The sequence below is a fragment of the Gavia stellata genome, unplaced genomic scaffold (assembly GCF_030936135.1).
Source record: "Gavia stellata isolate bGavSte3 unplaced genomic scaffold, bGavSte3.hap2 HAP2_SCAFFOLD_42, whole genome shotgun sequence".
Lineage (NCBI taxonomy): Eukaryota > Metazoa > Chordata > Aves > Gaviiformes > Gaviidae > Gavia > Gavia stellata.
The window spans coordinates 845,270-911,753 of NW_026776913.1; the positions used below are offsets into that span (position 1 = coordinate 845,270).

General features: G+C 51.3%; 4 protein-coding genes and 1 pseudogene across 4 annotated transcripts in view; 2 read left to right on the forward strand and 3 right to left on the reverse strand.

Annotated features, from left to right (window-relative positions):
• LOC132321428 (olfactory receptor 1361-like) overlaps positions 1-2,240 on the forward strand; it is a gene marked incomplete at its 5' end in the record, with an annotated part of 7,762 nt that extends 5,522 nt beyond the window's left edge. Inside the window, one exon of the mRNA XM_059834925.1 lies at positions 2,204-2,240. Coding sequence (XP_059690908.1) covers positions 2,204-2,240 — 37 coding nt within the window. The remainder of the gene's footprint in view (positions 1-2,203) is intronic.
• A 773-nt stretch (positions 2,241-3,013) lies between these two features.
• Positions 3,014-5,756, forward strand: LOC132321429 (olfactory receptor 14A16-like). The gene is made up of 2 exons (XM_059834926.1): positions 3,014-4,013; positions 5,605-5,756. Exons 1-2 carry the CDS (start codon positions 3,014-3,016, stop codon positions 5,754-5,756), a joined length of 1,152 nt encoding a protein of 383 aa, XP_059690909.1.
• Positions 5,757-21,441: 15,685 nt separating this feature from the next.
• LOC132321430 (olfactory receptor 14I1-like) lies at positions 21,442-21,819 on the reverse strand (the record flags this gene model as incomplete). The annotated part of the gene is made up of 1 exon (XM_059834927.1): positions 21,442-21,819. A coding segment is annotated over exon 1 (378 nt), but the record flags the coding sequence as incomplete, so codon positions are not given.
• Positions 21,820-32,732: 10,913 nt separating this feature from the next.
• Positions 32,733-48,332, reverse strand: LOC132321431 (olfactory receptor 14C36-like; the record flags this gene model as incomplete). The annotated part of the gene is made up of 2 exons (XM_059834928.1): positions 32,733-33,113; positions 47,871-48,332. Coding segments are annotated over 2 exons (843 nt in total), but the record flags the coding sequence as incomplete, so codon positions are not given.
• A 9,104-nt stretch (positions 48,333-57,436) lies between these two features.
• On the reverse strand, positions 57,437-58,287 carry LOC132321432 (olfactory receptor 5G29-like; annotated as a pseudogene).
• Between the last annotated feature and the right edge of the window lie 8,197 nt (positions 58,288-66,484).

Below are 66,484 nucleotides of genomic sequence, written 5' to 3' on the forward strand. Positions count from 1 at the left end.
ACCCTCTAAAGATGAGGGAGAGTGTCATCACTGTGAGATTGGCTTGCCCTCTCAGCTCCCTGGGATGCCGCCCCGCTTGTCCCATAGACTGGTAAGGGTTGCGTTTGCTCAGGTGACCCCTGACTTGATCCCCATCCACCACTGGCTGATCTCCTTCAGGGTCCTGCCCTGAGTCACAGAGGCCTGCGAGACCTTGCTGGGGAAGACTGAGGCAAAGAGGATAAGAGAGAATCTCAGCTCTGTCTACACCTGCTCTTATGAAACTCAGCAGTGGCCACAGAGTACCTTGGTTTTCTTCTTCAACTGTTCCTGAAGTAGTAAACACTCATTATGGTGCCCTTTCTAGCTTCATTTGAGTTGCGGTCTGGGTTATTGCAGAGCTTGGAGGATGCTGTCCTTGAAGACCAGCTGGACTGAGCTCTGCCATCAGGTCACAGCTCTGTCTCCCACAGTAACGGCTCCAGTTTGTCCTGTCCGTGGCCCTGGCTGAGGGCATTGCTGCACATCTGGGCTGAAGCACCACAGCTGTGGCATCAGGCAGGGTCATACTTGCCATAGGGGAACCTGTTATCAAGTGTCCAAGAGCCTGGGTGAGCAAAGGCTTTGCTTCAGAGGAGAGAGATGGCTTGGACAAAAGTATTCTGGATGTCTTTTTATCCCGAGGACTACAAACCCAGAATGAAATGTCTGAATTCAGTCAACTGAAGACATGCCCCTAGCTTGCAGAAATTAGATCCCTGCCTGTCACCTTCCTGGTGTCCTGTCTAATGATGAAACAAACAAAACGTGATTCTCATGCCTGACTCTTTTCCTGATAGGAGAAATGTCAGTGCTGGAAAGAAGTGTCTCTCCCCAGTTGCGGGAGGGAACCTCAGTGATTGCTCCAGCCTGTTTCACAGCAGGTTCCCCTGGAGCCCCAGGGACCCCTGGGGGGAGCCCCGAGGGGCAGAGAAAGTGCCGCCTTGGGCTGCTCCTCTGCTGCTGAGCTGGGCCGGGCTCCTGGGATGGAGGGAGCTCATGGCAAGCGGGCATCACTGCGGAGAGACAGCTCTGCCCAGGAGCAGCTCCTCTGCAGAGCGCAGCAGGGCTGAGGGCACTGCCTGCAGGCACCGAGGGGAGAGGATCAAGGCAGAGAGAGGTTAAAGGCAGTCTGGGGTGGGAGGACAGAGGTGAGATCACTGGAGGAGAAATCGTCACAGCCCTTGACACGGTAAGTCTCTGGGTGTGGGGCAATTTAGGTACAGTTCACGGACAGATCTCCTAATGATGGCACATCCCACAAACTCTGAGAGCTTTCAGGAAGAAGTGCCACAGGTGCTCCAGTGTAGAGGAGAAGGAGGTGCCCCAGAGCAGGGCTTCCCTGCTGCACCATCAGAGGGACAGGGCATGAGGGCTGCCTTCTGCCAGGGACGGCTGCAGGGTGTGAAGGTGGGTGTGCAGCCAGGGGTGCCCAGGGCTGTCCTTCCGAGCAGGGTCCCTGCACCCCCGGGGCTGGGTGCTGGGGCAGGGACTCTGCCGCCTGCCAGGGTCAGCACTCAGCCTGCCCGGGGAGCTCCCCACGGCGCTGTGGGGAGAAGCTGGGGGTGGAAGGAGAGACCAGTGCAATGGCAGGGTGCTTCTGCTGTTGAGAGGGTGCTGTGTGGGTCAGGGCTGCCCTCAGCTCCAGATCACTGCAGGATCTTCCCAGGAGACTTTTCAGGAAGCACAGCAAGGCAGGGGCTGCCTGAAAGGGAAGGATCCTGGTCTTTCACTCTTCTCCTCTGGGTTTCCTGGGTGGGCGATGGCACATAGAAATTAATCTCTCATTTCCAGAGGAGGCACTGAAATTCCAAGTCTGTTCCTCTTAGAGGTGAATAAAGCGGGGAGTATTGGAAATCACCATGCCGTGGTCACAGACAGCATCAGTGTCACTTTTCCAGCCTCGCCAGGGCTGGTCTGATGTTCCCCTCAGAGCCTGCACACCCAGAGATGCCCCTGGGCAGTGTCCTGCTGCAGGGAGGGCTCTGCAGGGCAGAGCTGAGCAGGCAGCGGGTGGGATGGGCTCTGTGAGCACTGCCAGGGAGGAGACACAGGGGACAGAGAACCAGCTCCTGGCAGGGACAGCTGCAGGCAGCAGAGACAGGGACGGGGAGTGGGAGGACACTGCAAACGAGCACAGGGGGAGGGTGCGCTCAGGCAGCTCTCTTTCTGTGTTTCCCTGCAGATGTCTGCTGGGCACTGTCTGCGGGGCAATGAGCTGACTCTCTCTGTAGAACCTCCCATCGGAGGGACCCCCGAGTCTCTGCTTTGCCTGTCCTGCAGGGCTTGCAAGCTGCCCCCCAGAAAGGCGCAGCTCTGCTGTGGGATCCTCGGGAGTGCGGAGCCTTTCCTTGGGGGTCGGCACTCTCCTCGCAGAGTCACTTGCTTCTCTCTGGGAGGGGTCGTGTCCTGCCCTCTCCATCACACCTCCACCTCTGGGCTGGGCTGGAGAAGAGTTTGCAGAGCTGTCCTTTGAAACAGGACTCCTCTGGTCTCATCAGAGTCCAGGTTTGGGGTTTTTTTAAAAGAGTAATTTGTGTGTGAAGTCGTCTTCAAGGCGGCAAAATGAAAACACAGGGCAGATGGGAAAAGGACTGATGTACACTGCAGCCCTGTCAAAAAACACAGAGAAAGTTATAAGAAAGTCATGCTGAGCCTCTCTTTCACAGCCCACGTCCTTCCCAGTCATGAGTGCAGATATTGAACTTTTCCATGAAAGATGGATTACATCTGACATGCCCTGTGAACATCAGAGATGTCACAAGTCAGCTCCCATGTACCCACTGCAGCAGAGCAAAGCTGACTCCTCAGCAGCAGAAGGGCAGAGCTCCTGCTCCTCACAGCACACTCAGCCAGCACAGACTAGAGAAAGGAAATGCATTCCAACTGCGGGGGGTTGCGATGAAAAATGGAGTGGGTTTTCTCAGAGAAATCTGTCCTAATTTTTCCTGTTTTTTCCTTTTTTGGACATAGCCCCCAGAACAAGAGACAGAAAATGTCCAACAGCAGCTCCATCACCCAGTTCCTCCTCCTGGCATTCGCAGACACGCGGGAGCTGCAGCTCTTGCACTTCTGCCTCTTCCTGGGCATCTACCTGGCTGCCCTCCTGGGCAATGGCCTCATCATCACCGCCATAGTCTGCGACCACCACCTCCACACCCCCATGTACTTCTTCCTTCTCAACCTTTCTCTCATCGACCTGGGCTCCATCTCCACCACTGTCCCCAAAGCCATGGCCAATTCCCTCTGGGACACCAGGGCCATCTCCTTTGCAGGATGTGCTGCCCAAGTCTTTCTGTTTGTCCTTTTCATGTCAGCACAGTTTTATCTTCTCACCATCATGGCCTACGACCGCTACATTGCCATCTGCAAACCCCTGCACTACGGGTCCCTCCTGGGCAGCACAGCTTGTGTCCACATGGCAGCAGCTGCCTGGGGCAGTGGGTTGCTCAATGTTGTGCTGCACACAGCTAATACATTTTCACTACCACTCTGCCAAGGCAATGCTGTGGACCAGTTCTTCTGTGAAATTCCACAGATCCTCAAGCTCTCCTGCTCAGACTTGTACCTCAGGGAGGTTGGGTTTATTGTGGTTAGTGTTTCTTTTGCTTTTGGGTGTTTTGTTTTCATCGTGCTGTCCTATGTGCAGATCTTGAGGACCGTGCTGAGGATCCCCTCTGAGCAGGGACGGCACAAAGCCTTTTCCACATGCCTCCCTCACCTAGCTGTGGTCTCCCTGTTCATCAGCACTATCATGTTTGCCCACCTGAAGCCCCCCTCCATCTCCTCCCCATCCCTGGACCTGGTGGTGGCAGTTCTGTACTCGGTGGTGCCTCCAGCAGTGAACCCCCTCATCTACAGCATGAGGAACCAGGAGCTCAAGGATGCCCTAAGGAAACTGATGACTGGTTGCTTTTCAGAAGCAGCAATGAACTGCCCATCTTCTTCTGCATATCACTTGTCACATAACTCATTACATGCCCAGACTCTCTTTGGTAGGTTGTTAGGTTTGGTTTCTTTGGTTTTTAGCTTTTCTTGGTTGTATTAATGCTGTCCACAAAAAGGAAGTCATTCTTCATCCTATTTCTATTTCAGTATCTGCCTGTCCTGTGTGACCCAGAGACTTTGTGTAAATTGGGAGCTGTGTGTTTAAACAAAATAAAGGACCCTGCTCAGGGTGGTTTGCCTGAGATCCTTTCTCTGAGATCTTCTCTGGAGCCGTGGGGCAGCGTCTGTGTGCTGAGGTGAAGGGGGCAGTAGTCACCGGGAGCTGGGTCTGCCTCCCAGCATGACCAGCATGACCCTGTGGACTCACCCCATGGCCCTGGGAACCACAGCCTGCTTGATCTTCAGAGCAACGCCGCCAGCTTCGAGGATGTGGGGAGCCTGGGGAGGGGGTGCAGGGGTGGCTGGCCAGTGCGAGGAGAAGAGCAGGGCACTGTGTGTGTGCAGGGGTGACATGGAAAGAGAAACCCTTTGCTGAGGGTGGCAGCTGGGGGCAGGCTGCCCTGTCCCTGGGGCAAAAGGCCCTTCCTGAGCATCCCCTGGGCCAATTCTCTCATGCCGTCCTGGGGAGCAAGTTTGGCACCTGGGGCTGCAAGCTGCCTGCAGCGGAGATCTCCTCAGCGTGCCGGCTGGATGGACATTCTCACTGGCCTCCATTTCCTGCTGTGGGACCAGTCCCACCAGGGCTGCTCTGCTGGGCTTGGCTGGGGAGAGGGCAGGGAGGTGGCAAGATTCAGAGAGGGGCTGGGATGGCTGGGATGGCAAGTGCCCCGGAGAGGAGAACTCCAATGAGCAGCTCAAGTGTGGGAGTGGGCAGGGTGGGGGCACACAGCAGCGTCCTCGCACAGCCGGGCTCCTGCGAGAGACATGGAGGACCAGCAGAGCAGGGTCTGACCTGTGCCCGTGTTCGCTGGACACCCCGGGCAGCTGCCCCAGGGCAGTCGTCACACACCAGCCAATAACCACCACCATGTCCAGCACTGGCCTCTCAGCCCAGCTCGGAGAGGTTGCTTGTCCCTCCACAGAGGGACACCGAATGACCAGGTGAGAAGTCCAGGTTTGCATTGTACAGACGAGACGTAAGCATGCACATGGTGTGCGTGTGGGGAGATGAACCCGAGTGAGCACAAATGCCATCAGCTCTTCCTGGGGGTGCCATGAAGGCCTGTGGGACAGACAGTCTCTCGAGGTCACTTCTCACTTTGAGAGTAACATCCCCTGGGAAAGCACCTGGATGCAGCACTGGGATGTGCTTCATTGAACGGACGTCCCCGTGTCCATTCCTCATGCCGTGGAGCATCTCAGACGAGTGCAGAGCAGGGCGATACACCGCAGGGCTGAGGTGCCTCCCAGCCTCTGGGAGCAGCAGCAGGAGGTCAGAGAGACACTGTGACTGCTGCAGTGCACTGCCTCTGCACGTGCAAGGCAAGGACTCCACTCTCTAATCACCCGTGTGTGTACGAGCAGTGCAAGAGACCAGCTGAGACATGGGCACCTGGCAGAGCTCCGACATTTCTCTGTGTGACTCCAAGAACAAATTTCCATTTTCCCAGCTACATTCATCTCAGCTGCCTTGGACAGGCTCATTGCAAGTGCTCCTGACTGCTACGTCACCCTTGCCTGTGATTCCGGATTGTGACCTCAAAAGTGCCGGAGCAATCATGGAGGTTCTGTGGTCCTTGGAAAAAGCAGACATCAAACCCCTCTTCAAGAAGGGCAGGGATGCGGATTGACAGAATTGCAAGTGGCCTGCCTACCTCAGACTCTAGGAGGACATGGGAAAAGTTGTCCTGCTGCCATCTCAAGGCCCTTGAAGGACAAGAAAGGCATTGCTGAACCAGAATGGTTAGGGGAAACGAGGGCACGTTGTGTACCTGGCCTTTTGCAAGGCCTTTGACATCATCTCCCAGAGTCTCCTTAGAGCCGGATTGATGCTCTCCAGGATGAAGAAGTGGATGGTAGGGTGGGTGGGAAGTTGGCTGGATGGTGAGGCCCAAATGTCATCAGCAGTACAAAGTCTTTTTAGAAGGCAGTCATACCCAGAATCCCTCAGTGATTAGCATTTGGGCCAAGACTCTTGAATGTCCTTATTATCCCCCCACATGGTGGAGCCCCATCCAGGAAGAGGGCATGGATATGGGTTGGCATGTGCCTTCTGCCTGAGTACCTGATGGGACAGCAGCAGGCATAGGGCTTGTTTGTGCCTATCCAAGAAGCTGAAAGGCCAGGGAAAAGGCACGTGGTTTAGAAGATCACGGTAAGGTTACTTTTGTCAGCTCAGGTGAAAGGCCACAAGAAGGCTGATGAGTTAGGTTGCCTGCTTGGAGGGTGCTTTCTGAGAATTTTGAGCTTTCCTTGGAGGTGGGAAAAAGCAGGAGAGAGAAAAGCTGCTACAAAGTGCAGCTTGGAAAGTGGAGCCTGGACATGAGGAAGAAGAAATGTCACTCGAAGGGTAGGGCTGTGGTGCAAGAGGTCACCCAGTGAGAGTTGGTGATCAGACCGTGGCTTTGTGTTCCAACGAACGGCCAGTGAGGGTGGGGAGACGTCAGTGAAGGCAGAGAAATGTCCAGGGGAGAGCAAGGTGGAGAAGCAAGATGGATGTCTACAGCCTGCAGGAAAACAGGGGCAGGTGTGGGACAGCCTGTGATGGAAACTGCCAAGGGCGCTGGCCACACTGGAAGACACGAACAGAACCCAGGTCTTTGTCCTCTGGGCTATGGCAGTTGTCTGTGCCACCAAGGGCTGTGAGAAGACATGTTGTCCTCATGGCACTGGAGCCTCATTTCCTCCTTGCAACCCCATGGGGAAGCTGGGAGTGTTGTTCCATTGTCCTGCACTGGGCATTGCAGACCCCACATCCACTGCCCCAGGAAGGGCCCTGACCCACGTGTGAGGGACAGGATCCCCCTTCCCATGGGCCGGGGGTCAGGGCTTGGCCTTTGTGCTCCATGTAACAATCCAAGGGCTTTGTCAGCGTCAGAGCCACCTGCACAGTGCCTTTGCCTACCTGCAATCACAGCCTCCAATTATCGGCTCTAACGAGTCCCTGGGGAGGCTTTGTCAGTAATGGCCCTCAGTGGGGCCCAGTAATGCTTCAGAGTATTTTAGGTTTGTCTTCTGCCTTTGCCTCCTTGAGGGGATTGTTTAGTCTCTTCTCAGTACCTGAGGCTCCTGGACTCAGCACTACGTACACCATGGGGCTCAGTAGAATGCAGAAAGCGCTAACGACCTATGCCTCTTCTATAGTTCTCTTCAGGTCTTCAAGATTTCTATAGCTAATTAGAGAGGTAGGCACCTACCCTGAAGTAGCATAGGTAAAGAGGACATTTCCAATGAGCACTTTGAAGAGGTGATAGGAGAATTCTCCAGTTGATATGGATGCAGAATGTATCCTAAAGAGGTGTGCACAGGTAGGAAAAGCAGTCCCTTGAGGCCAGACACGGTATGGACAACCTTGCTCCTCACCTCTCCAACCCTGCCATTGCTCTCGTTGGCCACCGGGGACTTGCATCACTTTTCTTTACATCAGACTTCTCCACCAAAGTCTGCACCTGAATATTACAGCTGCTTTGCAGCAATTCCTACCTGCTCTCCGTGGAGAACTGCCATGGAAACAGGGTTTTTTAATTGGGGGAAAGAAAAAAAAAGAAATAGTAAAACACAAGAGAACTTAATTCACAATAAACACACACTTCTCAGCTGTATGGTTACTCTTAGCAGCTTCCAACGAGGTTCGCCACCCCAGCTGAAGAGTTGCCCTTGGGGAGTATGAGGGAAAGGACTGAAAGACAATGACGTATGACCTCTTTGTAGCTCAAAGCAGGGTGATAGGTGAGAGGGATCTGAATAATCAAAAAATAAGAGGAGGAAAACCTCTGGATCACAATGGAAAGTGCGTATGTCCGGATCAGCTTCTGAAGAGATGACTTCTGACGTGGGGAGTTTGATCAGGACAGGTAGAAACACCTGGAAGGTTAGGGAGATTAAATACACAGCATGATAGACAGAGTACTGGCAATGCAAGCACAGGGCAAGATCAGGATTTCTTCTCCCGCAATTAATACACAGTCTCAAAAGTCCCATTTTGGCAGGATAGAAAATACAGTGACGTTTTGCTGAAAGTACGGATACATTGCAGCTGGTAAAAAGGTGCTGCTTTTTCTTTATCTTTCTTTTTATAAAGTATTGAGAGCAGTTCCCAGGTTTTCAGGCAGAGCTCCGGGGTCTGACCATAAGCAGCCAGTGCCACCTCGAGAGCTGTATCTGAGGTACTTGCCGGGGCATGTAAAGGACGACTTCCCCTCCTGGTCCAGACCTATGGCCTTACCAGCACCGGAGCCCCAAGACCCCACAGTTCCTCCAGGTGATGCTTTGGACCTCCTGCTCCCTCCAGGAGTCAACTCCCAGAGCCCTGGCTCTCTCTGGCATGCAGTCCAGACTTAAGGTCTCTCTGGTACCTGACTCCCAGGCCCCTTATCCTACTCACTGGCTACTCCAGCCTGATGTTGGCTAGCAGTTACACACACTGACACGCACATCCACATGATATGCAGGCACACGGGTCTCTCCAGTTGATGCCCCCCAGGCACGTGAGCCCCTATGACTTGTGGTCCCCCCTCCAGGGGCTGGCACTCACACCTCCACACGCACAAAGGGCACAGATCCCCCTCACCCCAGGAAGCAGTGAAATGGAGTTTAACAAGTAGGCAGGACAGGCTGGGGCCGTCAGTTGCAGGGCATGGCCAGACAAGTGTACTTACCAGCAACCTCCTTCATCATGACTGGTTATTTTTAGCCCTACTTCATCCCCAAACAACCTCGAGTCCTCCCTTTCCCTGCCTTTGGTCCTTTCCTCAAAATCCCATCGGAAATCTTCATTACGTGAAATAGGAACCGGGTTTGCAGATCCACTTTCAAGAAGACAAAGACAAAAAGTATGAGTAAAAGCATGAGCATTCAATTGCAGTAGCTGAATCTACTCACGACCCCTCCAGTAAGGGGAAGCCCCGGGACCTTGCAGGGGAGCAGCAGGGGATTACCAGGCACAGCTGAGTGTCTGTCCATGGTCAAGGCTTCAGCAAGGGGTCAGTCACAAAGGGTTTTTTCCTAGGAAGCAGGGAGGGTAGGCTGTCCGTGCACACCATGAACTGTGATATGTTCCATAGCTGTGTGGAGTCAACAAGATGTGTGTCCACTTTAGCAAGTGTCTTTGCCTCATAAGCACAAGCTCGCTAAATTTCTGGTCAGGTAGTATCTGCAATGGCATCAGCATCTTCAAGGGCGTCTCCATCGGTAGTTGCATCGGAAACTGGACTTGCATCTTCAATGCCATCTGCTGTGGTATCTGCAGCTGCAATGCTGTCTGACACAGCACTTGCATCTCGGGTGGTGTCTGTAATGGTATCTGCATCTGCCATGGCATCTCCAGTGGCATCGACACCGGTACCTTCAAAGAATCTTCAAAGGCACCTGCATCTGCAATGGTGTCTGCATCTGCCATGGTATCTGCAATGGCACCTGCATCCTCAATAGCATCTCCATCAGCAATTGCATCTGAAATTGTACCTGCATCTGCACCAGCATTGGCAATGTTATCCACAATGGTATCTGCATCCGCAATGATGGCTGCATTGGAGAGCTGTAGCTGACAGGACAGTTGCACACCCAGCATTCCGGATGCAGATACCTTTGCAGATGCCGTGGCAGATTCTTTCCCACTGCAGATGGAGCAGCCATTGCAGATACTGATCCCGTTGCAGATATCCATAGCATCACACACCCCCATGCAGATACCAACACCATTACAGATGCACACACAGCACAGCGGGCATTATCCCCCCTCCTCAGCACTGCTCAGAACACATATACACAACACCGCGCTGCGTACGGGGTCTCAGGAAAAGTGACCTCTCGCTTGCCTCTGTCCTCTACTGGCCTCTGACTCCGGTTCCCACAGGCCCTGCCCTCCTCCTGCCTCCCCAAGGGGCCAAGGAGCTCAGAGCTGGGAGAAAGCGGGCACAACGCTGCTAAAGAAACCTTCTGCTGGGGATTCGCAAGTTGAGTCCTGCATGGACAGGAGGGACTGTCATCTCTGTGAGGGCAAAAATACCCTCCTGACCACTGCAACAGCCTCACTCACAGCCAACACTGCATTTGGTGGACGGGGACAAAAGAAATCCATTCACTGCCTCCAACACAGAAACAGCTTCAACATGGACCTGACTAGAGTTTTCCCCACCCTCTTGCAGAAGGGGATAAGGAGCCACCAAGAAAATCACAGAATCACGGAATGAGAGGGGTTGCAAGGGACCTCTGGAGATCATCTAGTCCAACCCCACCACCAGAGGAGGTTCACCTACAGCAGGTTGCACAGGAATGCTTCCATGTGAGTTTTGAATATCTCCAGAGAAGAAGACTCCAAAACCTCTCTGGGCAGATTGTTCCAGGGCTCTGACACCCTCAAAGGAAAGAAATTCCTCCTCATGTGTAGACGGAACTTCCTATGACCATGTTTGTGCCCCTTGTCCTGTCAGTGGGCACCACTGAAAAAAGACTGTTCCCATCCTCCTGGCACCCACCCCTTAACTATTTCTAAGCATTGATAAGATCCACCTCAGTCTTCTCTTCTCTTCTCCAAACTATAATAACCCAAGTCCCTCAGCCTTTCCTCATAAGAAAGATGTTCCACTCCCCTAATCATCTTCGTAGCCCTTTGCTGGACCCTCTCCAGCAGCTCCCTGTCCTTCTTGAACTGGGGAGCCCAGAACAGGACACAGCACTCCAGATGCGGCCTCACCAGGGCAGAGTAGAGGGGGAGGATAACCTCCCTCGCCCTCCTAGCCACACTCTTCTGGATGCAGCCCAGGATGCCATTGGCCTCCTTGGCCCCAAGGGCACATTGGTGGCTCATGGTCATCCTGTTGTCCCCCAGGACTCCCAGGTCCCTTTCCACAGAGCTGCTCTCCAGCAGCTCAGCCCCCAACCTGTGCTGATGCAGGGGGTTATTCCGCCCCCGGTGCAGTGCCCTACACTTGCCTTTGCTGAATTTCATCAGGTTCCTCTCTGCCCAACTCTCCAGCCTGTCCAGGTCATGCTGAATGGCAGCGCAGCCTTCCACTGTGTCCGCCACTCCTCCCAGTTTTGTGTCATCAGCAAACTTGCTGAGGGCACACTCTATCCCTTCATCCAGGTCATTGATGAATATATTGAACAGGACTGGACCCAGTCCTGACCCCTGGGGAACACCACTTGTGACAGACCTCCAACTAGACTCTGGGCCACTAATCACAACCCTCAGAGCTCTGTCTATCAGCCAGTTTCCAATCCATCCCACTGTCCATTCATCTAACCCACACTTCCTACGCTTGCCTCTGAGGATGATGTGGGAGACGGTGTCGAAAGCCTTGCTGAAGCCAAGGCAGACAACAACCACTGCCCTCCCCGCATCTATCCATGCAGTCATGCCATCGTAGAAGGCTATCAGATTGGTCAGACATGACTTTGCTTGGTGAATCCATGTTGACTACTTCTGATAACCTTCTTCTCCTGCTGGTGCTTTGAGATGACGCCCAGAACGAGCAGCACAGGGAATAAACAGGAAGAATTAGAGACCTGTGTGTGGTCGCAGGGCCAAAAGGGGACTGGTGAGGGACATGAAGGTTGGAGGCTGCCTTGGCTGTACTGGGCCACAGCTTCTAGTTCCTCTTGTTTATTTTGCATGCTGCATGCATTAGTATAAACACATTTCAAATGTGCTCCATTGTACTCAGCACATCGTGGAGCAGACTGAAGGACCTCGCTAGAACACCGTCCCTCAAGCATTGGTGTGCCACCCCCAGATTTATCTCTAGCGAGCCCGGTTTGATCCCTTTCTGTAGGAGATCAGTACGCCAGTGACCTTGAGCTGATAAACTCATCTATAAACTAAGGTCATTGGAAGAAAGCCAGGAGGTAAAAAGGGAACTTAACATGGTAGAGAATAAACAAAGGAGTAAATAGCCTGTGTAGCCACAGCCAATGAAATATTGCGTGATAACAGGTATAAGCCAATCAAAGAAGCATAAGAGGCGCATGCATCGCGCGTGCATCACGTATGATCAGTTGAGAAGGTATAAAAGGAAATGTTGCAAAACAATAAACATCTCCTTTTACCATCGTCTATGGAGTCCGTTTTTCATTCCCTCAAATGGTGACCCCGATATGGAGGTGGAAACGCGGAAGGAAGAGTCCGGAGGGAACCCCAGCTGAACGAATCAAGCTGGCAGCTGGACTGCGGCTTTAATCCTGGGACATCACCTCAAATGACAGGTGAGCAGCTGGGCAGAAATCATGGAAGCTAACATATCAGCCGAGGAAGAGGCTATAGTGAAGTTGTTAATGAGTGAAGTTGTTAATGCAGCTCCTAGCGAAAAGAAGAATGAAGTATGATGCATTTTGTGGAGGAATGGCTTAGTAACAAGGGACACGATCTGATTCCCGTGAGCAACCCAGTCTCTGATGAGGGGGAAGGCTCAGAGGAAACAGTTAACTGTCCTTGAAAGCCTGTTGTGATAAGAGACAGTGGAATGGTAAACAAGAAGAAGGAGCTACATCCGCGAAGAGACGCCCTGGCGCGTGAACAGAGGCTGTAAGCCAATCATACAACTGTTGCGGACGCGTGTTCTTGGCATCTGTCTATATATACTCTGTAAGCTTGAATAAAGGGGAGAACGACTATATTCATATTGAGATTTCATCGTTACTCCGGGTGGTTCTCCCTCTCCAACATCTGGTAGCAGAGGATGGTTCAGTTCGACTGAGGTCTCCGAGACTGCGGTAAGCAGCTAGAGGAGGGGAGTGGGAAACCACGGCTGAGGGAGGTGCTGCTCGGGCGCAAGAAGTGGGGCAGACACCACTGTGTGAGGTCGCTCCTCACCCCTCAGGCGCAGCAATGGAAATAGAAGCTGCGGCCACCTTGCTTGCTGGAATCCTCTCCAAGAGAGGGATTGAAGCACCTGTAAAGCGGCTGGTTAAGTTAATTAGGTTGGAACAGCGATGGGGTCATTTTTCTGACACGCACATGCTGTTTTCTGTCTCGGAATGGCGGGACTTTGGAGGGACAATGTGGCAAAAAACGATGGAGGGGAACGAAAAAGATGAGAAAGAAATAAGGACGGTCCGATGAGCAGTCGGCGAAAAGAGGCGGCAGTGCTCAAGTTTCTCTGCCATATACTCTCTACGAGAGGACTGAGTTATGACCTGTCTACCTCCAAGGCGCTGGAAGGGATCCAGGAGGCGGTCAAATTCTCCACTCCGTGGAGGTTCATCTCAGAGACTTTGACGGAAATGCAGCAGAGCGACGTGCTGCTGCTGCGGCGTTCATGACTACCAACCCTACAGGACTGTCTTTTGGTGCGCCACCCACGGAACCCGCCAGCCAAACCCAGCTGGACAGACGTGGCCTCCGGCAGCGCGGCGGTGCCGGTGCGGGTGCGGGGCCGCCGTACTGGGCGTGCAGCGCGGCGGAGGCGGGAGGCCGCCATGGGCCCGGCCCTCCCCGCTGGTGCGCGGCCCCGCTGCCCAGGGATGCACAATCAAACCGCAGCACATCGATCCGCCGGCGCTCGCTGAACGGAGCGCGGCGGCTCGCCGGTGAAATTGGACTAAAAAAAAAAAGAAAAAAGAGAGAGAGAAAAAAAAAGAAAAGAAAAAGAGAGAAAAAAAGAGAGAGAGAAAAAAAAAGAGAGAGGAAAAAAAAAAGAGAGAAAAAAAAAAAGTCTGCCGCGGAACCCCTTGCAGGACGTGGAAAAAGTGGAAGTGAGCAGTTCTAAGCCAAAACGGAGAAATAATACGCATGCGGAAGTGCCTCCTCAGAAAACTCTAACGGAGGAGGGACCCGAGCCACCTACTGAGCTCATCGATTTGGGACAAGCAAATGTTGCTCGGTCCCTCACAAAGACTTCGCAAATGTTGATGGGCTCTGGTCCTTTTGTGCGTCCAACAGCTAGCGCAAAAGGCTTTATTAGGCATTCGGGAAGAAAAAATCCGCGCCAGCACGTGGCGCGAATTAGGGAGCAGGGAGGGGGTAAACATCTGTCTGCCGCAGCCCGGGCCCGGCTGTGCCGCCGCCGCCGCGCGTGCGCCCGTGCTGCGTGCGCCCGGCGCCCCTGCCCCCCCCGCCCTCCCTCCCTCCCTCCCTCCCTCCCCCCGGCCCCCCGCCCTCCCTCCCCCGAAAAAAAACCCTCAATTCAGAAGTTGCAGCATTCTCAACCCCCCCCAGTTTCTTCAGCACTCGAGAGAAGCATCACCTTAGTGCTTCTGAACACAAACAGGCAGAAGTAATAGATAAAGTTAGTTATAAAGGGTTTACCGCTCAAAATTTTAGTTGACAAAATAGACTTATAGAAAGCAATTTGTATTAAGAGGTTTGAAAAGTAACTGAAGTGTTTTCTCCAGGAGAAATTAAGAACAAATCTATCAGGAGCTTATGTGAAACAAAGAATGAACCAGTTTGTCAAGTATTTATCCCAAACTTCAAGTTTTCCTACATATTTCAGACATCACAAATCTTGGTTTCTTCCAGCAACAGGTACGAAGGACAGGCTTGGCCTGTTTCAAGGATCCACACATCCTCTAAGCTTAAGTTTAGACAGTTCCTGCTCGTGTATCATTACATGGATGATGTTTTAGTTGCTGGGAAAGATTTAGATGTTGAAAAAACATTGCAAGATTTGACAGTTACGGTAGAAAGAAAAGGTTTAGAAATTGCACCTGAAAAGGTTCAAAAGGGTCCTCCATGGCATTATTTGGGTTGGATCATCACACAAAGTACTGTGAGGCCACAGAAAATACAGCTGACCACGCAGATAACAACATTAACAGATGTGCAGAAATTATTGGGGGACATTCGGAGTAATGGCATTTGTCTTCCCAAGTAACCGTTATGCGTGATGGAGCCCTGCTTTCCTGGAGATGGCTGAACACCTGCCTGCCGACGGGAAGTGGTGAATGAATTCCTTGTTTTGCTTTGCTTGCCTGCATGGCTTTTGCTTTACCTATTAAACTGTCTTTATCTCAGCCCACAAGTTTTCTCACTTTTACCCTTCCGATTCTCTCCCCCATCCCACTGGAGGGGGAGTGAACGAGCGGCTGTGTGGTGCTTAGTTGCCAGCTGGGCTTAAACCACAACAGTCCATCCAATGGGTACCTTCCATTGTTGGCATTACCAATGATGACCTGGAACCTTTAATGCCTCTGTTAGGGACTTCTGCATCTGCTGATGCATTGAGAACTTTATCGATGCAGCAACAGCAAGCTTTGCAAAAGATAACCGAGAAATTAGTCAGCGGGGTGTCGCAACGATTTATTACATAACTACCTATACACTTACTTATTGTTAATTCCAGTAAACGTAGGAAGCATGTTTTAGGTCTCTTAATCCAGCAATCACCAAAAAGTGTTGTAATATTAGAATGGCTTTTCTTGTCGTATCAGCCTAAGACAACAGTGTGTACTAGAATAGAACTGCTTCCAAATATCATCATAAAGGGAAGGCGTCGCAGTATTGATTTAAGAGGGCAGGATCCAGAACGAATTTATATTCCTGTTAAGCAATCCTCTTCAGATTGGCTTTTGTCCTCTTCTGATATTTTACAACACGCTTTTGCAGAATATACTGGTCAGATTACTAATGCTTACCCAACCACAAGACTTTTACCGTTGTTACAGGACCAAGCGTTTGAAGAATCTCCGCAATTATCAGAAACGCCTGTCCCAGGGCTTACTGTTTTTACCGATGCAGGAAAAAAGTCAAAACGAGCCGCTATTCCTTGGTGTGTTCAGGGACAATGGCATTCCCAATTGCTTACAGGTTATCCGCAAGATTCGTTGCAAACGTTGGAGCTGAAGGACGAGGTTTGGGCTTTTCAGAATTGGGCAACTCAACCTCTTAACATTGTTTCTGATTCTTTGTATGTAGTGGGTACTGTTAAACGGATTGAGCGATCTATGTTACGTGAGGTGAAAAACCCAATATTATACCAGTTGTTGTTACAGATGTTGCATTTGCTAAATCAGCGAACCAATCCTTATTTTATTATGCATATTCGCAGCCATCAGTTTGACTCTGGTCTGGCCATTGGCAATAACAGAGCAGATGACTTAAATGCCGCCGCTTGGGAAAATCGCCAAACTCACCTGTTTGAGCAAGCCCGGAGTTCCCATGAATTTTTTCACCAATCGGCTAAAGTTTTAGCAAGACAATTTAATCTTTCTATTTCTGATGCCCGTGGCATTGTGCAATCATGTCCGGACTGCCAAATTACAGGTCTGGGATTGGGTTTAGGAGTCAATCCTCGTGGATTGCATGCTTTACAATTGTGGCAGATGGACGTCACTCATATTTTCTGGTAAGAAATGGACATCCTGTGAACACTCCAAGCACTGAAAATCTGTACTTAACTTGTATGTAGGCCTCTGGACCCAGAGGTTATGAGCGGACAATGATATGGGCTGAAAGGTTACTTTCGGGCAACATGAATTCTCTGTGAGAAAAGGGAGGAAATCATGATAAAGACAGAGCTTCAGCCAGGATTTAGGCGGGAGCCACGTTCCCATGGACAGCTAGCTTTAACCAATGATAGAATGCTTAGAGTCGCGTGCTTGCTTGCTGAAAACCAATCATAATGCCGACGGCGCATGTAATGCGATAACAGAATGTATATTAACTGCGCTATCCGCGCAATAAAGTTGGCATCAACCTGATCATATAGGTCGTCATGTTGTTGTCCGTGACTTCTGTGTCAACACCAATGCACGCAGCATGGGCAGCAAACAGGAGGAGCTGGAAGCCATTGTGCAGCTGGACAGCTATGACGTAGTCGCCATCACAGAAACATGGTGGAACGACTCACATGACTGGAGTGCTGCGATGGAGGGCTATAAACTCTTCAGGAGGGATAGGCAAGGAAGGAGAGGCGGTGGGGTGGCTCTGTACGTCAAGGAGTGCTTTGATTGTATAGAGCTCGATGATTGTGATGACAGGGTTGAATGCTTCTGGGTAAGGATGAGGGCGAAGGCAGATATCCTGCTGGGGTCTGTTATAGACCACCCAACCAGGGCGAAGAAGCCGATGAAACGTTCTACAAGCGACTGGAGAAGTCTCACAGTCACAAGCCCTTGTTCTTGTGGGGGACTTCAACTTACCAGATGTCTGCTGGAAATACAACACAGCAGAGAGGAAACAGTCCTGGAGGTTTCTGGAGTGTGTGGAAGATAACTTCCTGATACAGCTGGTAAGGGAGCCTACCAGGGGAAGTGCCCTGCTTGACCTGCTGTTACAAACAGAGAGGGTCTGGTGGGAGAAGTGAAGGTCGGAGGCCGTCTTGGGCTTAGCGACCATGAAATGATAGAATTCTCAATTCTTGGCCAAGTGAGGACGGGGTTCAGCAATACCACTACGATGGACTTGCGGAGGGCAGACTTTGGCCTGTTCAGGACACTGGTTGAGAGGGTCCCTTGGGAGACGGTCCTGAAGGGCAAAGGGGCCCAGGAAGGCTGGACATTCTTCAAGAAGGAAATCTTGAAGGCGCAGGAGCAGGCAGTCCCCATGTGCCATAAGAAGAGCCAGAAGGGAAGACGACCGGCCTGGCTGAACAAGGAGCTTTCTGGAAAAAGTTCTTTACTGAGAAAGTGGTGAAGCGTTGGAACAGGCTGCCTAGGGAAATGGTGGAGTCACCATCACTGGAGGTGTTCAAAAAACAAGTAGACGTGGCACTGCGGGACATGGTTTACTGGGTGTGGTGGTTTTGGGTTCATGGTTGGACTTGATGATCTTACAGGTCTTTTCCAACCTTAATGATTCTGTGATTCTTCAAGAAGGACAAGCTGCTGCTGAGAATGTCCCTGGGGGAGGAAAGCCTGTGATCCAGCCACACTGTGGACATCATGCTGGGGGCTGACCAGCTAGATAGCGTCCACGCCAAGAAGGACTGGGGGTCCCGAGGACAAGCTGCTGAGCATGAGCCAGCAATGCACCCCTGCAGCAAAGGCCAACAGCCTCCTGGGCTGCATTAGGGAGAACATTGCTGGCAGATGGAGGGAGGTGGTCTTTCCCCTCTCCTCTGCACTGGTGAAACCACAAATGGTTTAAGGGACTACAGCATCTTCCACAGGAGGAAAGGCTGAGAGATCTAGGACTGTTCAGTCTGGAGAAGAACAGGCTCAGAGGGGCCTTATTGGAGCACATAAATTCCTGATGGGAGGGAATGAAGACAAGGGAGCCAAACTGCCTTATTGAGAGCAGCCCTGCGAGAAGGACTTGGGGCTACTGGGGGATGAAAAGCCGGACATGAGCCGGCAATGTGCGCTCACAGCCCAGAAGGCCAACCATATCCTGGGCTGCATCAAAAGAAGTGAGGCCAGCAGGTCGAGGGAGGTGATTCTGCCCCTCTACTCTGCGCTGGTGAGACCCCACCTGGAGTCCTGCATCCAGCTCTGGAGCCCTCAGCACAGGAAAGACACAGACCTGTTGGAGCGGTTCTAGAGGAGGCCACAAAAATGATCAGAGGGATAGAACACCTCTCCTATGGAGGAAGGCTGTTTAGCCTGGAGAAGAGAAGGCTCCGGCGAGACCTTATCGCAGCCTTTCAACGCTTAAAGAGGACTTATAAGAAAGATGGGGACAAAGCTTTTAGCAGGGCCTGTTGCGATAGGACAAGGGCTAATGGTTTTAAACTAAGAGAGGATAGAATTAGACCAGCTATAAGGAAGAAATCTTTTATGACGAGGATGGTGAAACAGGTTGCTCAGAGAGGTGGTAGATGCCCCATCCCTGGAAACATTCCAGGTCAGGTTGGATGGGGCTCTGAGCAACCTGATCTAGTGGAAGACGTCCCTGCTCATTGCAGGGGGGTTGGACTAGATGACCTCTAAAGGTCCCTCCAACCCAAACTATTCTATGATTCTGGGATTCTATGAAACTCTCCTCGGTATTTCCCAATGAACAAGACAAGGGGTGGTGGACACAGATTAAAACCACATAAAATTCCATCTGAATGCAAGAAAACACATTTTGATTGGGAGGGTGGTCAAACACTGGAACAGGTTGCCCAGAGAGATGGTGCAATCTCCATCCTTGGAGACTTTCCAAACCCACCTAGACAAGGTCCTGAGCAACCTGCTCCAGCTGACCCTGCCTCAACTGGGGGTTGAACTAGATGATCTCCAGAGGCCCCTCCCAACCTCAACTATGCCGTGAGGATGAAGGAAAAAAGTAAGACAGAAAGAATTGAACAGCACATAGCCTTGACCAGAACTACAGTGGGATCCTGTGGAGAGGATGCATGCTGGAGCAGAGGAGAAGTGTGAGGAAGAAGGAGTGGCCGAGATGAACTGTTATGTACGGATTGACCCTTCCCATTTCCCACCCGCCCTGCGCCTCTCAGGGTTGGGGTGGGTAGAAGAATTGGGAATGAAGGAGTAATGTGAACCTGGGAAAAAGGAGCGGGGTGGGGAAATGTTCTTTAATATTTCTGTTAGATCTTCTCACTATCCAAATCTCTTTTAATTGACAATAAATTAAATTTCTCTTCCCCAAGCCAGCTCTTCTTTGCCAGTGACAGGAATTAGTAAGCGATCTCCCTGTCTTCACTTTGACCCTTGAGCTAGTCCATCTTATTTTCTCCCTTGGCCCTATTGAGTAGGGGGAGGGACTGAGCAGCTGGGTTGGTGTCTGGCTGCTGGTCAAAGTCAACCCACCACAGGACCGCGTCTGCACTACTGTGTTTAGTATGGGGCTCCCCAGCACAAGAAGGACCCTGACAGGCTGGAGCGAGTCCTGCAGAGGCCAGAAGGATGGTTGAGGCCTGGAGCACGCGATGGAGAAGGAGAGGCTGAGAGAGAGGTTTTTGAGAAATCCCTCAGAGCCAAACAGGGGAGCAAGGACACAGGCCAGTTGGTGGGTGATCAGTCGATGGAGATTTTCAATATTTGTCGAGACAAGGCCATGAGCACCTGATGTAGCTGGAGCTGTCTGAGAATGGGCTGGGCTGAGAGTCCAGCTGTGGCAAGAGCTGTGGGACTCAGTGTGTAGTAAATGTCAGTGGGAACCTGGTTTCCTTTCTGTTAATAATGGCAGTGGAGTTGGGTATCACCGAGCCTCGGAGGAGGACAGAGGTGACCACACAGCAAAGGTTCCTCCTCAGGGCTCTGCTGTATGGGCAGAGACGGAAATGGTGGGAGTGTGGGACTGGTTTGGGACAATTTTCCAGTGGAACTGCAGAGTCCTTGTTTGTGGGTAGCTCGACCTAGTGCTTTGCTTTTGGGGCACGTTCCCTTTGAGGGAGTTACACCTTCTGAGTCTCCAGTCATTCCAACCCCAGGGCACAGTGTGAGTCCCCATGTTCTCCTGACACCTCTGATATATGCCAGGAGTACTGTCATATATGTAGCAAGCTGAGGAGATAATGGGGAGCTCATGGACCATCTGCACCACCACTGGCCATCAAGAAGAGAGCTTTTAAAACCAGAACTTTTTTTTTTTTTCCAATGGAACCCAACCTTACCATGAGCTTAACCCCAAAAACACTGAGAACAAAAGGAGAACAGAAACTTTTAAAGAGAAACTCTATGGATATTCTCTTGGAAGCAACTCCACCAGCCTTCAGGCACTGCACCTGGGAGATCCCCTTTTACCGAAAAGCTGCCATTGGACAGGCCACCGCTGATACAGTGTTGTGCAAGGGTGACCCATGACACCACCAACACTCAACACAAGGAGTATAAACCAAGAAAATTTTTCATGAGTAGAATTATCACAAGAGGAAAAAGCCGACTTGTGGCCTAAGAAAATCTCTGGGAAATGTGGAGAGGAGGGGAGGCAGGTTATTTTCTGTGAAACAGCATCCATGGGGTCAGGTTCCATAAGGCATTCTTGAGCTCCTGGTTCCTCATGCTGTAGATGAGGGGGTTCACTGCTGGAGGCACCACCGAGTACAGAACTGCCACCACCGGGTCCAGGGATGGGGAGGAGATGGAGGGGGGCTTCAGGTAGGAAAACACTGCAGTGATGAGAAATAGGGAAACCACAGCCAGGTGAGGGAGGCACGTGGAAAAGGCTTTGTGCCGTCCCTGCTCAGAGGGGATCCTCAGAACGGCCCTCAAGATCTGCACATAGGACAGCACAATGAAAACAAAAACCCCAAGGACTAAACAGGCAGTAACCACAAGAAGCCCAATTTCCGTGAGGTAGGCTTCTGAGCAGGAGAGCTTGATGATCTGTGGAATTTCACAGAAGAACTGGTCCACGGCATTGCCTTTGCAGAGAGGTAGTGAAAATGTATTGGCTGTGTGAAGAAGGGAATTGAGAAACCCACTGCCCCAGGCAGCTGCTGCCATGTGGACACAAGCTCTGCTGCCCAGGAGGGTCCCGTAGTGCAGGGGTTTGCAGATGGCAATGTAGCGGTCATAGGACATGACAGTGAGAAGATACAGTTCTGCTGACATGAAAAAGACAAACAGAAAGACTTGGGCAGCACATCCTGCAAAGGAGATGACCCTGGTGTCCCAGAGGGAATTGGCCATGGCTTTGGGGACAGTGGTGGAGAGGGAGCCCAGGTCAAGGAGGGAGAGGTTGAGGAGGAAGAAGTACATGGGGGTGTGGAGGTGGTGGTCGCAGACTATGGCGGTGATGATGAGGCCATTGCCCAGGAGTGCAGCCAGGTAGATGCCCAGGAAGAGGAAGAAGTGCAAGAGCTGCAGCTCCCTTGTATCTGCGAATGCCAGGAGGATGAACTCAGTGATGGAGCTTCTGTTGGACATTTACTGTTTCTTGGTCTGGGGTTCTGTCCAAAGAAGGAAAAGACAGGAAAAAAGTTAGGACAGATTTCTCTGAGAAAAGCTTCTCCATTTTTCACAGAAATCCCCCCGCAGTTGGAATGCATTTCCTTTCTCTAGTTTGTGCTGGCTGAGCGTGCTGTGAGGAGCAGGAGCTCTGCCCTTCTGCTGCTGAGGAGTCAGCTTTGCTCTGCTGCAGTGGGTACATGGGAGCTGGTTTGTGACAGCTCCGATGATCACAGTGGATGTCAGATATAATCCACCTTTCATGGAAAAGTGGAATATCTGCACTCATGACTGAGAGGAACGTGCCCTGAGGAAGAGGGGCTTAGCATGTCTTTTTGACAATATTGTCTGTGGTTTTTTTTTTACACCATCACATCTGGCGGGTGTTTTTTTTAGGGGTAGAAATCCTCTTTTTTATGACTGAAAATGTGAAGAGTCTTGAGATGGGACAGGCAAAAGGTCTCAGCTCTTTGTAACTTAATGCAGAGTCAGGAGAGCTGCAGTGTCTATCAGTTCTTTTCCCATCCACCCTGTCCTTTCGCTTGTGCTGCCTTGAAGATGACTTCACACACAAATTACTCTTTTAAAAAAACCCTAAAACATGGACTCTGATGAGACCAGAGGAGCTCTGTTTCAAAGGACAGCTCTGAAAACGCTTCTCTAGCCCAGCCCAGAGGTGGAGGTGTGATGGAGAGGGCAGGATACAACCCCTCACAGAGAGGGGCAACTGACTCTGTGTGTGCAGTGAGCAAAAGAACTGCTCAGAGAAGTGCTAACAAGAACTGGGCTGTTTGTGCCTTCTCCAGAAGAGAGAAATAAATTGCCATCACCCACTGCCCACCCAAGAACCACTCGGAGAAATGTCAAAGCACAGACTCCTGCCCTTGCAGGTAAACGCTGCCTTTACGTCCCTCTTCAGAACAACCCTCTGCAAATATCCTGAGAGTGATCTGGAGCTGTGAGCAGCCCTGACCCACACAGCACCCTCTCAACAGCAGAAGGACCCTGCCCTTGCACTGGTCTCTCCTTCCACCCCCAGCTTCTCCCCACAGCGCCGTGGGGAGCTCTCTGGGCAGGCTGAGTGCTGACCCTGGCAGGCGGCAGAGTCCCTGCCCCAGCACCCAGCCCCGGGGGTGCAGGGACCCTGCTCGGAAGGACAGCCCTGGGCACCCCTGGCTGCACACCCACCTTCACACCCTGCAGCCGTCCCTGGCAGAAGGCAGCCCTCATGCCCTGTCCCTCTGATGGTGCAGCAGGGAAGCCCTGCTCTGGGGCACCTCCTCCTCCTCTATACAGGAGTGACATTCCTGGTTACCATGCCAGCTTTACGAGAGCCCTCCATGAACTGTAGCTGCATTGATCTCCTTCTATGACCAGGTGACCCGCCTAGTGGATGAGGGAAAGGCTGTTGATGTTGTCTACCTGGACTTCAGCAAAGCCTTTGACACTGTTCCCCACAGTATTCTCCTAGAGAAGCTGGCGGCCCGTGGTTTAGACAGGTACACTCTTCGCTGGGTAAAAAACTGGCTGGATGGCCGAGCCCAGAGGGTTGTGGTGAATGGGGTGAAATCCAGCTGGCGGCCGGTCACAAGCGGAGTCCCCCAGGGCTCGGTTTTGGGACCGGTCTTGTTTAATGTCTTCATTGATGATCTGGATGAGGGGATAGAGTGCTCCCTCAGCAAGTTTGCAGACGACACCAAGTTGGGAGGGAGTGTTGATCTGCTTGAGGGTAGGAAGGCTCTGCAGAGGGATCTGGACAGGCTGGATCGATGGGCTGAGGCCAACCGGATGAAGTTCAATAAGGCCAAGTGCCGGGTTCTACACTTCGGCCACAACAACCCCAGGCAACGCTACAGGCTTGGGGATGAGTGGCTGGAAAGTTCCCCCGCAGAAAAGGACCTGGGGGTGTTGATCGACAGCCGGCTGAATATGAGCCAGCAGTGTGCCCAGGTGGCCAAGAAGGCCAACGGCATCCTGGCTTGTATCAGAAATGGTGTGGCCAGCAGGAGCAGGGAGGTGATCATGCCTCTGTACTCGGCTCTGGTGAGGCCGCACCTCGAATACTGTGTTCAGTTTTGGGCCCCTCACTACAAGAAGGACATTGAGGTGCTGGAGCGTGTCCAGAGAAGGGCGACGAAGCTGGTGAGGGGTCTGGAACACAAGTCTTATGAGGAGCGGCTGAGGGAGCTGGGTTGTTTAGCCTGGAGAAGAGGAGGCTGAGGGGAGACCTTATCGCTCTCTACAACTACCTGAAAGGGGGTTGCAGAGAGGTGGGTGTTGGTCTCTTCTCCCAAGTGACTAGTGACAGGACTAGAGGAAATGGCCTCAAGTTGCGACAGGGGAGGTGCAGGCTAGACATTAGGAAAAAGTTCTTCACTGAGAGAGTGGTGAAACACTGGAATAGGCTGCCCAGGGAGGTGGTAGAGTCACCCTCCCTGGAGGTATTCAAGGAGCGTGTGGAAGTGGCATTGTGGGATGTAGCTTGATGGACATGGTGCTGTGTGGTGTTGGGTGGGTTGTGGCTTGTTATTGTTGTTGTGTGGCGTGGGGTTTGTGGTGGTTTTTTTTTGTTTTTTTTTTTTTTGTTTGTTTGTTTTTTTGTTTTGGTTTTTTTTTTTTGTTTTTTTCCCCCAGGTTGGACTCGATGATCTTACAGGTCTTTTCCAACCGTACTGATTCTGTGATTCTGTGATTCTGTGATTGCCCTGCACCCAGAGACTTACCGTGTCAAGGGCTGTGAAGATTTCTCCTCCAGTGAGCTCGCCTCTGTCCTCCCACCCCAGACTGCCTTTAGCCTCTCTCTGCCTTGATCCTCTCCCCTCGGTGCCTGCAGGCAGTGCCCTCAGCCCTGCTGCGCTCTGCAGAGGAGCTGCTCCTGGGCAGAGCTGTCTCTCCTCAGCGCTGCCCGCTTGCCATGAGCTCCCTCTGTCCCAGGAGCCCGGCACAGCCTAGCAGGAGAGGACCAGGTCAAGGTGTTTTAATTACCCCTCGGGTGGGTTTGGTGCCCAGTCCATGAACCTCAGACAGTGAGAGGGAGTTGAAGAAACCTCTCAAGAAGTCAGTGTCTGATGCAATCTCCACTGTTTCTTGCAGTGTTAATGGGTCCCACGGAGGGACATTGCTGACAAAGCCTCCCCAGGGGCTGCTTAGAGCAGAAAACTCCAGGCAGTGATGACAGGTAGGCAAAGGCAATGTGAAGGAAGAGATTCTCAGTAACCCTGGATGTGTTACCTAAAGGCAAAGGGCCAAGCTCTGACCCCCAGCCCCTGGGAAGGGAGATCCGGTCCCTCACACATTGCTCAGGGCTCTTCCTGGGGCGGTGTGATGTGGGGATGGGCAATGCCCAGGGCAGGACTACGGTACGATACCTCCCAGGCTCCCAGGTGGGGAAGGGGAGGCAATGAGCCCCGAGTGCTGTAAGGACAAGGTGCTTCCTCATGGGTGTCAGTGGCAGAGACAACAGCCACAGCCGAGGAGGGAAAGAGCTGATCTCTGTTGGGGGCTTTTCTGACTTTCTCCATCCCTCTCTCATCTCCACCGTTGGCTGTCCTACGGTCTCCCACACCTGCACCTCTTCTCTGCAGGCTGTAGACATCCACCCTGCTACCCCACCTGGCTCTCACCTGAGCATCTTCCTTTACTGATATCTCTCCATCCTTCCTCGTTGTCCCTTGCAACACAAAGCCTTGGGTTGATCCAGTCTCCCTCTGGGTGACTTCTTACACCACAGCACTGCCCTTCGAGTGACATTTCTCTTTCCTTGTGTCCAGTCTGGACCTCTCCAGCTGCACTTTGTGCTATAAGTTCTTTCTCATGCCGCTTCCCCCTACGAAAAAAAGATTCCATCATCCCTGAAACCATCTTTCCAGCAGTCTCAGGCTAATCCTATACTGCTCTGAGTCTCTCTGTCACTGGGTCAATGCTGCCCAGGTCCCTCAGCCGCCCCAAACAGATCATGTGCACCCGGTCCTGAACCCCATCTTGGCAGACCTGCACTCGACAGTCTCTAGTTCCTCCTGACTTCTCCAAATTGGGGAGCCACCCTCTGGGACACACCCATGCGTGTGGAGCCACACCAGTGCTGAGTCAAGGGGGATGATCACTCAAGTTGTCTGGGTGGCCCACACTCCTCCTAACACAGCCCCACGTGCAGCTGCCCTTGTTCATAGGGACCGTACGTAGGGACGTTGTAGGGCGTCCCTCGTAGTGCCCAGGCCCTCCTCCTCAGCTGCTCACGTCCAGCCTGTCCTGATGTATGGGGTTATTCTCCCCACGCCCCCCACCACTGCAGCTCGGATGCAGAAATGTTGAACCATACGACTGTCACAGAGTTCCTTCTCTTGGGCTTCCCCTCCCTCCACCATCAGGAGCGCCTCATGGCAATCGCTCTCCTGGCTTCGTACCTGGTGATCTTAGGGACAAACCTGCCGATCATTCCCTCGTTCTTGCTGAAAGAGACCTCCACAGTCCCACATAACTTTTCCCTCTGTAACCTCTCCTGTTTGGAGGTTTTCATCACCATATCCATCATACCCAAAGCCGTAGAAAACTTGTGCATGGCCAGCAAAGCCATGTCCTGCCCAGGCTGCTTAACTCAGTGCGACTTCTACTCCCTTCTGGGCTGCGTCTTCATTTATGTCCAGCCTTCAAGTCACCACATTTCCTGAAACAAGGCAGTGGCCCTTCTCAACACAGTGCCAACTCCTTTGCTGAGTCCCTTTATTTTCACCCTCAGGAACCAGCTGATGGAAGATGCTCTCAAGGCAGGTTTCAAGAGAAGTGGGATAATCTTCAGAAACCTCTTTTCACCTCAGAAGAGGTGTCGTAAGTGGATTTTGAAAGGGGAGAGGGGTGGGGAGGGCAAACACATGGTTATGATGCATCTGCAGAAATGAGACCTCTCTTTCTTAGCAGTGTAAGATCTCCTTAATCGAATATCACACCAGACTCTCTTCTGCAACACGTCATCATAAGACGATCCGACATAGCAATGCCTTTGAAATGACCTACAAGCACTTTACAAACCCTGGTGAATACCACAGTGGCATTTTCTAAGCGTGCAAACCAAGACAGAAAGCAACAAGCAGAGGACTTCATCCCTCCATGGCACACCCAATTCTCAACAAGCTTCACCCTCCTCCAGTTCTCATGCAACTGCACCTTGCTCCTAAATCTGGTTTCCTGATTATTTTGGTGGCAGATCTTTGCTGAACCTCTTAGTCTTTAGGAAATGACAGAAAATAGGTGGAACACAATGAAGAGAACAATAACAGCTTGCTTTCTCGACCAAGTGGCAATACATCTCTGATAACCTGCTGGTCAGAACAAAAACATGCCTGAAATTCAGTCCAGTTGAACTGTTGAGAATGACCTCTCTTCTAATTTGGTCCAGAATCTAGAATATTGGTCAGGAATGTAGTTTGGAGTAACAGTGCACCTGTCTCCACAACACGTTTGGTGAAATAAATGTCCAGTCCTTGACACAATGCTCCCAGAGCCAATACTTCAGCTAATCCAGCACATTCAGTGGAATTAGCTTGTTCAGACATAGACTTTTATAACTTTAATGTCTAAAAAGATGAGTTCATTCTCTGGCCTCCTTTGATAGCGGGGAAGGATCAGCACTCTAGAGGGTGATATCATCTCCTCCTACAGTGGTCTTCAGGAGAACTGTACTGAGCATCGACTTGGCAGCTTAGTTTTCCCATAGGTAATGCCAAGTGCCCTGAGCCACATACCGGGCAACGTGTGGTCATTTGCAGAAGAGATGGACTCTTGCTCAGCGGGGCCATCCTTTGAAGACATGAGGGTTACAACTGTACCGTAAAGTCTCTCCAAAATTAAAAGGAAACCTCTCCTCTTCTCTAATCCCTGCCACAGAGTTGCCATTTTGTGCCAGTGGCTCTTGGCACAGTGGCAGCTATGAAGTGAGACCATGTGTCTTGGTACAGCCCTAAGGAAACTGATGACTGGTTGCTTTTCAGAAGCAGCAATGAACTGCCCATCTTCTTCTGCATATCACTTGTCACATAACTCATTACATGCCCAGACTCTCTTTGGTAGGTTGTTAGGTTTGGTTTCTTTGGTTTTTAGCTTTTCTTGGTTGTATTAATGCTGTCCACAAAAAGGAAGTCATTCTTCATCCTATTTCTATTTCAGTATCTGCCTGTCCTGTGTGACCCAGAGACTTTGTGTAAATTGGGAGCTGTGTGTTTAAACAAAATAAAGGACCCTGCTCAGGGTGGTTTGCCTGAGATCCTTTCTCTGAGATCTTCTCTGGAGCCATGGGGCAGCGTCTGTGTGCTGAGGTGAAGGGGGCAGTAGTCACCGGGAGCTGGGTCTGCCTCCCAGCATGACCAGCATGACCCTGTGGACTCACCCCATGGCCCTGGGAACCACAGCCTGCTTGCTCTTCAGAGCAACACCGCCAGCTCAGAGGCTGTGGGGAGCCTGGGGAGGGGGTGCAGGGGTGGCTGGCCAGTGCAAGGAGAAGAGCAGGGCACTGTGTGTGTGCAGGGGTGACATGGAAAGAGAAACCCTTTGCTGAGGGTGGCAGCTGGGGGCAGGCTGCCCTGTCCCTGGGGCAAAAGGCCCTTCCTGAGCATCCCCTGGGCCAATTCTCTCATGCCGTCCTGGGGAGCAAGTTTGGCACCTGGGGCTGCAAGCTGCCTGCAGCGGAGATCTCCTCAGCGTGCCGGCTGGATGGACATTCTCACTGGCCTCCATTTCCTGCTGTGGGACCAGTCCCACCAGGGCTGCTCTGCTGGGCTTGGCTGGGGAGAGGGCAGGGAGGTGGCAAGATTCAGAGAGGGGCTGGGATGGCTGGGATGGCAAGTGCCCCGGAGAGGAGAACTCCAGTGAACAGCTCAAGTGTGGGAGTGGGCAGGGTGGGGGCACACAGCAGCGTCCTCGCACAGCCGGGCTCCTGCGAGAGACATGGAGGACCAGCAGAGCAGGGTCTGACCTGTGCCCGTGTTCACTGGACACCCCGGGCAGCTGCCCCAGGGCAGTCGTCACACACCAGCCAATAACCACCACCATGTCCAGCACTGGCCGCTCAGCCCAGCTCGGAGAGGTTGCTTGTCCCTCCACAGAGGGACACCGAATGACCAGGTCAGAAGTCCAGGTTTGCATTGTACAGACGAGACGTAAGCATGCACACCGTGTGCGTGTGGGGAGATGAACCCGAGTGAGCACAAATGCCATCAGCTCTTCCTGGGGGTACCATGAAGGCCTGTGGGACAGACAGTGTCTCGAGGTCACTTCTCACTTCGAGAGTAACGTCCCCTGGGAAAGCACCTGGATGCAGCACTGGGATGTGCTTCATGAAACCCACGTCCCCGTGTCCATTCCTCATGCCGTGGAGCATCTCAGACGAGTGCAGAGCAGGGCGATACACCGCAGGGCTGAGGTGCCTCCCAGCCTCTGGGAGCAGCAGCAGGAGGTCAGAGAGACACTGTGACTGCTGCAGTGCACTGCCTCTGCACGTGCAAGGCAAGGACTCCTCTCTCTGATCACCCGTGTGTGTACGAGGAGTGCACGAGCCCAGCTGAGACATGGGCACCTGGCAGAGCTCCGACATTTCTGTGTGTGACTCCAAGAAGAAATTTCCATTTTCCCAGCTACATTCATCTCAGCTGCCTTGGACAGGCTCATTGCAAGTGCTCCTGATTGCTACGTCACCCTTGCCTGTGATTCCGGATTGTGACCTCAAAAGTGCCGGAGCAATCATGGAGGTTCTGTGGTCCTTGGAAAAAGCAGACATCAAACCCCTCTTCAAGAAGGGCAGGGATGAGGATTGACAGAATTGCAAGTGGCCTGCCTACCTCAGACTCTAGGAGGACATGGGGCAAGTTGTCCTGCAGCCATCTCCAGGCCCTTGAAGGACAAGAAAGGCATAGCTGAACCAGAATGGTTAGGGGAAACGAGGGCACGTTGCGTACCTGGACTTTTGCAAGGCCTTTGACATCATCTCCCAGAGTCTCCTTAGAGCCTGATTGATGCTCTCCAGGATGAAGAAATGGATGGTAGGGTGGGTGGGAAGTTGGCTGGATGGTGAGGCCCAAATGTCATCAGCAGTACAAAGTCTTTTTAGAAGCCAGTCATACCCAGAATCCCTCAGTGATTAGCATTTGGGCCAACACTCTTGAATGTCCTTATTATCCCTCCACAAGGTGGAGCCCCATCCAGGAAGAGGGCATGGATATGGGTTGGCATGTGCCTTCTGCCTGAGTACCTGATGGGACAGCAGCAGGCATAGGGCTCGTTTGAGTCTATCCAAGAAGCTGAAAGAAGGCCAGGAAAAGTCACATGGTTTAGAAGATCACGGTGAGTTTACACACTCAGCTCAGGTGAAAGGCCACAAGAAGGCTGATGAGTTAGCTCGCCTGATGAAGGGTGCTTTCTGAGAATTTTGAGCTTTCCTTGGAGGTGGGAAAAAGCAGGAGAGAGAAAAAGTGCTACAAAGTGCAGCTTGGAAAGTGGAGCCTGGACATGAGGAAGAAGAAATGTCACTCGAAGGGTAGAGCTGTAGTGCAAGATGTCACCCAGTGAGAGTTGGTGATTAGACTCAGGGCCAGTGAGGGTGGGGAGACGTCAGTGAAGGCAGAGAAATGCCCAGGGGAGAGCAAGGTGGAGAAGCAAGATGGACGTCTACAGCCTGCAGGAAAACAGGGGCAGGTGTGGGACAGCCTGCGATGGAAACTGCCAAGGGCGCTGGCAAGGCTGGAAGACATGAACAGAACCCAGGTCTTTGTCCTCTGGGCTATGGCAGTTGTCTGTGCCACCAAGGGCTGTGAGAAGACATGTTGTCCTCATGGCACTGGAGCCTCATTTCCTCCTTGCAACCCCATGGGGAAGCTGGGAGTGTTGTTCCATTGTCCTGCACTGGGCATTGCAGACCCCACATCCACTGCCCCAGGAAGGGCCCTGACCCACGTGTGAGGGACAGGATCCCCCTTCCATGGGCCGGGGGTCAGGGCTTGGCCTTTGTGCTCCATGTAACAATCCAAGGGCTTTGTCAGCGTCAGAGCCACCTGCACAGTGCCTTTGCCTACCTGCAATCACAGCCTCCAGTTATCGGCTCTAACGAGTCCCTGGGGAGGCTTTGTCAGTAATGGCCCTCAGTGGGGCCCAGTAATGCTTCAGAGTATTTTAGGTTTGTCTTCTGCCTTTGTCTCCTTGAGGGGATTGTTCAGTCTCTTCTCAGTACCTGAGGCTCCTGGACTCAGCACTACATACACCATGGGGCTCATTAAAATGCAGAAAGCGCTAACGAGCTATGCCTCTTCTATAGTTTTCTTCAGGTCTTCAACATTTGTATAGCCAGTTAGAGAGGTAGTCACCTACCCTGAAGTAGCATAGCTAGCTCATCCTTTTCAATGAGCAATCTGAAGATGTGATAGGAGAATTCTCCAGTTGATATGGATGCAGAATGTATCCTAAAGAGGTGTGGACAGGTAGGAAAAGCAGTCCCTTGAGGCCAGACACGGTATGGACAGCCTTGTTCCTCACCTCTCCAACCCTGCCATTGCTCTCGTTGGCCACCGGGGACTTGCATCACTTTTCTTTACATCAGACTTCTCCACCAAAGTCTGCACCTGAATATTACAGCTGCTTTGCAGCAATTCCTACCTGCTCTCCGTGGAGAACTGCCATGGAAACAGGGTTTTTTAATTGGGGGAAAGAAACAAGAAGAAAAAGTAAAACACAAGAGAGCTTAATCCACAATAAACACACTTCTCAGCTGTATGGTTATTTTTGGCAGCTTCCAATGAGGTTCGCCACCCCAGTTGAAGAGTTGCCTATAGGGACTATGAGGGAGAGTACTGAAAGACAAGAGAGGACTGAAAGACAATGATGCTTTACCTCCCTGGAGCTCAAAGCAGGGTGATAGGTGAGAGGGATCTGAATGATCAAAGAGTAAGAGGCGGAAAACCCTGGAGAACAGTGGAAAGTGCGTATGTCCAGATCGTTTTCTGAAGAGATGACTTCCGACGTGGGGAGTTTGATCAGGACAGGCAGAAACACCTGGAAGGTTAGGGAGATTAAATACGCAGCATGACAGACAGAGTACTGGCAATGCAAGCACAGGGCAAGATCAGGATTTCTTCTCCTGCAATAAATACACAGTCTCAAAAGTCCCATTTTGGCAGGATAGAAAATACAGTGACATTTTATTGAAAGTACTGAAACATTGCAGCTGGTAAAAAGGTGCTGGGTTTTTTTTCTTTCTTTTTATAAAGTATTGAGAGCAGTTCCCAGGTTTTCAGGCAGAGCTTAAGGGTCTGACCATAAGCAGCCAGTGCCACCTCGAGAGCTGTATCTGAGGTACTTGCCGGGGCATGTAAAGGACCACTTCCCCTCCTGGTCCAGACCTATGGCCTTACCAGTACCAGAGCCCCAAGACCCCACAGTTTCTCCAGGCGATGCTTTGGACCACCTGCTCCCTCCAGGAGTCAACTCCCCCCTCCCAGTCTCTCCGGTTGCTTCCCCCCGGGCACGTGAGCCCCTATGACTTGTGGTCCCCCCTCCAGGGGCTGGCACTCACACCTCCACACGTACAAAGAACAGAGATCCCCCTCACCCCAGGAAGTAGTGAAATGGAGTTTAACAAGAAGGCAGTACAGGCTGGGGCCATCATTTGCAGGGTGCGGCTGGACAAGTGTACTTACCAGCAACCTCCTTCATCGTGACTAGCTGTTTTTAGCCCAATTTCATCCCCCAACATCCTCGAGTCCTCCCTTTCCCTGCCATCGGTCCTTTCCTAGAAATCCCATCGGAAGTCTTCATTACATGAAATAGGAACCGGGTTTGCAGATCCACTTTCAAGAAGACAAAGACAAAAAGTATGAGTAAAAGCATGAGTATTTAATTGCAGTAGCTGCTTCTACTCAGCATAATTTAGATGCAGTTGCATTGGAAATCATACTAGCACCTTCAATGCCATCTGCTGTGGTATCTGCAGCTGCAATGCTGTTTGACACAGCACCTGCGTCTCCGGTGGTGTCTGTAATGGTATCTGCATCTGCCATGGCATCTCCAGTGGCATCGATGCCAGTACCTTCAAAAGAATCTTCAAAGGCACCTGCATCTCCAATGGTGTCTGCATCTGCCATGGTTTCTGCAATGGCACCTGCATCCTCAATAGCATCTCCATCAGCAATTGCACCTGAAACTGTATTTCCATCTGCAGTGGCATCTGCACCAGCATTGGCAATGTTATCCATAATGGTATCTGCATCCGCAATGATGGCTGCATCGGAGAACTGTAGCTGACAGGACAGTTGCACACCCAGCATTCCGGATGCAGATACCTTTGCAGATGCCCTGGCAGATTCTTTCCCACTGCAGATGCAGAGGCCATTGCAGATACTGATCGCGTTGCAGCTATCCATAGCATCACACCCCCCCATGCAGATACCAACACCATTACAGATGCACACACAGCACAGCGGGCATTATCCCCCCTCCTCAGCACTGCTCAGAACACATACACAACACCACACTGCGTACGGGGTCTCAGGAAGAAGTGACCTCTCGCTTGCCTCTGTCCTCTACTGGCCTCTGACTCCGGTTCCCACAGGCCCTGCCCTCCTCCTGCCTCCCCAAGGGGCCCAGGAGCTCAGAACTGGGAGAAAGCGGGCACAGTGCTGCTAAAGAAACCTTCTGCTGGGGATTTGCAAGATGAGTCCTGCATGGAAAGGAGGCACGGCCATCTCTTTGAGGGCAAAAATACCCTCCTGACCACTGCAACAGCCTCACTCACAGCCAATACTGCATTTGGTGGACAGGGACAAAAGAAATCCATTCACTGCCTCCAACACAGAAACAGCTTCAACATGGACCTGACTAGAGTTTTCCCCACCCTCTTGCAGAAGGGGATAAGGAGCCACCAAGAAAATCACAGAATCACGGAATGAGAGGGGTTGCAAGGGACCTCTGGAGATCATCTAGTCCAACCCCCCACCAGAGGAGGTTCACCTACAGCAGATTGCACAGGAATGCTTCCATGTGAGTTTTGAATATCTCCAGAGAAGGAGACTCCAAAACCTCTCTGGGCAGCTTGTTCCAGTGCTCTGACACCCTCAAAGGAAAGAAGTTCCTCCTCATGTTACGATGGAATTTTCTATGACCATGTTTGTGCCCATTACCTCTTGTATTGTCACTGGGCACCACTGAAAAAAGACTGGCCCCATCCTCCTGGCACCCACCCCTTAACTATTTCTAAGCATTAATATGATCCCCCTCAGTCTTCTCTTCTCCAGACTAGAAAGACCCAAGTCCCTCAGCCTTTCCTCCTAAGAAAGATGTTCCACTCCCCTAATCATCTTCGTAGCCCTTTGCTGGACCCTCTCCAGCAGCTCCCTGTCCTTCTTGAACCGGGGAGCCCAGAACTGGGCACAGCACTCCAGATGCGCCTCAGCAGGGCAGAGTAGATGGGGAGGATAACCTCCCTCGCCCTCCTAGCCACACTCTTCTGGATGCAGCCCAGGATACCATTGGCCTTCTTGGCTACAAGGGCACATTGGTGGCTCATGGTCATCCTGTTGTCCCCCAGGACTCCCAGGTCCCTTTCCACAGAGCTGCTCTCCAGCAGCTCAGCCCCTAACCTGTGCTGATGCAGGGGGTTATTCCGCCCCCGGTGCAGTGCCCTACACTTGCCTTTGCTGAATTTCATCTTGTTCCTCTCTGCCCAACTCTCCAGCCTGTCCAGGTCACGCTGAATGGCAGCTCAGCCTTCCGCCGTATCCACCACTCCTCCCAGTTTTGTGTCATCAGCAAACTTGCTGAGGGCACCCTCTATCCCTTCATCCAGGTCATTGCTGAATATATTGAACAGGACTGGACCCAGTCCTGACCCCTGAGGAACGCCACTTGTTACAGACCTCCAACTAGCCTCTGGGCCACTAATCACAACCCTCGGAGCTCTGTCTATCAGCCAGTTTCCAATCCACCCCACTGTCCGTTCATCTAACCCACACTTCCTAAGCTTGCCTCTGAGGATGATGTGGGAGACGGTGTCGAAAGCCTTGCTGAAGCCAAGGCAGACAACATCCACTGCCCTCCCCGCATCTATCCATCCAGACATGTCATCGTAGGAGGCTATCAGATTGGTCAGACATCACTTTGCTTGGTGAGTCCATGTTGACTACCTCTGATAACCTTCTTTTCCTCCTGGTGCTTTGAGATGACGCCCAGAACGAGCAGCACAGGGAATAAACAGGAAGAATTGGAGATCTGTGTGCGGTCGCAAGGCCAAAAGGGGACTGGTAAGGGACATGAAGGTTGGAGGCTGCCTTGGCTGTACTGGGCCGCAGCTTCTAGTTCCTCTTGTTTATTCTGCATGCTGCACGCATTAGTATAAACACATTTCAAATGTGCTCCAGTGTACTCAGCACATCGTGGAGCTGAGGTATAAGCCAATCAAAGGAGCAGAAGAGGCGCATGCATCGCGCGTCCATCACGTATGATCAGTTGAGAAGGTATAAAAGGAAATGTTGCAAAACAATAAACATCTCCTTTTACCATCGTCTATGGAGTCCGTTTTTCATTCCCTCAAATGGTGACCCCGATATGGAGGTGGAAACGCGGAAGGAAGAGTCCGGAGGGAACCCCAGCTGAACGAATCAAGCTGGCAGCTGGACTGCGGCTTTAATCCTGGGACATCACCTCAAATGACAGGTGAGCAGCTGGGCAGAAATCATGGGAGCTAACATATCAGCCGAGGAAGAGGCCATAGTGAAGTTGTTAATGAGTGAAGTTGTTAATGCAGCTCCTAGCGAAAAGAAGAGTGAAGTATGATGCATTTTGTGGAGGAATGGCTTAGTAACAAGGGACACGATCTGATTCCCATGAGCAACCCAGTCTCTGATGAGGGGGAAGGCTCAGAGGAAACCGTTAACTGTCCTTGAAAGCCTGTTGTGATAAGAGACAGAGGAATGGTAAACAAGAAGAAGGAGCTACATCCACGAAGAGGAGAAGTGCTCCTGTGCGTGCACAAGAGCACTGTACCAATCTCACTCGCCGCCTTGGCGCGTGAACAGAGGCTGTAAGCCAATCATACAACTGTTGCGGACGCGTGTTCTTGGCATCTGTCTATATATACTCTGTAAGCTTGAATAAAGGGGAGAACGACTATATTCATATTGAGATTTCATCGTTACTCCAGGTGGTTCTCCCTCTCCAACATCTGGTAGTAGAGGATGGTTCAGTTCGACTGAGGTCTCCGAGACTGCGGTAAGCAGCTAGAGGAGGGGAGTGGGAAAACCACGGCTGAGGGAGGTGCTGCTCGGACACAAGAAGTGGGGCAGATACCGGTGTGTGAGGTCGCTCCTCACCCCTCCGGTGCAGCAATGGAAATAGAAGCTGCGGCCACCTTGCTTGCTGGAATCCTCTCTAAGAGCGGGATTGAAGCACCTGTAAAGCGGCTGGTTAAGTTAATTAGGTTGGAACAGCGATGGGGTCATTTTTCTGACACGCACATACTGTTTTCTGTCTCGGAATGGCGGGGCTTTGGAGGGACAATGTGGCAAAAAACGATGGAGGGGAATGAAAAAGATGAGAAAGAAATAAGGACGGTCCGATGAGCAGTCGGCAAAAAGAGGCGGCAGTGCTCAAGTTTCTCTGCCATATACTCTCTACGAGAGGACTGAGTTATGACCTGTCTACCTCGAAGGCGCTGGAAGGGATCCAAGGAGGCGGTCAAATTCTCCACTGCGTGGAGGTTCACCTCAGAGACTTTGACGTAAATGCAGCAGAGTGACGTGCTGCTGCTGCGGCGTTCATGACTACCAACCCTACAGGAGTGTCTTTTGGTGCGCCGCCCGCGGCACCCGCCAGCCAAACCCAGCTGGACAGACGTGGCCTCCGGCAGCGCGGCGGTGCCAGTGCGGGTGCGGGGCCGCCATGGGCCCGGCCCTCCCCGCTGGTGCGCGGTCCCGCCGCCCAGGGATGCACAATCAGACCCACAGCACATCGATCCGCCGGCGCTCGCTGAACTGAGCGCGGCGGCTCGCCGGTGAACTTGGACTAAAAAAAAAAAAAGAAAAAAAAAGAGAGAAAAAAAAAAGAGAGAGAGAGAAAAAAAAGAGAGAGAAAAAAGAGAGACAAAAATAAAGAGAGAAAAAAGAAAAAAGAGAGAAAGAAAAAAGAGAGAGAGAAAAAAAGAGAGAGAAAAAAAGAGAGAAAAAAAGTAAGAGAAAAAAAGTAAGAGAGAGAAAAAAAGTAAGCCCTGTTCCAGGGCTTACTGTTTTTACCGATGCAGGAAAAAAGTCAAAACGAGCCACTATTACTTGGTGTGTTCAGGGACAATGGCATTCCCAATTGCTTACAGGTTATCCGCAAGATTCGTTGCAAACGTTGGAGCTGAAGGCCGAGGTTTGGGCTTTTCAGAATTGGGCAACTCAACCTCTTAACATTGTCTCTGATTCCTTGTATGTAGTGGGTACTGTTTAAACGGATTGAGCGATCTATGGTACGTGAGGTGAAAAACCCAATATTATACCAGTTGTTGTTACAGATGTTGCATTTGTTAAATCAGCGAACCAATCCTTATTTTATTACGCATATTCGCAGCCATCAGTTTGACTCTGGTCTGGCCATTGGCAATAACAGAGCAGATGACTTAGTTGCCGCCGCTTGGGAAAATCGCCAAACTAACCTGTTTGAGCAAGCCCGGAATTCCCATGAATTTTTTCACCAATCGGCTAAAGTTTTAGCAAGACAATTTAATCTTTCTATTTCTGATGCCCGTGGCATTGTGCAATCATGTCCGGACTGCCAAATTACAGGTCTGGCATTGGGTTTGGGAGTCAATCCTCGTGGATTGCATGCTTTACAATTGTGGCAGATGGACGTCACTCATATTCCTGAATTTGGGCGTCAAATATATGTTCATGTAAGCATTGACACATATTCTCTGACTATGTGGGCAACGGCTCAGACAGGTGGAACGGCGAGACATGTAATTAGATATATGTGCGCATCCATCGCTGTGTTAGGTGTACCTAATGAAATTAAAACCGATAACGGTCCTGCTTATGTTTCGCAACGCTTCGCACATTTTTGTACCCAGTGGGGTATCCGTAGGTCTACGGGTATTCCACATTCCCCGACGGGACAGGCCATAGTAGAACGTGCTCACGCTGCGCTGAAATCACTTTTGCAAAAACAAAAAGGGGGAGACTCATCCCTGTGTCCAGCTGAACGGCTTGCAAAAGCGCTGTATGTGTTAAATTTTTTACGCTTAACGGGCAATCGCGAGTCCCCCCCAATAGTGATACATCATTTATGGCTGAAATCTGGCCTGCAGCCCTCGACACCTGCGCGGGTACACTTCAAGGACCCAATTTCCGGAGAATGGAAAGGTCCTGCTGAAGTTAAAATGACTGGGAGAGGTTATGCTTGTAACTTAACAGATCAGGGTCCACGGTGGGTCACAGCACAGTGGATTAGGCCATGGAAAGAACCTCCTCCTTCGATTGACCCTGTCCAGTTGAATGACAACTGAATACGTGCACTGTACCACCTGCGGACGACAAGAATTCCGTCGTCGAGGATTAGCGGGACATTGGTGTCATGACTGTTTAAAAGGACAATACCAAATCGGTTCTCAATGCTTCTCGCATCGTGGTAGCAACAGGTCACGAGCCTGAGGCCAACTCTGACAGACTGCTCCAACAGACTCAGTTATGGTATACCCGGATCTGGCAGCAAGTGAATTCCGGGAACTCATCCACATAAGACTGCCCTTTTTAGAATTCTGATGAATATGTATGATTTTTCTGTATATGAACTGAGGTGTTTTGCTAACCCATTGGAGCACTCGTGGTGGACAAATCCCCAGTGCTGCCCAGCGCTGTATTAAAGAATGCCTGCTTAATAACAAACTAGTTGTTATTAAGTTATTCATCTCAGAAAACCGTCCTGATCGCAGGCTCGGTACCGACTTTGTTGTTTCAGTTTCAGATGGGGCAATCTCTGTCTGGCTGCAGGAACCTCTGAATCGGCGACTCCCTAGGCCGGCCCCGGAGATTTCTCTGGAGGGACTCACCGATTCAGCAGATCCTCGCGGGGGCAGACAAGGACATCTGGTAAAAATAAGGCATTCTTTTTTGTTAGGGACCGGTCATTTCAAGCTGCTCATAAGTTGCGTTCGTTAGAACCCCGCCGGATGGCATACAATTGCATGTATGATTTGTATTAATCACTTGGTTACTATATTGCATGATTTGTATTGATCATTTGGTTAGTACGGTCATTTGGTTGTGAATGAATGGGAACAAACTAAATCAAAGTGTGCTGATTTGTTTGAATATAAAAGGGTAAGCGGAGGAACAGATAAATATGGAGCGGTGGTTGTTATTTATGGGCTTGTTAGCGTTACCTGGCAGAAGCCTTACTGCTTTCTCCGGTAATTCGTTTATCACCTTACTTCAAAAGGCTGTAAATATCACCGGGTTGAAGGAATGTTGGGTTTGTGGTATGGCTGATCGATATGAGAACCCCCTAATTGGTATTCCGATAACAAATTGGAGTTCATACAATCCCTGTGAATTACTCAACAGTAGTGGTCAATGTGGAAACTTATCTAGCCCCTTAGAGGATCATCCCTACTCATTACAGCTACTCAATAAGTCTGTTGTTTTTATCAATTATACTTATGATAACGAGGCAGTAACCTCGAATAAAACGTCCTCACCCTATTATGGGGATTTTAATACCTCGAAGGGGAATTGGACGAGAGTGCAGTTGAAATATGGTCCATTTAACGCACTTAGACAAGGTCGACAAAACAACACGTCGGGTATAGATCTCCAACAGTGGACCGACTTTCTCTATGCTCTCACTGGGCAGAATAAAAGCCTCACGATCACGGTCACCTGTGACCTACAACCAGGCCTATGGTGGCTGTGTGGTGATTTGATAGCCAGAAAGCAGTTGCCTGGCAACTGGACTGGGCACTGTACGCTTGGAATGTTAATACCAAACCTCCAAGTGTTTAATCATTCTGACATGCATGGTATCGTACGCGGTGTTTGGACACAGTCACGATATCAGAGAAGCCGAGAGAACCCCTTAACCATTTACAATACCAGTTTTCACAGCTTTGTTAGGGCAATCTTTCCTACATTGGGTATTCAACAGTTAGAGCAAGCCCTGGCAAATATTTCCACAGAAATGGAGCTCATTGCCAATGCTACGGCCGCAGCCATCACTGCGTTGCAGATGGAAGTTCAATCCTTAAAGAGGTTGTATGGCAGAATCGCCAAGCTCTTGACCTCCTCACCGCACAGGCGGGAGGAGTCTGTACCCTTATAAACGAGTCTTGTTGCGCTTATGTAGATCAATCAGGGGCAATTTTATCCAATGTACAACAAATATGGGATCATGCAAAAATCTTACATGCTATCACCCAGGTCAACGCTTCATGGTTGGAATTATTGTTTAAATCGTGGGGTATTACAGGATGGTTAGCATCACTGGTTAAAACTGGGCTGTTTATATTGCTTGTCATTTTTGTAGCATTGCTTGTGTTGCCTTGTTTATTTCGATGTTTTCAAAAGACATTAGAAGGAATGGTGCGAAGAGTATGGTTCAACCAAGTGCCAATTCTGTCCAATGAGACTTGGAGTGTTCAAAAACAAGAAGGGGGAATTGTGGGAGATTTTCTGGTAAGAAATGGAAATCCTGTGAACACTCCAAGCACTGAAAATCTGTACTTAACTTGTATGTAGGCCTCTGGACTCAGAGGTTATGAGCAGACAATGATATGGGCTGAAAGGTTACTTTTGGGCAACATGAATGCTCTGTGAGAAAAGGGAGGAAATCATGATAAAGACAGAACTTCAGCCAGGATTTAGGCAGGAGCCACGTTCCCATGGACAGCTAGCTTTAACCAAGGGTAGAATGCTTAGAGTCATGTGCTTGCTTGCTGAAAACCAATCATAATGCCGACGGCGCATGTAATGTGATAACAGAATGTATATTAACTGCGCTATCCGCGCAATAAAGTTGGCATCAACCTGATCATATAGGTCGTCGTGTTGTTGTCCGTGACTTCTGTGTCAACACCAATGCACGCAGCATGGGCAGCAAACAGGAGGAGCTGGAAGCCATTGTGCAGCTGGACAGCTATGACGTAGTCGCCATCACAGAAACATGGTGGGACGACTCGCATGACTGGAGTGCTGCGATGGAGGGCTATAAACTCTTCAGGAGGGATAGGCAAGGAAGGAGAGGCGGTGGGGTGGCTCTGTACGTCAAGGAGTGCTTTGATTGTATAGAGCTCGATGATTGTGATGACAGGGTTGAATGCTTATGGGTAAGGATGAGGGCGAAGGCGGATATCCTGCTGGGGGTCTGTTATAGACCACCCAACCAGGGCGAAGAAGCTGATGAAGCATTCTACAAATGACTGGCAGAAGTCTCAGAGTCACAAGCCCTTGTTCTTGTGGGGGACTTCAACTTACCAGATGTCTGCTGGAAATACAACACAGCAGAGAGGAAACAGTCCTGGAGGTTTCTGGAGTGTGTGGAAGATAACTTCCTGACACAGCTGGTAAGGGAGCCTACCAGGGGAAGTGCCCTGCTTGACCTGCTGTTACAAACAGAGAGGGTCTGGTGGGAGAAGTGAAGGTCGGAGGCCGTCTTGGGCTTAGCGACCATGAAATGATAGAATTCTCAATTCTTGGCCAAGTGAGGACGGGGTTCAGCAATACCACTACGATGGACTTGCGGAGGGCAGACTTCGGCCTGTTCAGGACACTGGTTGAGAGGGTCCCTTGGGAGACGGTCCTGAAGGGCAAAGGGGCCCAGGAAGGCTGGACATTCTTCAAGAAGGAAATCTTGAAGGCGCAGGAGCAGGCAGTGCCCATGTGCCGTAAGAAGAGCCGGCGGGGAAGATGGCCGGCCTGGCTGAACAAGGAGCTTAGGCTGAGGCTCGGGGAAAAAAAGAGAACTTACCACCTCTGGAAGAAGGGGCAGGCAAGTGAAGAAGAATACAAGGACCTCGTTAGGTCATGCAGGGAGGGAATTAGGAAGGCGAAAGCCCAGCTAGAGCTCAACCTGGCCACGGTCGTGAGGGACAACAAAAAAAGCTTCTATAAATACATTAACAACAAAAAGAGAGCTAAGGAGGTTCTCCATCCTCTACTGGATGCGGCGGGGAACATTGTCACGAAGGATGAGGAAAAGGCTGAGGTACTTAATGCCTTCTTTGCCTCAGTCTTTAACAGCCACACCAGGTATCCTCAGGGTATCCGTCTCCCTGAGCTGGATGACAGGGATGGAGAGCAAAATAGGCTCCCCATGATCCAGGAGGAAGCAGTTAACGACCTGCTATGCCACCTGGACACTCATAAGTCTATGGGGCCTGATGGCATCCACCCAAGGGTGCTGAGGGAGCTGGCGGAGGAGCTTGCCAAGCCGCTCTCCATCATTTATCAACAGTCCTGGTCAACGGGGGAGGTCCCAGATGACTGGAGGCTTGCCAACGTGACGCCCATCTACAAGAAGGGTCGGAAGGAGGATCCGGGGAACTACAGGCCTGTCAGCCTGACCTCGGTGCCGGGGAAGGTTATGGAGAGGCTCATCTTGAGGGCGCTCACGGGACACGTGCAGGATAACCAAGGGATCAGGCCAAGCCAGCACGGGTTCATGAAAGGCAGGTCCTGCTTGACCAACCTGATCTCCTTCTATGACCAGGTGACCCGCCTAGTGGATGAGGGAAAGGCTGTTGATGTTGTCTACCTGGATTTCAGCAAAGCCTTTGACACTGTTCCCCACAGTATTCTCCTGGAGAAGCTGGCAGCCCGTGGTTTAGAGAGGTGCACTCTTCGCTGGGTAAAAAACTGGCTGGATGGCCGAGCCCAGAGAGTTGTAGTGAATGGGGTGAAATCCAGCTGGCGGCCGGTCACAAGCGGAGTCCCCCAGGGCTCAGTTTTGGGACCGGTCTTGTTTAATGTCTTTATTGATGATGTGGATGAGGGGATATAGTGCTCCCTCAGCAAGTTTGCAGACGACACCAAGTTGGGAGGGAGTGTTGATCTGCTTGAGGGTAGGAAGGCTCTGCAGAGGGATCTGGACAGGCTGGATCGATGGGCTGAGGCCAACTGGATGAAGTTCAATAAGGCCAAGTGCTGGGTTCTACACTTTGGCCACAATAACCCCAGGCAACGCTCCAGGCTTGGGGACGAGTGGCTGGAAAGCTCCCCCGCAGAAAAGGACCTGGGGGTGTTGATCGACAACCGGCTGAATATGAGCCAGCAGTGTGCCCAGGTGGCCAAGAAGGCCAACGGCATCCTGGCTTGTATCAGAAATGGTGTGGGCAGCAGGAGCAGGGAGGTGATCGTGCCCCTGTACTCGGCGCTGCTGAGGCCACACCTCGAATACTGTGTTCAGTTTTGGGCCCCTCACTACAAGAAAGACATTGAGGTGCTGGAGCATGTCCAGAGAAGGGCGACGAAGCTGGTGAGGGGTCTGGAACACAAGTCTGATGAGGAGCGGCTGAGGGAACGGGGGTTGTTCAGTCTGGAGAAGAGGAGGCTGAGGGGAGACCTTATCGCTCTCTACAACTACCTGAAAGGGGGTTGCAGAGAGGTGGGTGCTGGTCTCTTCTCCCAAGTGACGAGTGACAGGACAAGAGGAAATGGCCTCAAGTTGCGGGAGGGGAGGTTCAGGCTGGATATTAGGAAAAATTTCTTTACTGAGAGAGTAGTGAATCATTGGAATAGGCTGCCCAGGGAGGTGGTAGAGTCACCCTCCCTGGAGGCATTCAAGGAGCGTGTGGATGTGGCATTGTGGGATGTAGCTTGATGGACATGGTGCTGTGTGGTGTTGGGTGGGTTGTGGCTTGTTGTTGTTGTGTGGTGGGTTTTGGTTTGTGTGGTTTGTTTTTTTTTTTTTTTTTTTTTTTCCCCCAGGTTGGACTTGATGATCTTACAGGTCTTTTCCAACCGTAGTGATTCTGTGATTCTGTGATTCTGTGAAAGGCTGAGGGACTTGGGTTATTATAGTTTGGAGAAGAGAAGACTGAGGGGGGATCTTATCAATGCTTAGAAATACTTAAGGGGTGGGTGCCAGGAGGATGGGGCCAGTCTTTTTTCAGTGGTGCCCAGTGACAGGACAAGAGGTAATGGGCACAAACATGGTCATAGGAAGTTCCATCTTAACATGAGGAGGAACTTCTTTCCTTTGAGGGTGTCAGAGCACTGGAACAAGCTGCCTGGAGAGGTTGCAGAGTCTCCTTCTCTGGAGATATTCAAAACTCACGTGGAAGCATTCTTGTGCAACCTGCTGTAGGTGAACCTCCTCTGGTTGGGGGGGTTGGACTAGATGATCTCCAGATGTCCCTGCCAACCCCTCTCATTCTGTGATTCTGTGGAGGGCAGCAATGACAACTCACCAAGCAATGGGACATGTGGTTAGGAAAGCCAGAGCCTGCCGGCCCTTGAATCTGGGAAGGGCTGTTAAGGGCAACAAAAAAGGATTCTACAAGTACATCAACAGCAAAAATAAGGCAAGGGAAACCATGGGGCCACTGCTGAATAGGGCAGGGGTCCTGGTTGCATGGGACATGGAAAAGGCTGAGTCAGTGGTGCCCAGTGATAGGGCAAGAAACAATGGCACAATGTGAAACAAGGGAAATTCCACCAAAACTGAAGAAAGCACTTTAATATGGTGCAGGTGGTTGATCACTGGAGCAGGCTGCCCAGAGAAGTTGTGGAGTCTCCATCCGTGGAGGTACTGAAAACCTTGCATGGCTCTGGGCAGCCTGCTCTAGCTGACCCCACTTGACCAGGGGAGGTGGACTAGAGGATCTCCAGAGGTGCCTTTCAACCTCAGCCACGCTGTGATTCAGTAATTCTGTGACAGCTGGCTGTGTTTCTGACTTCTCTGTGCTTGCCCTGTATTGGTTTGACTCCTGATGCCCATGGAGCAGTAACTCCTTTGAGGATGACCTTCAATTTGTGACCCTATGCACAGGCTTGACCAAGGGTTACAACTACCAGCAATGCTTCAACTCACAACCGTGTCTCCTGCCAGCAGCTCCAGTGTCCAGACGCTTTCTCAGTGAGGAGTTGGGTCAGAAGGCACCTCTGGACGTCTCTAGCACCATGATCTGCTCTTAGCAGGGATGACATTGCAGTTACATTAGGTTGGTCAGTATTTTCTCTGGTTGAGTTTGTAAAATCTCTGGGGCCCTGGCCCACTGCTGATCCACCAGTATCGTCGGCTTTTGGGGTTGTTTTTTTTTTTCTCCTCCAACTATTTCTTTTCCTGATTCTGCTTCATGCTTTTCTGGCCCCAGCAAGATCCTCACACGTACTCTGAGAAAGGACAATCACAACCTACTCTCCAGTGCAGATTCAGCACCATGCCCTGAGACCTTGCAAGCAGGCTGTGGTGGCCAGCTCCAAGCAGAGACCCACACTGCGTGTCCCTGCACGGGCTCAGAGCAGGGCACGAGGAGACACCCTACACCCAGCGCAGAGGGGCTCTGGCAGTGCCCATGGGCTGCAACTGGGGCAGAGCCAGGGGCCATGGGGTGAGAAGAGGAGACCTCAGGTAGCTTGTCTGCACACCTGGGCAAGAGTCGTGCACCCAGCAGTGCTTCTGAGAGAGGATGGTGGCAGAGGAGGGGGCGCAGTTGGTTGGCGCTGGTCTGTATAGAAACCTAGAGAGTCCCCAGTCCCGCGAGCAGCAGCGAGTCCCTTCCCAAACAGGTGGAGCTGCTCTGACTGCAGAGGGGCTCCTGGGAGAGCTGGGGCTGGCACTGCCCACCCTGCACCTCCCACCCCAGAGTACGTCTTTCATCCCTGCAGTTGAGACAGTGAACAGTCAGGGAGCCCTGCCTGGCTGGGGCTTGGGGGTAATTCTGGGGTCACAAGAGGGTGGGAGGTTCCTGGAGCATCATGGCTCCTGTGTGCACTCCCAGCCCTGCCCTGGCACAGCCCCATAAGGCCGCCGTGAAGGCAGGGGCGGGGAAACATCCTGCGGCACAATCTCCACACAGCACTCAATGCCCCATTCTCCTGCATCCCTCCTGCTTTGGCAGCCCCAGCTCCAAGCCATGACCTGCTCTGGCCACGTCCCATATGGGGCTTCGCAGAGAGCCCTTGTCCAGTGTCTGCCAGGGTCTGGGTCTGCTTAGAGGCCGCTCCCCCAGTACAGGCACTGAGTCCAGCAGGAGGTAGGAGCTGGTCTCATTTCAAGGATCAGCCCTCGCTGGGGTCGTGGTGAATGGCCAGGGCTGGAAATGGCTGGTGTGAGGGGCTGGGGCCTGCCCAACTCTCCCGGGCCAGGTTCTTCTGTCTGTTCATGCACCAACAAGCGGGGCTGGATCTCTGGAGTCAGGGACCCTGCCTGATGGCCTCACATGTGCATGGGGTGCTCGACAGGGCCCCAGGATCTCCTCTGCATCCTCTCTCCCCCAGTGGGGCTCCCAGAAGCCCCCAGCCCTTCAGAGGACCTAGGAGAGGTCTCATTCTCCCTGCGGTCACAGCTGGATCCCAGTCCTCCAGCTGGACTCTGGCTGAGAAGCCTTGTCTGGGGGTGACACTGGGGTGGGGGAGCCTGTCTCAAGGACTTGTGCTGGGAACAAGGACTGAGGGACAGCAGCAAACTGACATGCCTCCTGGGGCAGTCTTCCTTCAGTGCAAGCTCAGAGACAGGGTCCCAGCCTCACATTTCACACACAGGAGGAACAATGGCATTAAGGGATGGGGAATGGAGGAATCCAGTCGTTCTTCAGCCACTGCCCAGTGGCTGGGAGCCTGTGGAGCACCAGGACAGCAAGGACATCTGCCTCTGCACCATGAGTATGTGTTAGTATACCCACACATTGTCCTGGTTTAGTTAAACCCTTGCATTTTTCTCTCAAAGGAGTTCCCAGGCCATGTCAGCTCCCATCTCATCAGTCCCCATCCCACTTCTCACCTACCCAGCCATGCCCCTGCTCCCCACGGGGCTCCGAGCTGGTGGTGCTGCTCTGCAGAGGGAGCGGGCTGTGCTGTTCAAGGCAAAAGGGTGACCCTACCCTGGCTTTGCTGCTCAGGGTTGGAAGCAGATCCAGCCAGACAGGGATGGCTGCTGCTCATTGCTCCCACCTGGGGTCTGTGGAGGTGGAAGGGACTTGGAGGGACTCTGGAGCATTTCCAAGGGCATTAGGTGAGTCCTGTTGTGCCTCTAGATGCACCTGGTGATACTTCCCAAAGGGTGACATGAATTGCTCTCCAGCCTCCCTTCCTCATGCCTGCTGGTTCCCCACTGCCTCCCCTGTGATTACAGAGTCCTCATTGGCCTGTGGATACTTGCATTTTCTACCTTACCTTTGGGGGATTCCTCCTTGGGTGATCTCGAGCTTTGTGGGTCTCTATTCATCTCCCACCCAAGGCATACGCTGCCCTTGGAAATACCCTGTGCTCCCAGATTCTCTTGCTGACCGATGGCTGTCTGCCATGCCATATGTGGTACAGCCCTGGGTATGTCCCTCAGTGACACTCACCATCCCCACTGTCACTAGACACACTCAGAGATCAGTTCGAAATCCATCCCTTGGTCTTTAAAAAGTCATGAAGTGACGAGGAGCTTTTTGCTCCCAAATCCATGGATCAATGGGCCATTTTGAGTCTTGTTCTTTTTAACATCAGCTTCAGAAGACGAGCCAACCATGCAGGCAGCGTGCAGGGGAGATCCCATTTTATTATAGAGATACTGTAAGAGAGTCAGCTTCTGAGCCAGTGTTAACCATACCTTTCTATGGTTTCCAGGTGAGAGAGAGCACGTTCCTGCCTCAGATGCAGTGGGACAAATCCAAATAGTCATGTAGGAAACTGAAAGGGAGAAATAACGACAACAAAACCAGCAAAAGAGTGAATAAACAAAACTCTAACACACTACGGGATGAAATGGGAATCATGTGTGACGAGAGAGGGCAGGTCTCAGCTGTTGAAAAATGTTGAAAACCATTTCGTCATGGCATCCTTGAGCTCCTGGTTCCTCATGCTGTAGATGAGGGGGTTCACTGCTGGAGGTACCACCGAGTACAGAACTGCCACCACCAGGTCCAGGGATGGGGAGGAGATGGAGGGGGGCTTCAGGTGGGCAAACACTCCAGTGCTGAGAAACAGGGAGACCACGGCCAGGTGAGGGAGGCACGTGGAAAAGGCTTTGTGCCGTCCCTGCTCAGAGGGGATCCTCAGCACGGCCCTCAAGATCTGCACATAGGACAGCACAATGAAAACAAAACACCCGAAGACTGAACAGAAACTAACCACAAGAAGTCCAACTTCCCTGAGGTAGGTGTCTGAGCAGGAGAGCTTGAGGATCTGTGGGATTTCACAGAAGAACTGGTCCAAGGCATTGCCTTGGCAGAGTGGTAGTGAAAATGTATTGGACGTGTGCAGCACAGCATTGAGCAACCCACTGCCCCAGGCAGCTGCTGCCATGTGGACACAAGCTCTGCTGCCCAGGAGGGTCCCATAGTGCAGGGGTTTGCAGATGGCAATGTAGCGGTCATAGGCCATGATGGTCAGAAGATAAAACTCTGCTGAAATGAAAAAGACAAAAAGAAAGACCTGGGCAGCACATCCTGCATAGGAAATGGCGCTGGTGTCCCAGAGGGAATTGGCCATGGCTTTGGGGAGAGTGGTGGAGATGGAGCCCAGGTCGATGAAAGAAAGGTTGAGGAGGAAGAAGTACATGGGGCTGTGGAGGTGGTGGTCGCAGGCTATGGCGGTGATGATGAGGCCATTGCCCAGGAGGGCAGCCAGGTAGATGCCCAGGAAGAGGCAGAAGTGCAAGAGCTGCAGCTCCCGTGTGTCTGCGAATGCCAGGAGGAGGAACACGGTGATGGAGCTGTTGTTAGACATTTGCTGTTTCTTGGTCTGGGAGCTCTGTCCAAAGAAGGATAAGACAGGAAAAAAGTTAGGACAGATTTCTCTGAGAAAACCCACTCCATTTTTCATAGCAATCCCCCCCAGTTGGAATGCATTTCCTTTCTCTAGTTTGTGCTGGCTGAGTGTGCTGTGAGGAGCAGGAGCTCTGCCCTTCTGCTGCTGAGGAGTCAGCTTTGCTCTGCTGCAGTGGGTACATGGGAGCTGACTTGTGACACCTCCAATGTTCACAGGGCATGTCAGATGTAATCCAGCTTTCATGGAAAAATTCAATATCTGCACTCATGACTCAGAAGAACATGGGCTGCGGCAGAGAGTCTTAGCATGTCTTTTTAATAATTTTGTCTGTGTTTTCTCACACAGCTGCAGTGTTTATCAGTCCTTTTCCCATCTTCCCTGTGTTTTCATTTTGCTGCCTTGAAGATGCCTTCACACACAAATTACTCTTTTAAAAAAACCCTAAACCTGGACTCTGATGAGACCAGAGGAGTCCTGTTTCAAAGGACAGCTCTGCAAACTCTTCTCTAGCCCAGCCCAGAGGTGGAGGTGTGATGGAGAGGGCAGGACTCGACCCCTCCCAGAGAGAAGCAACTGACTCTGCGAGGAGAGTGCCGACCCCCAAGGAAAGGCTCCGCACTCCCGAGGATCCCACAGCAGAGCTGCGCCTTTCTGGGGGGCAGCTTGCAAGCCCTGCAGGACAGGCAAAGCAGAGACTCGGGGGTCCCTCCGATGGGAGGTTCTACAGAGAGAGTCAGCTCATTGCCCCGCAGACAGTGCCCAGCAGACATCTGCAGGGAAACACAGAAAGAGAGCTGCCTGAGCGCACCCTCCCCCTGTGCTTGTTTGCAGTGTCCTCCCAACCCCGTCCCTGTCTCTGCTGCCTGCAGCTGTCCCTGCCAGGAGCTGGTTCTCTGTCCCCTGTGTCTCCTCCCTGGCAGTGCTCACAGAGCCCATCCCACCCGCTGCCTGCTCAGCTCTGCCCTGCAGAGCCCTCCCTGCAGCAGGACACTGCCCAGGGGCATCTCTGGGTGTGCAGGCTCTGAGGGGAACATCAGACCAGCCCTGGCGAGGCTGGAAAAGTGACACTGATGCTGTCTGTGACCACGGCATGGTGATTTCCAATACTCCCCGCTTTATTCACCTCTAAGAGGAACAGACTTGGAATTTCAGTGCCTCCTCCGGAAATGAGAGATTAATTTCTATGTGCCATTGCCCACCCAGACAACCCAGAGGAGAAGAGTGAAAGACCAGGATCCTTTCCTTTCAGGCAGCCCCTGCCTTGCTGTGCTTCCTGAAAAGTCTCCTGGGAAGATCCTGCAGTGATGTGGAGCTGTGAGCAGCCCTGACCCACACAGCACCCTCTCAACAGCAGAAGCACCCTGCCCTTGCACTGGTCTCTCCTTCCACCCCCAGCTTCTCCCCACAGCGCCGTGGGGAGCTCCCCGGGCAGGCTGAGTGCTGACCCTGGCAGGCGGCAGAGTCCCTGCCCCAGCACCCAGCCCCGGGGGTGCAGGGACCCTGCTCGGAAGGACAGCCCTGGGCACCCCTGGCTGCACACCCACCTTCACACCCTGCAGCCGTCCCTGGCAGAAGGCAGCCCTCATGCCCTGTCCCTCTGATGGTGCAGCAGGGAAGCCCTGCTCTGGGGCACCTCCTCCTCCTCTACACTGGAGAACCTGTGGCAGTTCTTCCTCAAAGGTCTCATCGTTTGTGGGATGTGCCAGCATTAGGAGATCTGGCCGTGAACTGTACCTAAATCGCCCTGCAGCCAGAGACTTACCGTGTCAAGGGCTGTGAAGATTTCTCCTCCAGTGAGCTCGCCTCTGTCCTCCCACCCCAGACTGCCTTTAACCTCTCTCTGCCTTGATCCTCTCCCCTCGGTGCCTGCAGGCAGTGCCCTCAGCCCTGCTGCGCTCTGCAGAGGAGCTGCTCCTGGGCAGAGCTGTCTCTCCTCAGCGCTGCCCGCTTGCCCTGAGCTCCCTCCATCCCAGGAGCCCGGCCCAGCTCAGCAGCAGAGGAGCAGCCCAAGGCGGCACTTTCTCTGCCCCTCGGGGCTCCCCCCAGGGGTCCCTGGGGCTCCAGGGGAACCTGCTGTGAAACAGGCTGGAGCAATCACTGAGGTTCCCTCCCGCAGCTGGGGAGAGACACTTCTTCCCAGCACTGTCATTTCCCTGCTGAGAGACAGAGTCACGCCTAAATATCAACTTTTCTTGGCCCATCTTTAGACAGGACAGCCAGACAGGGACAGGCAGGGATCTCCTTTACCCCTGCTGAGGGAAGGGATGCAGCTGAGCCCGACAAGGCATCTCATCCTGGGTTTGGAGTGCTGGGGCTGGAAGGGCACTCAGCTCCCTCCCATGCACACCACAGACCCACAGCAGGTGGGATTCCTCCTGCCCCCCTTCAGGTGGACACACAATAGGTACCTGCATGTGAGCTCCTGCTCTCAGCTCCCATGGTAATTAATGGAGCTGGAGGCCAGGAGTGAGCTGTTCAGGTGCAGTTGTCTGGTGACATCTGAGGTGCCAGAGGTGGTCAAAGATATGTGCCGCTAATAGAGACAGATTGAAGGTACGTGCAGGCTGATGTAGAGACAGGCCAACATCTGGGGCATCTTCTTGGAGGCTCTTGGGAATTTCCTTTGGCCAACTGAAAGGACAGCTGCTGCCCAAATTAAGGGCAACTGAACCTGTCCCTACTCGTTATGTTCAGGTCAGCCTATAGAGATATTCATAGGATGGAATGGAGTCTTATGCCACAGGGAGAGCTCCATCTCTTTCTTCCTCTCCTCCAGGTGTTGGATTCACTAGACCTTCACTGAGTGTATTGGCAGCTGTCTCGTGTTCATCCCCACATTGTGGTACAGAATTCAAGGCAGCTGCTCAATGTAAGGTTCAAATCCAGGCACACAGAGCTACATGAGATGCCAGGGCTGGCAAGAAAATCAGAGGACCAACAGGAATGCAATTCCCATTCAGGGTGGGTGCCTGACAGACACCCCAGGTGGCATCGCAGAGAATGTGATTTGGTGCCTGTGTGCCATTGACTGTTGCCATCACTCAGAGGCATCAGTTATCAGATGTTATCAGAGAGGCAACGTCTGTCCCTTCTCTACCCAACAGCTGCAGGCATTGCGTGAACACAAAGCACATCACACAGGGATCTTTATTCACTCCCTTGATGATACAGTCCAGGAACAGAACAATCCTTTTCTCACTGTGCCTGCACACATCTTGTCTTCAAAGACAGCATCCTCCAACCACAGCAATGGTCCATATCAAAACTCAATTGACACTCAAAAGGGAATTCAAGGGCACCAAGATGACCTGTTGCTGTTTCAGGAAGAGTTAAGGAAGAGACAGAGAGAGTGTGGAACCACTTCTAAGTTTAGTAAGAGTAGGTGTAGATAGATCTGAGATGCTCTGTGTCCCCTTTGCCTCAGTTTCCACCAGCAAGGTCTCCCAGGCCTTTGTGCTTTGAGGCAGGGCTCTGGAGGAGAACAACCAGCTGTGAATGGGGATGAAGCCAGGGGTTACCTGAGCAAACTGCACACCTACCAGTCCATTGGACTGTAGGGGCTGCATCCAAGTGTGCTGGGAGAGTTCTTCACCAGTAGATCCTGGTCCATGATGATCCCAGTAAGGAAGGTACTCAGACTCTGTGAGGTACCATTTAAAAGGCAGTTAGGTCAAGGATTATAAGGAGAGAATAGTATAGGTAATCTTTGATCCAGTTAGGTGGTGGGATGCCTAGGTGTTGTAGCATCGAATGGGACTCCCAGCCATGCGCAGCATGCCATGCAGAGCCCGTCCAGAGAAGACAGTCTCCCATTTTGGTCATTCAAAATCATACTGTATACCCTTAGGAGGAAACGACTCTATTTCTCTTCTCCACAGTCAGTCAGAAATGATGTTCTCATGAGACCTTCCTGCTGCATTGTCAGACAGAGACAAGGCCATGCAGGTGCCATGATGGCCAGTACCGAGTGGAGCTGCCCGCAGGCTGCACTGTGACAAGGAGCTGCTGAGGTTGTCCTGTGCCCAAGGGATCTCTGCAGCACAGTACAGGTGTGGAGGCCACGCTGTACACGCAGCACAGCGCAGCACAGCACTAACTGTTCGATGCACAATGGTCTTCTGGTGAGGATCAGTGATCAGGTTTCCCTGTGAGAAGTCTGCACTCCACCCCGGTGCCACGGCTGAGGTGCTGCAGCCCAGAGGTGCATGGCCAGGAGGAGCTGGAGCACAGGCAGGAGGAGCTGAAGCCCCAGGACGTGTCACTCTACTGTGATGGTTTGGGATTAAATGAGATGTGGTGGCACAGCTTGCTGAGCTGGGGTGCTGCAGTGCAGGGATACAGGCTCTGATGGACAAGGTGACAGGGAGGACAAGAATTGGGGGGAACCACGCTGTGTGAAGGAGCAACTAGGATATATGGAGCTCCTCTATGAGATGGGCCACAGGTTGGGCCAGCTTCTGTGAGTGAGGATGAGAAGAGAAGTCATTAAGGGTGACATGGTCTTGGCACTCATAACCTACTTGGTCAGGGAGAGGAAACAGCAATAGTCCTCTCTCAGCAAGCCGAGGAAGTCTCCAGGTTAAGCAGCAGGTTCCTGTGGGGGACTGTAAGTGCCCTGGCATTCCCTGGCCAGGCAAAGCGACAGGATGCCGGCAGCCTGGAGGCTCCTGGGACAAGTTCCGAACAGAGCTGCCAGGTAGGGACAACAAGGGGGATGCTCACCTGGAGCCGGTACTGGCAAACAAGGAAATAGTGGGGTCCCAGGTGTCAAAGGAAGGCCAGCAGCAGAGCACAGGCTGGTGGACTCCAGAGACAAAGACTTTGATATACAGGGGGGACTGATCCAGGTGGTGCCGTGGGAAGCAGCTCTGAAGGGGGAAGGAGCTCAGGAAATGTGATAGGCCTTGCAGGACAGCCTCTCCCGAGCACAAGAAGGATCTCTCTGAATACCTATGGAAAAGAAACATTCATATGTTGGCCAACATTGCTATGACAGCCAACTGCATCCTGGCTTATATCAGAAACAGTGTGGCCGGCAGGACTAGGGAAGTGATTGTCCCCCTGTAGAGAGGTGGGTGGGGGTCTCTTCTCCCAAGTGACAAGTGATAGGACAAGAGGAAACAGCCACAGGTTGTGCCAGGGGAAGTTCAGACTGGATATTAGGAAAAGTCTCTTCACCGAAAGGGCTGTCAGACACTGGAACAGGCTGCCCAAGGACGTGGTTGAGTCAGCATCACTGGAGGTTTTTAAAAGACATGTGGATGAGGTGCTTAGGGACATGGTTTAGTGGTGGACTTAGCAGGGTTAGGTTTACAGTTGGACTTGATGATCTTTAAGGTTGTTTCCAACCTAAACCATTCTATGAATCGATGATTCTATGATCCTTGTACAGAGTCCGCACATGTGTGACGCATCAATGCCACCATTACAGAGAAGGAGACAAGGCATTTGACCAGGTCGTTGAACCCTGCAATAGGTATGCCATGCCTCCTGAGGTTCCCACAAGCACCTAAGCTTTTGTCCAGAGAAGTGTGAGTCCTCTTTAGGTGTCCTGCCTGTCTCCTGCCCCATGCTGTGCCTTAGGCTGTGAAGAGAATCAAAACCAACTTTATGACTCAGTTAGCTTCATTTTACATGCTGAAATACAGGGCAGATGAAGGCAGCTCTGAGCTTCCAGGCTCTCTGCCGCCCAGTTAGGACTTAGAGAATGGAAATGCAGGTAATCCTCTTGTGCCAGTGTACACCACATCATAATTTTTCCTTCCTTTGTACCTTTTAACTGACCTGGGATCTGCCCGTTGGCTGCCTTTGGTTAAAAAATAATCTATTCTTCTCTTCCACCTCCCCCTCCTCAAAAAAGCAGAGAAAAAAGATATGGAGCATGGATTACTTAAGGGCAATACTGTAATCTTTAAATGATAAGAGAGAGCAAAGATAGTACAATGAATTCCAAAACATCCTTGAGAGCTTCATTATTTGTACTTGTCTCCAAAGCTCAGCCTGATTAGATCTTGAAAGGACTACCTCAAATCTCTGCAACCCAAATCCCTCCAACCTTCTCTTAGCCAAGGTCTTTTAGCCCAGGACACTTCTGCCCATCACTACAGCACACTGTCCAATCTCTCTTTTTCAGCTGGGTGACGTCAAGGTACTCCATTGCAACTCCATTCCCTACAAATGTCTTCTCTCCATGCTGATCCCACTTGGATCATGCCATGTTACGTACGGCTCCATCCTCCTCTTGCAGAGCTCCATTGGATGGGCAGTTTTCCATTTCTTTCATGCCCATTCACCTTTGCAACTTTTTCTCTTGCATGCATACCACATATTGTCTGAAGCAGCACATTTATCCTCCACAGCTTCACTCTTTTCCCACTGCAGGCTGAGATATTTCTCCTCTTTGAGCAGACTTTGTGCAAAACTGCTCCATATATGGAAACCCACTTCAATGCTGCATATTCATTTGGGCTAAAAAAAGATAATAAATATATCCTGAGCTAGTTTCTCAAAGACACATTTTCAAAGCGGCAAAGCAGATTCAATACGTAAATGCTGAGAGCCAAGTTACAAAGAGAGAGGGAAAAATAGGTGAAGACTCACAAATTTGTCTACACTGACAAATTCTCTGTCAGTCAAGAGCAAGTCCCACAGCCTGGGGGACGTTTTCATGAATTGACCCTCTGGGAAGTTTTGTTTCTTGGGCCTCTTGGCTCGAGCCTGTGACATTGACATTTCCAGGAAGAGGAAGAGTTCCCGTTCAGGTATCAAACTTTTGCCCATCCTGCCTGGAGATCCAGGACAGTTGTGTCACACAACACCCAGTGTCATAGTGAAGACGGAGGCAGTGTGAATTGTCGTGGTTTGGACTCCAATGGAAACTCAACGCCTGAGCTGTCAGGACCACATTCCTGCAGTTCGACAGAAGTTCCCTGACACGGCTGTGAGTTCCGACCTAGTTGGCAGAGTTTTTCACAGCCCTCACTGAGAAGGGCAGGGTGTCAAGGAGCGGAGAACTCATTTCCATTTCCCAAATCCCAGGGCAGTTCCCAAACCATCCTTCCCTTGTCCCCTGGCACCCCATTGCTTGAGATGCTAATCTGCTGGGGCTTCTCTCAGGAAACCTTCAATAATCTTTCAGGTGCTTTTGTGATTTCCCTAAGAGTATCAGTATCTAAAGAAGAAGAAGAACCAAAGCAAAAACAAACCCCAACATTAATCTGCCTAAATATAAATATCTGCAGCATAGCAGTTTGCATCTCTGGTGGCCACTCTGGGCAACACCAGATAGATCAGTATTTGCAGTGTTGGCCATTATACCTCATCCTCAAGGACAAATCTACAGCAGTTCAGAGGAAAGGTGCCCTTGAAAAGTCATCTTTTGTGTCCCCCAGGAGGCACGAGCGCTGCTCATTCCCCACTCCAGAGTGGGGTAGAGGCTGGATGCCCTTCTCAGGACAGACTCCTTGCCAGGAAGCCACAGGCATGGGGGGAGCTCACCTGGTTCTTACTGGCACTTCACTCGCATCCCTTTTGGTGTATCTCTTCCTTCTCTGTGTCTACTCTTTCCACACACAGGAATGACAGAAGAACAAACATTTCATAACAACTTGTCATAAAGTCCTTGTTAGAGACAAGAAGTCCCCCCATGAAATCTGGAGGGAGCCCAGAAGATTGCCTTAAGCACCAAGAAGAGCCAAGAAGCTCAAGGCCTCTTCTGAAGTGCAGCAAATTCTTGCAGCCAAGACCTGAGCCTGGAAGTGGGAAGGAATTTCTGTCTGTGGGTGGAGGAGGAACAAGTGTGTTGTGGGAGTATGTCAGGGCTGAAGGCCCTTGCGCAAATCAGAGATGATGGAGACATTCCCACCTTGTGCGCTTGCCTCAGCCTAGGAAATGGGGAGAGCCTGCTGCTGGGGGTGTGTGTGCTCAGTCATGCCCCATGAGCTGACCTTGCTCTCTTTTGCAAGAAAGAAGAAAACAGGAGGACTCGGTTTGCAGTATCTAAGTCAGACTGTGGGACACAAATAAGTAATTACATTGTTGGATGGGAGTCAGAATATGAGAAGGAAAGAAGGAGGAAGAAATGATCTCTGTGTTAAAAAATGGGGAAACTGAGAACCAACTTGTGCATCTTTCCTCTGCGCAAGGATGTACTATTTTTTTTTTCAGAGGAGCTGACTCTATCAGAGTAGCTTTCACAGTTGTCCTCTGCTAGGAAGCCCAGAGAACAAAGGGATGGGATTCCCCTAGTTGGATTTAGACATGTCCAGTGGAAGGGCTTGATCCAGCTGCCCACTTCTCCCTGCCAATAGGGAGATGCCCTGAGGAATCCCAGACATGCAGGAATGCCACGCCTCAGCCTGGCTGGGTGACAGAAGAGAAAACAGCATGCTTAGAGTCAGTTTCCTCCCACTCCTGGGCAGGTGTGGCATTTCAACAGCTCCCACTTGCAGGATCACAACTGGCTTTACTTTAAAGAAGGAAGAAAGCCAGGCAAGTTTTTTACACTCTTCAAGACCAGACCTATATTTCTTTAAGACACAAATTCCCTTCTCCCGCTTCTCATTCCACAACCAGTCCCAAGATTCTGCACTTCTAAAGATACACCTGGTACACAAAAGAGGCACATAGGAGTGGTCCCCACTTGATCAAAAGAGATACACCACCTGTTTATTCCTGGTGGATCACAACATGTATGAGCTCTCGAGGCAGGCCACAGTTTTTCTGAGTGCATTTCCAAGAGCCCCCTTGACCTCCCTGTTCCGCAGGCTGCAGAGGAGTGGATTGACCAGGGGCGTGAGGATGGTGTAGAAAAAGGAGAGGACTTTATGGAGCTGCCTCAGGGAGGCTGTCCTGGTGTCATATAGACAAGGACGAGGGTGCCATAGAAAACAGTCACCACGATGAGGTGAGAGGAGCAGGTGGAGAAGGCCTTCTGCCTCCCCATGGTGGTTGGGATCCTCAGGACTGCAGCTCTGGTGCAGATGTAGGATACCAGTGTGAGTCCAAATGGGAAGACTACACCCAGAAAGCAGACTCTGAAAGTAACCAGCCTAAGCACCGTGGTGTCACTGCAGGCAAGCTCTAGCAATGGGGCAAAACCACAGAAGAAGTGATCAATGGCGTTGGGAGCACAGAACTGTAACCTGGAAAAGAGCCCGGTGACTATGGTAGACATGAGCAATGCTGCTAGCCAAGACCCAGCCGCCAGCTGGAGACAGAGCTTCCAGTTCATGAGGCTTGCCTAGAGCAGGGCTTGACAGATGGCCAAGTAGCGATCCTAGGACATGGTGGCCAGCAGATAGCACTCGGTACCTGCAAAACAGCCAAAGAAAAAGAGCTGTGCCATGCACCCTTGAGTAGAAATGGTTCTGTCCCTGGCTAGGAAGCTGGCCAGCAGCCTGGGCAGGATAGTGAAGGTGTAGCAGATTTCCACATTGGAGAAATTCCCCAGGAAGACGGACATGGGAGTGTGAAGATGCCCAGCTGCCAGCACCAGCACAACAATGAGGATGTTAACAAACACCTTCACCATGTAGATCTCAAGGGAGAGGAGAAAGAGAGGCGCCTGAAGCTTGGGGACATTACTCAGTCCCAGCAGGAGGAGGAACTCCACTGGTCATGTCTGCTTGTCCCATTCCTCTTTCTCCATGAAGTGCTGTAGGACCTTCTTTTCCCCACTTGGCAGGACGGGAACCTGAGGAAGGGCATGCGCTTCTGTGTTTGTTGTACAAAGGAATCGGGAAGGAGTCACTGCCAGAGACAACATGGAGGTTTTCCCTCCTCTGACTGAATTCACACTTGGCTTAGGGGCTCCATTCCTCGTGAAAGGGCAGGAAGAGGTTCTTTGAGAGGGCCAAACTGCTCTTCTTGAAAGAACCTCCTCTCATGAGAGAGATGAGTTGCCGCACTGAGGTGCCTATTTCTGTGGAATGAAAGAGAATGTTCATTTGCTCACATTACATTATGACGCATTAAGTTATTCCCCATAGCACCCAGCACAGGCGTTAGCCAAGTCCTGCTTTCAAGCAACAGAAAGAGGGGCCCGACAGAAAAGCTCCATCATGCAAAAAAAGCCTTTAGGGCAATGCATCATGCCATAGACTTTTTCTTCACTCTGAGGAAGAATTTTCTCAAACTTTATACCTTTACAGCGAGTTGGAGATGGCCGAGGCAGTCACCTAGACAGCCCAGAGAGCTCCTGGAATGGAGGAGCCCTTTTACTCAGTCATTCACCCCACCTACACTGGGGTGCCTTGGTCCTGAAGGTGCTTCCATGGGGAGGGTGCCTCAGATTCACTGCTCGCTCTAAATCACATCCCATGTAGATGGCTGAGAGACAACTGTGAGAGAGCTGAGGGATTGAGATGGATCCCTAAGATACGAGCAAGATGGAGAAAGAGACAGCGAGAGATTAAGAGAGTTGAGAACATAAGGGACATGTCTTGGCAGCCTGGCCCCATACACTCTGCCCCAACCTCTGCCTGTCCACTGAGGTGTGTGAGTGCCCATTAGCTTATGCCCCACAGCTCTGACTGCACTGACCACCACGCTGCCTGTATCTGGGTTCAGCAGTGTCAAGGATACACAGAGGGTATCTAAGGAAAGAGGAGCTGGAATGAGAAGACAGGCAGGACAGGACTGTACCAAGACACATGGTCTCACTTCATAGCTGCCACTGTGCAAAGAGCCCCTGGCACAAACAGGCAACACTGTTGATGAGTTCATTCTCTGGCCTCCTTTGATAGCGGGGAAGGATCAGCACTCTAGAGGGTGATATCATCTCCTCCTACAGTGGTCTTCAGGAGAACTGTACTTAGCATAGACTTGGCAGCTTCGTTTTCCCATAGGTAATGCCAAGTGCCCTGAGCCACATACTGGGCAACGTGTGGTCATTTGCTCAAGGGAGGGACTCTTGCTCAGCAGAGCCATCCTTTGAAGACCTGAGGGTTACAATTGTTCCTTAAAGTCTCTCCAAAATTAAAAGGAAACCTGTCCTCTTCTCTAATCCCTGTCACAGTGTTGCCATTTAGTGCCAGTGGCTCTTTGCACAGTGGCAGCTATGAAGTGAGACCATGTGTCTTGGTACAGTCCTGTCCTGCCTGTCTTCTCATTCCAGCTCCCTCTTCCCTCTTTCCTTAGATACCCTCTCTGTGTCCTTGACACTGCTGAACCCAGATACAGGCAGCGTGGTGGTCAGTGCAGTCAGAGCTGTGGGGCATAAGCTAATGGGCACTCACACACCTCAGTGGACAGGCAGAGGTTGGGGCAGAGTGTATGGAGCCAGGGTGCCAAGACATGCCCCTTATGTTCTCAACTCTCTTAATCTCTCGCTGTCTCTTTCTCCATCTTGCTCGTATCTTAGGGATCCATCTCAATCCCTCAGCTCTCTCACAGTTGTCTCTCAGCCATCTACATGGGATGTGATTTAGAGCGAGCAGTGAATCTGAGGCACCCTCCCCATGGAAGCACCTTCAGGACCAACGCAGCCCAGTGTAGGTGGGGTGAATGACTGAGTAAAAGGGCTCCTCCATTCCAGGAGCTCTCTGGGCTGTCTAGGTGACTGCCTCGGCCATCTCCAACTCACTGTAAAGGTAAACAGTTTGAGAAAGTTCTTCCTCAGGGTGAAGATCAGTCTATGGCACAATGCGTTGCCCTAAAGGCTTTTTTGCATGATGGAGTTTTTCTGTCGGGCACCTCTTTCTGTTGCTTGAAAGCGGGACTTGGCTAACGCCTTTGCCGGGTACTGCGGGGAATAACTTCCTGCATCATAATGTAATGTGAGCAAATGAACATTCTCTCTCATTCCACAGAAATAGGCACCTCAGTGCGGCAACTCATCTCTCTAATGAGAGGAGGTTCTTCCAAGAAGAGCAGTTTGTCCCTCTCAAAGAACCTGTTCCTGCCCTTTCACGAGGAATGGAGCCTCTAAGCCAAGTGTGAATTCAGTCAGAGGAGGGAAAACCGCCATGTTGTCTCTGGCAGTGACTCCTTCCCGATTCCTTTGTACAACAAACACAGAAGCGCACACCCTTCCTCAGGTTCCCTGCCTGCCAAGAAGGTCCTACAGCACTTCATGGAGAAAGAGGAATGGGACAAGCGGACATGACCAGTGGAGTTCCTCCTCCTGCTGGGACTGAGTAATGTTCCCAAGCTTCAGGTGCCTCTCTTTCTCCTCTCCCTTGAGATTTGGAACGTTTCCAGGGATGGGGCATCTACCACCTCTCTGAGCAACCTGTTTCACCATCCTCGTCATAAAAGATTTCTTCCTTATAGCTGGTCTAATTCTATCCTCTCTTAGTTTAAAACCATTAGCCCTTGTCCTATTGCAACAGGCCCTGCTAAAATGTTTGTCCCCATCTTTCTTATAAGTCCTCTTTAAGCATTGAAAGGCTGCGATAAGGTGTACGCGGAGCCTTCTCTTCTCCAGGCTAAACAGCCTTTCTTCATAGGAGAAGTGTTCCATCCATATGATCATTTTTGTGGCCTCCTCTGGAACTGCTCCAACAGGTCTGTGTCTTTCCTGTGCTGAGGGCTCCAGAGCTGGATGCAGGACTCCAGGTGGGGTCTCACCAGCGCAGAGTAGAGGGGCAGAATCACCTCCCTCGACCTGCTGGCCTCACTTCTTTTGATGCAGCCCAGGATATGGTTGGCCTTCTGGGCTGTGAGCGCACATTGCCGGCTCATGTCCGGCTTTTCATCCCCCAGTAGCCCCAAGTCCTTCTCGCAGGGCTGCTCTCAATAAGGCAGTTTGGCTCCCTTGTCTTCATTCCCTCCCATCAGGAATTTATGTGCTCCAATAAGGCCCCTCTGAGCCTGTTCTTCTCCAGACTGAACAGTCCTAGATCTCTCAGCCTTTCCTCCTGTGGAAGATGCTGTAGTCCCTTAAACCATTTGTGGTTTCACCAGTGCAGAGGAGAGGGGAAAGACCACCTCCCTCCATCTGCCAGCAATGTTCTCCCTAATGCAGCCCAGGAGGCTGTTGGCCTTTGCTGCAGGGGTGCATTGCTGGCTCATGCTCAGCAGCTTGTCCTCGGGACCCCCAGTCCTTCTCGGCGTGGACGCTATCTAGCTGGTCAGCCCCCAGCATGATGTCCACAGTGTGGCTGGATCACAGGCTTTCCTCCCCCAGGGCCATTCTCAGCAGCAGCTTGTCCTTCTTCAAGAATCACAGAATCATTAAGGTTGGAAAAGACCTGTAAGATCATCAAGTCCAACCATGAACCCAAAACCACCACACCCAGTAAACCATGTCCCGCAGTGCCACATCTACTTGTTTTTTGAACACCTCCAGTGATGGTGACTCCACCACTTCCCTAGGCAGCCTGTTCCAATGCTTCACCACTTTCTCAGTAAAGAACTTTTTCCAGAAAGCTCCTTGTTCAGCCAGGCCGGTCGTCTTCCCTGCTGGCTCTTCTTATGGCACATGGGGACTGCCTGCTCCTGCACCTTCAAGATTTCCTTCTTGAAGAATGTCCAGCCTTCCTGGGCCCCTTTGCCCTTCAGGACCGTCTCCCAAGGGACCCTCTCAACCAGTGTCCTGAACAGGCCGAAGTCTGCCCTCCACAAGTCCATCGTAGTGGTATTGCTGAACCCCGTCCTCACTCAGCCAAGAATTGAGAATTCTATCATTTCATGGTCGCTAAGCCCAAGATGGCCTCCGACCTTCACTTCTCCCACCAGACCCTCTCTGTTTGTAACAGCAGGTCAAGTAGGGCTCTTCCCCTGGTAGGCTCCCTTACCAGCTGTGTCAGGAAGTTATCTTCCACACACTCCAGAAACCTCCAGGACTGTTTCCTCTCTGCTGTGTTGTATTTCCAGCAGACATCTGGTAAGTTGAAGTCCCCCACAAGAACAAGGGCTTGCGACTGTGAGACTTCTGCCAGTCATTTGTAGAACGCTTCATCGGCTTCTTCGCCCTGGTTGGGTGGTCTATAACAGACCCCCAGCAGGATATCCGCCTTCGCCCTCATCCTTACCCATAAGCATTCAACCCTGTCATCACAATCATCGAGCTCTATACAATCAAAGCACTCCTTGACGTACAGAGCCACCCCACCGCCTCTCCTTCCTTGCCTATCCCTCCTGAAGAGTTTATAGCCCTCCATCGCAGCACTCCAGTCATGCGAGTCGTCCCACCATGTTTCTGTGATGGCGACTACGTCATAGCTGTCCCGCTGCACAATGGCTTCCAGCTCCTCCTGTTTGCTGCCCATGCTGCGTGCATTGGTGTTGACACAGAAGTCACGGACAACAACACGACGACCTATATGATCAGGTTGATGCCAACTTTATTGCGCGGATAGCGCAGTTAATATACATTCTGTTATCACATTACATGCGCTGTCGGCATTATGATTGGTTTTCAGCAAGCAAACACGCGACTCTAAGCATTCTACCCTTGGTTAAAGCTAGCTGTCCATGGGAACGTGGCTCCTGCCTAAATCCTGGCTGAAGTTCTGTCTTTATCATGATTTCCTCCCTTTTCTCACAGAGCATTCATGTTGCCCAAAAGTAACCTTTCAGCCCATATCATTGTCTGCTCATAACCTCTGAGTCCAGAGGCCTACATACAAGTTAAGTACAGATTTTCAGTGCTTGGAGTGTTCACAGGATTTCCATTTCTTACCAGAAAATCTCCCACAATTCCCCCTTCTTGTTTTTGAACACTCCAAGTCTCATCGGACAGAATTGGCACTTGGTTGAACCATACTCTTCGCACCATTCCTTCTAATGTCTTTTGAAAACATCGAAATAAACAAGGCAACACAAGCAATGCTACAAAAATGACAAGCAATATAAACAGCCCAGTTTTAACCAGTGATGCTAACCATCCTGTAATACCCCACGATTTAAACAATTACTCCAACCATGAAGCGTTGACCTGGGTGATAGCATGTAAGATTTTTGCATGATCCCATATTTGTTGTACATTGGATAAAATTGCCCCTGATTGATCTACATAAGCGCAACAAGACTCGTTTATAAGGGTACAGACTCCTCCCGCCTGTGCGGTGAGGAGGTCAAGAGCTTGGCGATTCTGCCATACAACCTCTTTAAGGATTGAACTTCCATCTGCAACGCAGTGATGGCTGCGGCCGTAGCATTGGCAATGAGCTCCATTTCTGTGGAAATATTTGCCAGGGCTTGCTCTAACTGTTGAATACCCAATGTAGGAAAGATTGCCCTAACAAAGCTGTGAAAACTGGTATTGTAAATGGTTAAGGGGTTCTCTCGGCTTCTCCGATATCGTGACTGTGTCCAAACACTGCGTACGATACCATGCATGTCAGAATGATTAAACACTTGGAGGTTTGGTATTAACATTCCAAGCGTACAGTGCCCAGTCCAGTTGCCAGGCAACTGCTTTCTGGCTATCAAATCACCACACAGCCACCATAGGCCTGGGTGTAGGTCACAGGTGACCGTGATCGTGAGGCTTTTAGTCTGCCCAGTGAGAGCATAGAGAAAGTCGGTCCACTGTTGGAGATCTATACCCGACGTGTTGTTTTGTCGACCTTGTCTAAGTGCGTTAAATGGACCATATTTCAACTGCACTCTCGTCCAATTCCCCTTCGAGGTATTAAAATCCCCATAATAGGGTGAGGACGTTTTATTCGAGGTTACTGCCTCGTTATCATAAGTATAATTGATAAAAACAACAGACTTATTGAGTAGCTGTAATGAGTAGGGATGATCCTCTAAGGGGCTAGATAAGTTTCCACATTGACCACTACTGTTGAGTAGTTCACAGGGATTGTATGAACTCCAATTTGTTATCGGAATACCAATTAGGGGGTTCTCATATCGATCAGCCATACCACAAACCCAACATTCCTTCAACCCGGTGATATTTACAGCCATTTGAAGTAAGGTGATAAACGAATTACCGGAGAAAGCAGTAAGGCTTCTGCCAGGTAACGCTAACAAGCCCATAAATAACAACCACCGCTCCATATTTATCTGTTCCTCCACTTACCCTTTTATATTCAAACAAATCAGCACACTTTGATTTAGTTTGTTCCCATTCATTCACAACCAAATGACCGTACTAACCAAATGATCAATACAAATCATGCAATGTAGTAACCAAGTGATTAATACAAATCATACATGCAATTGTATGCCACCCGGAGGGGTTCTCACAAACGCAACTTATGAGCAGCTTCAAATGACGGGTCCCTAACAAAAAAGAATGCCTTATTCTTACCAGAGGTCCTTGTCTGCCCCCGCGAGGATCCGCTGAATCGGTGAGTCCCTCCAGAGAAATCTCCGGGGCCGGCCTAGGGAGTCGCCAATTCAGAGGTTTCTGCAGCCAGACAGAGATTGTCCCATCTAAAACTGAAACAACAAAGTCGGTACCGAGCCTGCGATCAGGACGGTTTTCTGAGATGAATAACTTAATAACAGCTAGTTTGTTATTAAGCAGGCATTCTTTAATACAGCGCTGGGCAGCACTGGGGATTTGTCCACCACGAGTGCTCCAATGGGTTAGCAAAACACCTCAGTTCATATACAGAAAAATCATACATATTCATCAGAATTCTAAAAAGGGCAGTCTTATGTGGATGAGTTCCCGGAATTCACTTGCTGCCAGATCCGGGTATACCATAACTGAGTCTGTTGGAGCAGTCTGTCAGAGTTGGCCTCAGGCTCGTGACCTGTTGCTACCACGATGCGAGAAGCATTGAGAACCGATTTGGTATTGTCCTTTTAAACAGTCATGACACCAATGTCCCGCTAATCCTCGACGACGGAATTCTTGTCGTCCGCAGGTGGTACAGTGCACGTATTCAGTTGTCATTCAACTGGACGGGGTCAATCGAAGGAGGAGGTTCTTTCCATGGCCTAATCCACTGTGCTGTGACCCACCGTGGACCCTGATCTGTTAAGATACAAGCATAACCTCTCCCAGTCATTTTAACTTCAGCAGGACCTTTCCATTCTCCGGAAATTGGGTCCTTGAAGTGTACCCGCACAGGTGTCGAGGGCTGCAGGCCAGATTTCAGCGATAAATGATGTATCACTATTGGGGGGGACTCGCGATTGCCCGTTAAGCGTAAAAAATTTAACACATACAGCGCTTTTGCAAGCCGTTCAGCTGGACACAGGGATGAGTCTCCCCCTTTTTGTTTTTGCAAAAGTGATTTCAGCGCAGCGTGAGCACCTTCCACTATGGCCTGTCCCGTCGGGGAACGTGGAATACCCGTAGACCTACGGATACCCCACTGGGTACTGGGTACAAAAATGTGCAAAGCGTTGCGAAACATAAGCAGGACCGTTATCGGTTTTAATTTCATTAGGTACACCTAACACAGCGATGGATGCGCACATATGTCTAATCACACGTCTTGCTGTTTCACCTGTCTGAGCCGTTGCCCACATAGCCAGAGAATATGTGTCAATGCTTACATGAACATATATTTGACGCCCAAATTCAGGAATATGAGTGACGTCCATCTGCCACAATTGTAAAGCATGCAATCCACGAGGATTGACTCCTAAACCCAATCCCAGACCTGTAATTTGGCAGTCCGGACATGATTGCACAATGCCACGGGCATCAGAAATAGAAAGATTAAATTGTCTTGCTAAAACTTTAGCCGATTGGTGAAAAAATTCATGGGAATTCCGGGCTTGCTCAAACAGGTTAGTTTGGCGATTTTCCCAAGCGTCAGCAACTAAGTCATCTGCTCTGTTATTGCCAATGGCCAGACCAGAGTCAAACTGAT

Coding starts and splice junctions, on each gene's coding strand:
- LOC132321429 (XM_059834926.1), top strand. CDS start 3,014: ATGTCCAACAGCAGCTCCATCACCCAGTTCCTCCTCCTGGCATTCGCA. Junction 4,014..5,604: donor ACATGCCCAGACTCTCTTTG/GTAGGTTGTTAG, acceptor TGCCTTGGACAG/GCTCATTGCAAGTGCTCCTG.